This window comes from Hydra viridissima, unplaced genomic scaffold (genome assembly GCF_058129835.1).
Source record: "Hydra viridissima isolate aposymbiotic clone 2 unplaced genomic scaffold, HvirCarnegie_v1 scaffold_8, whole genome shotgun sequence".
In the NCBI taxonomy this organism is placed as follows: Eukaryota; Metazoa; Cnidaria; class Hydrozoa; order Anthoathecata; family Hydridae; genus Hydra; species Hydra viridissima.
In genome coordinates this window covers 1,009,999-1,071,289 of record NW_028324307.1, presented here as the reverse complement: position 1 = coordinate 1,071,289, position 61,291 = coordinate 1,009,999, and the positions used below count along the sequence as shown (strand labels likewise).

Sequence of the window (61,291 nt, the reverse complement as noted above, 5' to 3'; positions counted from 1 at the left end):
GTAAACAAATTCATTTTACTTTTCGTAAATACCCAGCAAGTACAAACATACGGGACCCAAACGGTTTGTCAAATAGAACCTTACGGGATTTGGCCGCGGGATCTAAACGGGGACCATATGGACAGAATTAAAAAAAAAAAAAAGAAAGACCTTTCGGCTGCTTTTTCTTTTCCCCATATTGACCCCAGATTTCTCCTGAATGTGTTTTAAATATATTTCGTTTATAGATTTTTTTTTTAATTTGATTGTTTATAATTTACATCTTTTAGAGTTTATTGACAAACTCTAAAAAAGTGTAAATTATAAACAATCATTATAAATAAACATTAAAATTTAATATTTATTTGTTTCATTTTATAAATATTAAACATTTAAATTTTTGTACTGATTATTTATGTAAGTTGTGAAGGAAAAATTTGTGGCATGTTTATATGCAAATTGAAAAAAAAAATATAATGAAACTAAAAAAAAATCCATAAATTAAATCTATTTAAAACACATGCGGGAGAAATCTGGGAATTTTGATTTTTCGTTTTTTTTTAATTCTGCCCATATGGTCCCCGTGTAAATCCCGCATGGTTCTCATTTGACATCCCAGATGGTCCCTTCTGGGTCCCGTATGGTTGTGCTTGCTGGGTAGGAAAGAAATCTTTTGTAAATATTTTTCGTGGCCACACGCAAAAAACAAAAAAACAAAAAAATAAAAGAGGGTTTGCGACCAGAATGGTACCTCCTTTTTTTACAGCAGTCCCTGAATTCCAGAGGCACACCAGAGTAAGGCCACCGGGCATCATTCATCTTCTCAACAGGCTTAAGAATTTAAATATGATTTTCTGAACTTACACACTCGTTTTATTTGTTTGTGGTAAGGTGTATTTAGGTGTATCGTTCAGATATAAACTAAATTTTATTTGACAAAAACTAATGGGCTATTAAGCGCTTTTTATGACAAATGAAATATATAAAATATGAAAAACGAAAACATGACATATCTGGCCGCATTTTGCAAGATAATTATAAATTTGAACAACTTCTTAAAAAGTTTTGCTTTATCTTATGAATTATTAAAAAACTCATTCTTTTGTTGACGGCGGAAAATTTAGATTTAGTCTGAAACTCATGGTTCGCTGAAATCAGCAGCCTCTGATGTTAAACAAATAAGTTGCACGTCCATCTCATGTATAAAAAAACTTGATTTATAAAGTTGCTCAGCAACTGACTGATTTTAAAAAACGTATGAATGTGACAAGTTTTTAAAAGATGTGCGAATCATCAATTTTAAATCTGCTTAGTGACAACGGCGTAAATATAACGATATTTTTTTTTAGCCAAACATAACTTTTTTTTGTTCTCAATTTGATTAAATTTGTTTCAGCGAAAACGTTTTAGTTGAATTTTTTTCTTTTTTTCATCGAATAAAAAGTAGAGTTATAAAAAGCTTGTAAAATTTTTTAATCTCAACTCAAAATTAATTTATAAATAACCCACAAAAACATCTCGTAAAAAAATATTTTTTTCAGAACTTCATCACGGCATTAATGTCGAAACATCGTGCTGTTTGTGCCATAAATAAGAGTAGAAAGAGTTCGAATTTGCTAGAAGTTCTCTGTGAGTTCCTCGCTCCGCGACCTTTTTGTCGCCTATCACTAAGATTTCGTCAGCATCTGTGATCGTTGACAAACGGTGTGCGATAAATAAAGAAGTACGATCTTTTGCGACCAATTGAAGAGACGCAAGTATGTTCTAAAGTTTAGTAAAAGAAACATGGAACCTTAAAAAAAAAACCATCATGCTATAAAAACTACAAAGAAATAATAAAAAATTATAACATAGAAATACGACAATTTACAGAAATCAAAAATACCTTTTCGGTAATAGAATCTAAAGACGACGTAGCTTCGTCATAAACAAGTATAGGGGGTGTTTTAAGTACAGCCCGAGCAATCGCTACTCTCTGTTTTTCACCTCCAGATAACATCAAACCACGCTCTCCAACTGGAGTGTCGTAACCTTTAGGCATACGCAAAACAGATTCATGAATGTCAGCCATCTTAGCAGCTGCATAAACTTCATCGGCAGTTGCAGAAACACGTCCATATTGAATATTGTAAAATATAGTGTCATGAAACAATACCTGATCCTTAAAAAGATGAATCATTTTAAAAAACATTTTTCAAATTATCTCATGAAGTACACTAGAAAATTTCTCTCACTTGTGGAACGATGCCGATATTCCTGCGTAATGATTCTAAAGTAAAATCTTTAATATTTTGTTGACCAATTAATATTTTCCCGTCATCTGGGTCAAAAAACCGGTATAGTAAACGAACGACAGTAGATTTTCTAAAAAAAAAAATAAAAATAAAAAATTTTTTATAATTTATGTGAACATTTTAATCTAAGGGTTTTTTTAAAATACTTAGTTTACCTCGTTTTGACCAATCACCAATTACTTTTAACTTTAGCAAAAATATAAAAAGCTATTTTTCCTCAATAAGATAAATTCGAATATTCAACCAAATAAAATCTATTTATCAAAACCAACGTTTTTTTGCGAATACAGAGGGGGACAAAAAATGTTAAACATTGTGGGGTCCATGCCAGAAGTATATAGGTGCAACATTTAACATAATGTATATTTTTATATTGTTTTGTTTCCTTATCATGAATTTATGTCAGGCTTAATAGAAATTATTTGTAAATAGCACAAAAAAAATTACAAAACTATATATACATGATAATACTTGAAAAGGCAAACCTTTCATAATGAAAGTGAAATGAAAGTGAACGTGGTGCAACTTTTATTTGTGATAAACATAGAAAAAAAAAAACTTGACCAATGCATACACACATAAAATAGATTACCCAGATCCACTGCCCCCAACAATTGCTGTTTTCTTCCCAGATTTGATAACAAAAGATAGATCTTTAAATATAATGGGCCCATTGTTAGGATACTGGAAACAAATATTCTCAAAAGTAATATCATTGTGGTTATCTTTTGAGAGAAGCAGCGGAACAGCTTTAGGGTTCTCCTGAAAACAAAAAAGATTCAAACAAAAGTGGATAATGAATCATGGAGGAAAAAAGTTTTTTCTCCATCTAAACCATTACATTTCATAAGAATAATACATTTTAAACATGTAAATCCTAATATATGCTTGCACAATATTGAATGCAACGAACATATGGTTACACACTATTGAATGCAGCTAAATATTTTTTTAATTCAATCAAATTTATATGTAAAAAAAAAAACAAAAAAAAAAACATATACATTTAATAGACAAGTTTAAACTAAAAAACAAAACATTCAAGATCATAGTAAACATTAAAATGTATGAAACAAACTCTTCTTTGCAAATTGCAAAATATTTTCTTGATGATTAAATTATTAATAACAAAAACTCACTATAACTTTACTCTTTATTTCCATCAGTGTAAACATACTCTGCATGTCAACAATGGCTTGACGCAGATCCCGATACACTGTACCAAGAAAATTTAATGGTATTGTTAGCTGGAATAATAGACCATTAACCATTACTAAATCTCCGACTGTCATAGATCCTGAATAAAAAATAAGAGCATTAAAAAAGCATAGTTGTTCATAACTTACATCAATAATACTGCAAGTAAAGATCAAAATTCAAGTAAAATTCATATAATGAAGTCTTTCGTACATATTTGATAAAAAAAAAATTCTTATAATGAAGTCTTTTGTTCATATTTGATAAATGATAGAATGATTAGATTAAACCATCAGATTTTTATCATGAACTTTATAATACTATTTAAATATACTAAAGTTTTGATTGTGATGGAAAAAAAATACAAAAAAAAAAACAAAACAAAAGCAACAACAACCTTGAACAATAGATTGACTGGCCATCAGCATTACAGCAGTAAGTGCTGTTGAAAAAATCAAGTTTTGACCGAAATTCAGAAAAGCTAGTGAACTGGCTGTCTTTAAAGAGGCATCTTGATACTTCTTGAGAAGTTTATCAAATTGATCTGTTTCAAACTTTTCATTATTGAAGTACTGTAAAACAAAAAGTGTGAAGTTTATTTATTAAATATACAAATATTTATACATATTAACAAAATAAGTCACCCATTGAGATTTAATAACATATGTATTAGAATTTAAAAGAATTTTTTATTGTAATTTTTCCTGATTATAACTGAGAAAACTTGGTTACTTCAAGAAAACTTTACTGTTTTAAATCATACATTTATTAGGACCTTAGTGTTTTAAAAAGTGCAAAAACAGTACTTTTTTTATCTTTTTAAAGCTTTTTTTTTTAAAAAAAAGTATAGCTAACACATACTTTAACTGTTTCATAATTTAGTAAGGAATCCATAGCTCTAACACCAGCTTCATTATCAGCTTTATTCATCTGAACACGAAATTTTGTCCTGTGTTACAAATAAACCAACCATCTTTCAGAAACTAACCTTTGAATCACCAGAAAATATTGAGTAGTAAATGTTAAGCAATTTCATATGTATTTTAAAGAGCTAATGTAAGTTAAAAAAACTATTTATTTGACTGATAAATTTCAACAACCTGAAAAACCACTATTATAAAATTTCAGAAAAAATGCAACTTACTCTACCCAAAGAAACCCTTTGGTAGGATGAAAGTATATACCTTCCTGATTAAAAAACAGTAAAAATTGAAATGAATTCCAAGAAATCCAAGAAAAAAAATCCAAGAAAAAAAATTGAAGTTGAATTTTTATAAGGTAAACATGATAGGTAAACAGTCAGTGTTTATTTGCATTTTTACAGCATTCATAATAATGTTTCTTCCTAATAAACTGTGTTATTTGTGGCTCACACTTTTGAAAACACAAGAAAAAGACGAAATTTCTGTGTTCTTCGAGTGTTCTTGCTTAATATCATATTTTGAATCATGAATGACACAAAAACAGCAATTACAAAAATGTATAAACAAAGATGTAAAAAATCTATGCCTTTTCCTAGAAAATTCAATTAGAAAAACTTATTGTGCAACCCTTCATTACATGTGACTGCCCTTTCCTGGAAAATCTGAACAATCTTATATTGTTATATATTGTTATTTATCTTTACTGTAAAAATGCAAAAAAATCTATCATTTTTCATTTGTGTGTTCATAGATAAATTCAACTTCAATTTTTTTTTCTTGGATATAAACGGATCATTTCAATTTTTACTGCTTTTTAATCAGGAAGGTATATACTTTCATCCTACCAAAGGGTTTCTTCGGGAAGAGCAGGTAGCATTTTTTTCTGAAATTTTATAATAGTGAAAAACTTATATCTCATTTGAAATGAATTGTTACAATCGTTTTCAACAAAAGTGAATTATTTTAGCTGATTAACTAACTGAATGATACACACCTCCATTGAGTAACAGAGAATGTAAATGCAGCATACACACTAATACATGATAAAGCAGTAACTGTAAAAGGCCATCCACAGCTCCATGCCTAAAGCAAGGGAATTTAAATGAAAAAACTAATCATTCTTATTGTTGAACTCAAACAATTATTATTTTACTATATATATATATATATATATATATATATATATATATATATATATATATATATATATATATATATATATATATATATATATATATATATATATATATATATATATATATATATATATATATATATACATACTATATTTACTACATACTACATATATACTTTACAAACACCATACATTAAAACTTAAATTTCTTACAAGTATTCCGCTGACAAGCGACACTTCAAAAATTGTAGGGAAAATATTGAAGACCAAAGCATTTAGAAAAAAGGCAATTCCACTAAAAAAAAAATAAAATTTTCAAAACTATTTTTTCATTAAAAAAAAATCATTTAACAACCATTTAAAAAAGTATTTGTAAGTATATTATCTTTAGTGCTCAAGCATAATTTCATGCTGCTTTTTCATGATACCTGAATATTTGTATAATATTTTTGATTAACTTTATATTCTTTACTATAATGGTTCATGATAGCCATCAATTAGTAATATTTTGATATACCCAAAAAGCATCATTTTATTGAAAATTCTTCTTCATTCATAATAACCAAAAGGTTGAACCTAAATGTTTGCCATTTTATGAATATAGTTATGTTACATTAAATGCAAGAGGTGAGGGGTTCAAATCATAGAAATATCCCTACCACTGCTCTATCCAACCTGTTTCTGGCAACTCCATTTACTGGAGACTCATGTTTAGGTTTTATAATTAAGAAGAGGGTTTGGTTCTAGCTTGAAGAAAGTCCAAACATGAAAGCTGTCAATCAAGAGATCAATGTCAAACATATTGGAAAAGAAATTAGGGAGTTAAAAGACTAATTATATTTAAATTTATCTGTATAAAAATTCAAGATTATTTGTGTAATGGTAAAACATTTTGAAAAAGTTTATATTGTTTCAATCCAAACATTTATCTTCATCACTCAATGGTTGCACATTTTATTCACCTCATCTCCTTCTGGCTAAGACTATCAAATTATGGCCTTCCTCAGCAAAGGATTCCTTTTCTAAGGATTTATTTTCCTTTGTGCTTCTGTCCTAGTTCTGATTATTTATAAATGTTTTAATATGAGTAAATTTGAAAAACCCGGAAATCAATTTTTACCAACACTCTCATATAATGCTGTTGGCTAAATACTTTGATTGTGAAACCTAATTATAAAATACACTTTTTTAAATGATTAAGAAATTTCTAGTGTAAACAAATTTTTAAACATATTTTTCTACCTGGAGTCTAAGCACATTTACACTATTAGATTATAGAATTCCAGGTACAAGTCACAAATCAACTGAGGGCATAAGTTAACATCAAAATCAAGTTGCAAACCTGCTAACACTAGGATGAAACTCTTACAGACACAAAATGAACAGCAACTATGATCAATAAAGAAATTATAATGACTGTAACAAGGCTAACTTTAGATATATTTGAAATTTTTTGTTTTTATTTGATCAAATTATATTTGAGCATTACATGTAAAATAGACCTTTAGGTGAATGTCTAAACATATTTTTATTTTATTATATTTATTTTTTATGAGATTTCATGACAAAAAAACAATTATGATACATAAAAGACGCTTAGAAAAAAGCTACTATGGAGATGACATTTAAAAGTGTCAGGACACTTTTGATATATAACTAATGAGTTCTTTAAGCAAATATACATGCTAAAAATATGCAAAATAATTTTCTTTTTTTATACAAAGATGAAAAAAACTTTTCAAAATTAGGATAATTACCCTTTTTTTTTTTTTTTTTGAGGAAGATAATTTTTTTATTACTTCTATGAAACAAAACCTTTTAGGAGAAAGCCCCTTAACAGCAATACTGCTACCACCTTCCTCTCCCATGCCCCACAATAATGATTTTGCAAAAATTTTCAAACACTCATAATATCATAAAAATAGAGTGATTAATTTCTTCAAAAACACTACCTTGTTCCTCGATCAATAGCTTTTGATAGCATACCAGTCTGTCTTGAAAGATGATAACTTAAATCAAGATTATGAAGATGCATAAATGTTTCACGAGAAACATTTCGAATTGAATTTTGAGAAACTTGTGCAAACACAGCATTCCTCATTTCATTGCACAAAGATGCCCCAGTTCGAGCTGCTCCATCTAAATACAGAAAAGGTAAAATATTGGATATACCATTTTGAGCAGAGTCATGTAAATAATCATGTAAAGAGGAAAGAAAGTGAGCTACTTCTAATAACAATTTCTTATTATTAGTCAAAGTCAGCAAAAACAAAAGTAAAAAATAAAAACACAAAATGGAAACTAATGCATCTATAAACATGAGTTTTTATCATGAAACTAAAATGGTTAGTATACTCCTACAGATTTTCTCCACAAGAAATATTAAATTTTTCTGTAACTTACAGTTTAAAATTATTGATTAAATGATAAGTAGTTAATCTTTTTTCAAAAACAAAAGAATAACATTTAAATAAAACTTCTTTAATAAAACTATAAGTCATTTTCAACCATTATGAGTAGTCCTTCTAGTGCATTTCTGCATAATCATCAACTAATCTTAAAAATACTTTAGAATACAAAAAAGGGCACAATACAATATGATGACCTAGCTGCAATAAACTGACACTATAAAAAATTTTTATTTAATTTAACATAATAACATTGATTTAAAAAAAGTCAATGAGCAACATGATCTGATTTTGAAGTATAAAAAGCATGAAAACCATAACAATAATAATGGTAAACAGTTATTCATGGTAAGTATAGCTACGAATAGAAAATTTAGTTATTAATGTTAAATATGTTAAGATGATAAAAGAAACACATCAAAAAAAAGTATAACTTACATCCTAATATCAAAGCAGTCACTGTTGAAACAACAGCCGTTTCTACATCATTAATAACCAAAGGAGTATCATTCAAGTAATCAACAGTGTACTTGAACAAAAATGGTACTTGAACATTTAACAACTGCATGAAAGAAAAAATTTCAAAATTAGAATAAAATTAGAAAATGTATGTATGTATGTATGTATGTATGTATGTATGTATGTATGTATGTATGTATGTATGTATGTATGTATGTATGTATGTATGTATGTATGTATGTATGTATGTATGTATGTATATATGTATGTATGTATGTATGTATATATGTATGTATATACAGCAAGAAAAATTTTAAAATAAATTGATAAACTTAAACAAACCTTGGCCCCAAAAAGGAAACCGGCAGCAGTAAGAACTCTTGCTTTTAACTTTGGTTCATTTTTGGGCCACACATGAGTTAAAAGTGTCTGGATGACTTTGTATACATCAACTTTTTTTTCTATCTTTACATCAGTAACATTACTTGCAACTCCATGGATAAATCTCGACTCGAATGACTCTTTTTTTATGAGAAAATGCTGAACAAAGCAAAATTAACAGAGTTAATTGAATTAATAAAATTTAACTTGGAAAATATATACTCCTTTTTCAATATTACTAATAACCTACTTCATTCAACATAAAATAAGTAAAACAGCTGATTTTCATAATAATTTTGATTGTCATACAAACCTTTTTTTTTTCATGCTGATCTTTAAAATACAGACATTTTTGTGCAGGTAGAGTCTAATTAAAAAAAAAGATCTTCACTATATAATTGTCTTTAATAAAGATAAGAAAAACTTTTGGACATACTAATCTCTTGAACATTTTTTTTTTTTTTTTTTTATCAATCCTAATAGTCTATCATTTCAGAATAAGATATTACTCATTAATAAATCAAAGTTAAAATAAATATAGCTGAAATTTACATGTGTATAAAATATATATACACAAAAATATATTTATGTATGTAAAAGAATACATTTTATAATAAATAAATGCAGTTATTAAAAAAAGAGAAAAAATTTAAACTGCTGAAATTAAATTTAACAAATTATTTGGAAACATTATTTAATAGATATTTAGAAACTTTAATTTTAGAAATTGATTGATGGGATATCTGGATGGTTTATAACTTATTTTCTCACTTAAACACCTCATTATAATTATTTTTTGTCTTACATATAACAAATAATTACTTTATGAATTATTGCTAAATATTTTGTAATTTTTTCTCACTTAAACACCTCATCGCTTGTTTTTTGTCTCACGTATAACAAATAATTACTTTATGAATTATTGCTAAATATGTTTTAAATTTTTGTAGATGTTTTGTAAAACATTGAACTACGGAAAGCAAAAAAATCCTAAGCAAAAAAAAGCATGGCTGTAGCAGATTCATGAGATTATAGGCAGCATTTAAAATTGAGCTCTGATGTATTAGAAGCAGCTGAAAGGACCTGAAAATTTAATTGATTTTCAATAGGAAAATATTTGAGATTAAAACAATAAAATACAATCAAATAAATAGTTTTAGTTACAACTAAAGTATGACTAAAAAAAGTAGGTTTTCAACTTTTAACAACATGATCCTTCCTACCTTCCTATCTTTAACAATTGCAAGACATTGCATTTCTTTTTATTTTTTATTTTTGTGATCAATTAATGAATGCTGACATTAAATCATCTATACAGACAGAAGAAACATTGACAACTTCCAATTAATTAACAATATTTTTGACTTCCAGAAATTTTGGTGAAACTTTCTATTTTCTTGAGTTTATTACTGTTCTTTAATTTATTTCTTCGTTTATTCCAATCTATGCCAGCAGATTTCAACTTTGGTATTTTTTTTTTCTCTTCAAATGGGAGCTTCTCAGAAAACAAGGATAGAGGTACAAAATCAGGATAGAGGATAGAGTTACAAGATCAAGTACATCTTAGTACAAATGGCACTGGCATTTTTTAATAGCTGCTCCAGAGACAGCCTTGTTCAGACTTGCATATTGCTTGGTTTGTTGACATAGATACAAATTAGTAACAGGTACATTGCTTGCCTTTGTACTAACAATATAAGCCTTTGAATACAAAGACAAGTAAACAAGCAAAAATGCAGCAAGGTTTTTGTTCTCTTTAGAAGTCAATTTAAAATTGTCTCTGAAAAGATAAATTTTAAGCAATAGATAACTTTGGTTACCCATCTAGCCAGGAGCTTTGCACCAGATTAATTTAAATATTCTATCTGACTTGAAGAAATCCCTAGAATATAATACTTAAGTATATGGCTAAGTTTAACAATCAAATGCCAACATTTTCTCAATAAGGATTCTTGCACCATTTTTGACACCAGTACAGTTATTTCAAAACTTTTTTCCAGTGACATCATCAACATTTCATCAGCTTTCCATCCCAATGGACAATTAAAGGTGACTGACTTAGCTGTACAAAAGTCTTTCCAAATTCTTCAATATTGACAAAAAGATCTTTTTATACTGACCTTAGAAATTCTTACACTGCATGTCTGTTTAATCAACAAACATGCAGTGCAAGAACTTCTAAGTCAGTATAAATTGTAACCAAGCTCTACACATAATATTGTAATGGATGCAGCACAAGAGAGAAAGTTTACTGAAAATACTGTTTTGAATAAAAATATTATGCATTCCCAATTTTTAAAACAATACGCTGCATAATTAATGAGTTATTCACAACGTAAATAATATTACTGCTTTGTATAACTCTATTCGTAAGAATAGGGTCATGGAACAAAACCTAATAATATTTTTTTACCTTAAAACCATTGATTCGAAATTTTAAGCCATGTCTACTGCAACTACTCAGCATTACTTGCAGCTATAGTGCACTAATTCTTGCTTTTAAACGAATCGAAAGTGTAGAGAGGCCAGCTAGTTACTGTAATGTCATTAAGAAATTTTGGACGGACGGTTATGTAACGTTAAAGTTTTATAGCCGAATCCTTCTCGTGCAATTTACTGACCATATTTAGAAACAAGTACAAATGGAAAAAAAAACCAAACCTATAAGGAACGAACCGAACTAAAAACACAAACCAAAGCGACCTAAAAGTCTGAGTAAACCAAAAAAGGCTATTGCTCCAGCGACGGTGTCGCGCAATTTTTATCTTTTAAAGTCATGGTACTAAGTACTTGATACGCACTGCTATAGATTCAGTTGAACTCACGTAATTCGAACTCCTACTATTCAAAAACTCATGTAGTTCGAACCTATTTTGAGACCCCTGGAGGAATCGAATTACGTGAGTTCAACTGTATATTCAAGATAATATAACGAATATTAGCACAGTAAGATTTTATCTAAAATGCTCGCATTATTTAACTTAAAAACTACTTAAAGCAATAACTCACGGCGCACAAAAGAAAAAAACTTCAAAAATGACATAACAGGACAAAGTGTTCATAGTAGCTATAGCATTTAGTAGCTATAATATATAGTGATAGTGTAGCTATATTATATAGTGATAGTGTACATAATAGCTATATTATATAGTGATATGTCTAGAAATCGGGTGGCAAAAGAGTTTGGAGAACCAAAAGAGCACCTTATGATAGCCTGTTTGAACGAGTATCTTTGCAAAGATGGGTAGGAAGTGTTTAATAGACACAGAGGAACAGGATATTTGTTACATGAAGATGTAAAATATCGGTTGCGTGACCATCACCAAAAGGATTGCTTTCAGAGAGTTTTACTCTCCACCTTTCATTTTTAAAACCATTGTTTCACTTCCCAAGTTTTATTTTTAGTTTCACAGTTTTTTTGCAGCACTTCTTTTGTGAAACAATAAGAGCCAAGACATCTTATCCTTAAAATACGCGTTTTACGCTTGATATACCTTTTCGCGCAACGCATATCAAATGCTGGGGGATTGTATTATAATGGTAACTAAAGTATATGTAGTATATATATAAATATATAAAGTATATAATATTATAACGGTAACTAAACTTTACTAGTAACAGTTTAGAACACTCAAAGTTGAAGTAGCATCATCATCTTTATAAACCCTTTTTCATACAATTTTAACAACTTGAAAAGAATTTTGGCGGAGGAAATAATTTATTTTTTCGTAATTAGTATTGTTACATCACAAAATTTGTATGAAATAATAGCTATGCTGGTCGTTAGACAGTGCTTTACAATAACTAGTTTTCAATTTCATCAACAGTTTCTATGTTTAAGCTTTTATATATTTCCTTATCATAAAAAAGTGATAACTACATCCACGCTTCTTTTATTTCAAATTATTTCTAAAGTTAAAAAAAATCAACTTGCGTTCATTTTGTGTTCAACATGAAGAAAGACATTATTGAAGTTGAGCTTAATGAAAACAAGCCTGACTTAAAGCATTTAGATGAACATTACAATGATTATCTAAACAAGGTTCTGCCCGATGATCTACACCGTGGTGATGTTGTCTCTGCTAACCGGGTGCTTGGGTACTCCGATGCAGTCATGGCAACGTGCGCAACTTTTCTCGTAATACCGATCAAAAATTTAAAAGAAATGGAGAAAGATCAAAATCTTTCGGAGTACATTTACAACATTCGCACAGAGGTTGTCATGTTTTTTTTGGGGTTCATGGTTGTCCTTACTATTTGGGAAAACATGAATGTGAGAACAACTATTATCAAGCGAGTGGATGATTTTATCATTGTTATAATAACTTTGGAACTATTAGCAACAACTGTGCTTCCTTTTTCGTTGGCTCTTCAAGGCCATTTTCCTTATGAAAAGATTTCAATTATTGTTACATGCAGTGTTTTAGGATTTATTCAAATCTTGGACGCAATATTGATCCTCTATGCGATGGCAACACCGCAAATTCTTCACATTGAGTTGCAAGCTTGGACAAAAACTGACCTAGCGAGGTTTCGAAACGTGTTTATTGCAAAACCAGTAATAAGTTTCATTTTTGTAGCAATAGGAGGAGTATTTTGTTTAGTACATTATGCTGTATCTTGGGGATTGGTTGCCATTCTCACCATAACGCCTCCCATTATGAAGCTTTTCTTTTACATCTATCGACGAAAAGGTTTATCAGTGAGAAAAGAATTGCAGCCGTTTTACACTTATTTTTTAAAAGGTAACATTTCAAAAGAACGCGTTGAGGTTATGAGTGATGCAGCTATTGCTATAATTGCTTGCCTTCTTATACTCGATATTACGGCAGAAGATTTTCCATCCAGAAGCGACGTCAGCGAACACGGTCTGAACTTCGTGCTAAACCACATGAAATCCGAATTTTGCAAGTTCCTTACCACTTTTACCATGGTTTCAATCCTGTGGTACATTAACCATACTGTTATGCATTTGTTCAGCACGATATCAACTGTTACACTGTACCTGCAAAAGCTGTTTCTTGCGTTTACATGCCTCTCACCAATAGCTGCAAATATGGCTCTAAAGTTTGCAACAAAGGGTAATGTGAATTCGAAACATGGTATAAGATTTGCAGCGATGATTATATTCTGGTCGAGCTTATCAAACTTTTTCATCTTACTGTACGGCTTACTGATGCAAAAGAAATACTTGCATAAATGGGCGGTTTTTGGGAACGTTAAGGAGAATACAATTCAACAAGTCTACACCCTATTTAAGGTATTAAACGTACCATTCTGGTCTTTGCTTTGCACTCTTAGTACTCTGGGTTCTCCTAAAGTGGCCCTTTATTTTTTATTCGTTTGTTTTATTGGGAGTCTGGTCTCATTTTTCCTCGCGAAACTGATTTTTACAACCCTCATCGGTAAAGAGAATTCTTCTAGAATTTCGAAACCCAACGAAAACAGCGCATCACGTGAAAAATAAATGAAAGTTATTCGAAAAAGAACAGACTGTGTAATATTTAAAACTAAAATGTAGACATTTTTTTAAATACAGTTTAAATACAGTTGTTTTATTTTTTTAGCAAAGTAAACTTCTTAACAAGTCTTAAATACTTACAAACGTGAAATTTAATAAAAAAAAGTTTTTTTTTACTCAATAAAAAAAACTTTCAAGTTGTTTTTATTTTTAGAATTTTTTAAAATTTTTTACCTTTAATTGTCCCAAAATTTATTGATTTTTTAAAAAAACTTTTTTTTATTTAACTATATTTCTTTTCTTTTTTTTTTTTTACTTCCCCATTGTTTTCTCGTGACGCAACACCATTGAATTATAGCAACAACATCAAAAATAAATTATGGTCATTTGAAATAAAAGGTTCCGATGGAAAATTACAGCTATATTTACACTTTATGAGTCGGTTTTGACACTAAATTTTACATTGCCGAGTTTAATAAGATACTATTAATAGGAAAGTATACAGGAAGAGGCATGACAAAAATCATTCATAAAACTTCGACTTAAAAACTTGTTGCATGCAATTTTTTCAGTAATTTATTGTTCATTATGTTGTATATTTAAGATATTTTATTATTATTCAAGTAATAAAAATGAAAATAACAAAAATGCTAAACAAAAATATAGAACCTAAAGATAAAAACTTAAAAAAAATGCGCTGAACAAAATCTAATTTAAATAAATTATCATCCGTTAATTCTACCAATTTATGTTTTAGACATTTCATCAATAATTTATGGCTAAATAAATATACTAAATGTAAGTTTCTTAAAATATTTTTGTTACTTATTTATGCTATAAAGTAAATTCTTTAGTATGAAGTAATTTATTAAGCTAAAAGAAAAAAAATGACGCTGTACTTCAAAAACACCATTTCAGCACATAAAAAAATTTTGCATTAAAAATCAAATTTTGATTTTTGCTCCTAAAACCAGCTTTTTTTCCTGTGGTATCCCTCAGGAGCATGGGTGCACCATAGTCAATTTTTTACAATATTGCTCAAAAATTTAAAAAAAATTAAGTATCATTTTTGAAATTAATATTTTTAAAAATTTGTTTTTACTTTAAAATACGCGAATTTATTTTTAACGAGTATTTTTTTTTTTTTTTTAAATAGAAGAATGCAAAATAAAAGAAGGGCTGATGATGAATTAGTTTTTTAAAAGCCTTGAACTGATTTTACTCTAACTTACAAACCAAAGTTCCTCAGCATTTAAAATAAGCTTTATTTATTTTGAATTTACCAACTGTCTTTCTTATACGCACGTTATGCGCAATCAAACTGCCTAATTTGCACGTTATGCGCAATCAAACTGCCAGCCATTAAAATTGGAATTTTATGTAAATCTTTGGTCATTGAAGCTTTTGTAATTTTCTTCAAAAAGCAGGAATCTGCGGAAAATTCATAGTACAAACTTAATAGTTAATATAAATTAAAAAAATTATCGTTTGATATTGTTTAAATATTTTACAGATTTGGAAAAAAGGTAAAATGTTATAAATCTTCTGGTAACCACTAAAAATATTGTTAAAACAAAAAAAACTAATAGCCAAATTTCAGTTTTAAATGACACACGAATAATCTGTTACTCAAAAATGCAATATTTTATTAATTTAACTATAAAAACTGGGTTTTATTTAAAAATATGCTAGTTTTGTTTCATAAAATGATATGGCTTAGTTTTTACTGAAATTTAAGGCCGACAAGCACAAAAGAAATAACTTTTCTGCAGAGTTACAATTGAAAACAAATACAAAGTATGGTAGGTGGGTAAGTCAAACGAAGGATGAGGACATTAATTAAAATGTTACTACTTTGCAATATCTCATTACTTTTCCTAAAAACTTACTTATTTGTAAAAATGGCATGAGAGCTAACGCTGCACCAAACTTTTTAAAGTTCTTTTTTAAGCTTGCAGCAACCAAAATAAATAATTACAAACCAGAGGATAGCGATTTCCGTTTTACCTAGAGTTAAAAATGCAAAATAAATAGTGACGCCATCATTTTGTTTTTAAATCAGCAGGCATTTACTTGTTTAGATAGGCATTTGTCGTGATGGAATCATGCCAATATTTTTAGAAGTACACGTATTAAACACGGTTGAAATAAGTAAAACATTTTTTCTTTATAAATGTTGCCCACCAAAGACAAGTAACATAAACAGCCGATTTAGATTATTTAAATAAAATGAGCCATTTTTCTTACATTGTGAGTGAGAATATTGTTGTATTTATCTTTCAAACGCTTTTTCCCCCGGCATCGCATTCAAGACGACCTAGTTAGTATATAATAACGTCGCTTCTTTTCATTTCTTTAATTATTCTAAGAACCATTAAAGGTTTTCTTCCATGAGAAATGTTTCCACCAGGCCGCATATTCACCAAACTTTCGTAACTTTTGCGCAGCTCAACTAATGTTACGGAAATCGTAAGTTTACTATTTGGTATTCACCAATGTTTCGCAGCGTTTCCTTAAGGTGAGTTTCCACTCATCCATTTTAGCTACGGGAAAGGGAAAGAGATGGGAAAATGAATTACATGAGCATGCGCAGTTTGTTATTTAATTTTGAAAATTTATCACAACGCACGCTCACGTAATTAACTTTTCCATTCCTTTCCCGTAGCAAAAACGGATGAGTGGAAACGCACCATTAAAGTTAGGGTTGCGCAAGTAGCGCTGAATTTACGCAAAAAACTTACGAAAGTTTTTTTGAAAAGTTTAGTGAATACCGCTTTTACAGTTTTGAACTTACGACAAACTTAAAAAGAAGCAAAGAAAGCAAAAAAAAAATTTAGGGAATGCGCACCCAAATCCCTTAGAAAAACTTTTACCAGTGACAATTAGATCATTAAGTTGTAGCGATAAAAAATTTTATACTATACTATAGAATGAACAGCATTTTTTTTTTTTTTTTTTTTTTTTTACAGCGATCTTTTGTCAACACAATAAGAAAACAAAAACCGAAAAAATCTTTTCTTTTTTTTTTACAAAAATATTTTTTACAAAGAAATATAAATGCAAGAAAAGCACTTTCAACATAACAAATGTATCAAAATCTTTTATCAACCTAAGTACATATTTATTCCGATTCATGGTTGTAACGATTAGCTAAAACAAGAATATAAATCGTCATCATTCTCATCCTCGTCGACGTCATCATCATCATCATCATCATCATCATCATCATCATCATCATCATCATCATCATCATCATCATCATCATCATCATCATCATCATCATCATCATCATCATCATCATCATCATCATCATCATCATCATCATCATCATCATCATCATCATCATCATCATCATCATCATCATCATCATCATCATCATCATCATCATCATCATCATCATCATCATCATCATCATCATCATCATCATCATCATCATCATCATCATCATCATCATCATCAATCATAATAATAAAACATACCATTCTTTCTTTCATTAACATCAAAATGAAGTTTTGCTCCAACATAAAATATAACAGGTAGAAAGCAAAAGAAGCATGTAATAGCAATAACAGAGTCGAGCTCCTTCACAACACCATCAATACAACTATAATTGTGATTCCAAAGCTGTCTTATTTTAGCAACCTTAACAAAAATTTTAATTTTTTTAGGTCATGGACAGGATTCTTATAATAATTATATCAAAAATATTTATTATATTATATGGATAGACAATACTAAAATCTGGAACCTGATCATAGGTTCTTTAATTACTTTTGTTAAAACTTTAATTATTTTAGAAAGGTAGATAACTCAGCTGAGATAATAACAGACCATTTAGTTAACCATTTAAATTATCTTAATGTACAACACTTATCTTAATGTACTACACTTAACTTAATGTATAGCACTTATCTTAGTGTACAGCACTCATATAAAACTGTGGAAACTATAGTTGGCTACAGTACCAATGTGAACACAGGATAGGCAGAAGGATTGATTTAATGGGTTGAGAAGGAGCTGATTAGAAGTTTGGAGTGTTTGTGACCTACACACTGGGGAGTTAAAACTAAAAACTCTTATTTTATCCCTAAATAGCACAATAGAGTGACAACCATTGGATTACAGGACCACTTATTAGGATATTACACAAAACAACACAAATTTAAATTAATCTCAATGTCTGCTTAAAACTTCTAAAGCAACCCCCATCCTTCCTTTAATGTTAGTATCAGTTTTAGGTATGTATTAGAGAATACTTTTGAAAACTCACATCAACCAGTAGAATCACATGAGTCTTATCATACAAAATTATTAACAACAGACAAAGAATTTGGAAAACAACAAAAAAAAAAATTCAGGATTTCACATTATAAAGAACAAACCCAAAAAAATTACTTCATAAGCCATCCCCTTTTTAATTGTAGGGAAGCTACAATTGAAAAGGTGAGGGCTTGTGAAGAAATGTATATTCAAAAAGAATCTATTGAAGGTTTTTTTGCTCATTGAAGAACTGATTCTACCTTAGATCAGAACCCTGTGATAGAATTTCAATTAGAGAGCTGCATAAAAAAAAAAAACTGTGATCAATAAAACAGGAAATAAAACAAATTACAATCCTGTCAATACAATCTAATTTTTTGATGATATGATTAGACTTAATGGTATGCCTAGACTTGATATGTCAATACAATGATGCAATTAACCACTGAACGGATCTTAAATTTTGATTATACTTCTGATCACAATAATCATGCTTGTGTAAACTACTTTTACAACAAAAAAATATATATGTAAATTTATAGTTACTCACCGCAGCATTTATATCAGCACACCAAAGTGTTTCACTATCTTCTTGATTATCTTCGCTATACTTATACATTTTTAGAACTTGTAGAGAAACATTTGAGCATTTATTGCAGATGTTTTTTGAAGTATTGTTGAATGTTGCACTCTTGTTCAAAGCTGAATCAGGTATTGGACTCTTAATTGCATTTTAAAAACAAATAACTACAAGGAAACTTTTAGAAAATATAGCATTACATATATTAGATTTTATATATATATATATATATATATATATATATATATATATATATATATATATATATATATATATATATATATATATATATATATATATTTATACAAACTTTTATGGAACAAAATAAAGAAAAAAAGCAACAAAAAATTAGGCCAAACCAAAATGACTCAATAAATGAGACCTTGACTCATCCATTCAACCCCAAATAAGTTTGATTGGAATAAAATCTGTTAATCAAGCTATTCAAGGCATTAAATTTATTTCATTTTTCTTAAAAAAAAAATAAATTTGAACCATGCTACACTTTAGGAACTTTATATTAGTACTTTGACCTCCATCAAGATTAAAGCAACCCCAAACGCTGACATTTCCACCACCATCATTCTTGTTATGAGTAAGTAATTGCTATACTTTCTTGATTTATATCTCTATTCTATATATAATTATACTGTAACTATACATTCATTACTTGCTTCTATGGTAAACCTCTCCTTTATCTTTCAATTCAAACCTATTACTGAGGGATTCAGCATTGATTTTTTAATGGCTGCATATGGGTCATTGTTTTTCCTAGGTAAATTGCTTCATACTGTATTTGTAGAAACAAAATTTTCATAGGTTTTGCTAAAGTTTATTGTATGTTCACAATAACTTTCCCTTTGACTAGCTCTTACTTGACAAAGTATAAGACTGTTTTCACATTCAATTCATTTTTTTGGACCTTCTGGTCCCAAATGATGTTGGAAGACACATATTTTAAATATTTTTTAAATAAATTTCTCATAAATTGATAATCTTCCTGTTTGGTTTTTATTGCTAAAACTGGAGTCATCTTTTATATTCATAAAGAATATTTTATGATTGATTAAAAAGAATAGTGATAGTTTCAACAGAAAGTGGTTCATGTGCTCAAAGTTTACTCACTCCTAGCATTGATAGAAGAAAACAACATAAATTTAATAGTCAACATAATTTAATGAGTCAGCTAGCTTGATTACAGGATTTGAATTCAATTGAGCCTATGCAAGCTTAGTCAGAAAAAAATATTAGTCAAAGGTTCATAACTTTAAATTACTAAAAATTCTTAACGAGCCTTATTTTTTCCAAACTATATATACAAACACACACACATGTATGTGTAAATACAAATATATATATACATACACTATTACATTACTATTAAGTCAAGAAACAGTAGAAAAACTTTAACCTTCACTCATGAAGTTAGCAAAATTTTTTGAACAAGATAAAACCAAAGTCTGTTTTTGAAATAATTATAATTTAAATTCTAAATTGACTAAATAAAAACTTAGCAATATACATATTTAAAAAAAGAAAGAAAAAGTTATGCAGTTAAGGAATAATTGCAATCAAAAAACAAACAAAAAACACCAAATACTCAATATTTTATATTACCAACATCCAGATAAGCATAAAATTTGTATAACTTCTTCAGGGACCTGCTTTAAATGCTTGGCAGCTTACATATTTGACTTCCCTTACTTCAATACACTAAGTCAAGACTATTGCATGCCAACCCATCCACATCAACATTTTGGTCTTGGGACCAAAATTTTATTGTGTGACAAGATGCATTACCTTGTTGATAATTGGTAGAAAGACCTAATTCTTACAGGAATTCAAGCAACTATAATTCAGCAATGGTTAAGACTTTCAAAAGTTGCATGTAGCCTCAATTTTTAAAGTTATTTTGAACAAACATTGTTGACTAATCAATTTAGATCAAGTTAGCTTGATTAAAAGTCAATGAGCTAATTAGATTTTAAATTTAAAAAACTTGCTCTATTCATGAGTTTGAAAGTTAAAATTTTTTAAAACTTCCCTGCTTTACTTATAGACACCTTTTGATATTACACACACTATATATTTATACACACCTTTTGATATTACTTACACTATATATTTATACACACTTTTAATATTACACACACTATATATTTATGCACACTTTTAAGCAACTTTAGATACCTCAACTGAAACATTTTGGAAACATTTCTCAACTTCATTGTTTAAGGCCAGAAACTTCTCAAAATCAGGTGAGAGTGTTCTTGCAGTGTTATGAACGTAGCACTCTAATTAAAAACACTTTATAAACTTAGATAAAAAAACAAAAAGTATTTTAATTGTTCAAAATTTTTTATCTAAAAGTAATTTTTAACAGATCAAGTAATAAAACAGTAGATTGACTACATAATATGTTAAATTCATCAACAAAACTGTGTTATTTGAACAATATTACATTGGTCTCATCAATTGTATTAATGATTAAAAAAAAAAAATTTTAAATTGTCTGAATAAGACTTATTTTTAAATTATACACTTTTGATTATACTTAGGACTTCTCAAAGAAAATGAGAAGCCTAATGATTAAGTTGCAACTCCAAACAAGTTGGTGGAAAAAATCTGTTTACAGAAAAAACAATTTGAATTAAATTATTTAAATGAAACTTTGACTGTTTCAGAATTACTGGTTTAATTTAGTTACAATGCTAAAAAAATGTTGATATAATAATGCTATGAGCACTTTTGCTTCTAACTTTTCTCAATAACACAAAATTATTTAATTCATCCATGAATTGACTGAAAACAAAAATATAAGATTTATATATGATGTAACTTACTCTCACAACCTAATGATTTCCAAGTTTTATCTTGAGCCTGGAGAATTTCTGTTATCACTCTAAACTTTTTATTTGAATTAGCTAACCAGCTGCATTCGTTTATCAAATTTTTATAATATAATTGCAGCATATCATAAATTTTTGCACATTGAAAACAAACTTTCATAGCATTTATATTAAGTATAATACATTGTGTCATGTTTGCCACTGCATTAGAAAATTTTTCAGTAGAAAGTTCACATGAATTCAATGATGGCTGAATCACAGTAGCACTTGTAACTGAGATTATAGATGTTGTAATATTCACTATTGCTTTTGAGGTTTCAAATGTATAGCTTGAAACTATAGCAGGATGTGTTTGAGATATATTTTGTAACACTGTAGAGAATATTGGTGATGAAACCAAATTTGATGTATAAGTTGTTCTTTCAGAACTTAATATTGATTTTTCTGAAGCAGCACCACTAGATGGTAAAATTGTAATTGAACTAGTATTTTTAGCAATTAACATAGAAGCAGCAGAATAACTGCTTGATAATACTTGATTGGAAGTAAGTGTTTTCATACTTGTAAATTGACTGCTTAATGATTCATAATAGTTAGTTATAGATAATAGTTTTGAAAAGACATTATCACTGGAAATTGACGAAGAAGGTAATAGTTGAGAAGCAATTTGAGATTGGACAACACTAGGTAAGTTAGAAGTTAGCATAAATATTGATAAATTATGGAAAGAACTGTTAACTTCAAAAAATGAGGATTTCACAGAGTTATTAACTGAAAGTGTACTATAGGTACTGTAGACACTCATGCTATTCCCAGAAGATACAGTTTGGTAGGATGCTGATGAGACAGTAGCAAAAACACTGCTAATACCAGCAACTGTCGTAAAAACTGTAGACTTTTTTGTAAAATCAACAAAAGATGCTGAAGTATCGTACAGAGATGAATAACTCGATATTTCTTTATCTGTATAAGAATATAAAGTATTGGATATTTGATTGAAAAGAGAGGATTTTTTTTCGAACAGTGTAGTATTAGAGTCGACTGTTGCTTCAGCATAAATGTTCGTACTTTCAGTATTATTTTTGGGTGCACCAGCAACGAAAGCAGCAGACTTCATAAAAAAAAAATCGAAAAGGAAGTATATCATAGCATAATTAAATATTAAACTCATAGTTCTTGAATAATTTTCTTTTTTGGAATCTAACCCATGCTTTTAAAACGAGTATTAGCTCGTTAAAAACACGCCATTATTATTGTTTATTTTCTATGATTTGCGAGTGAATTATAAAGGAGATTATTATAACCATTTAAAAAAAAACTAATGTTTTTAAAAGACTAATATTTTTCATTGAGAGTATATCTCCGTTATATTAACAACACTCCCCGTAAAACGTGAATTGAATTTTAAACACTTACAAGGAAGTTGCAACGTTTAACGTGTAAAATGTCAAGGGTAACAATATACGTGAAGGTAAAATATTTTATTGAATTATCGAAAATTTTTTATTCATCCTCGAATTGCCCCTTATTTCATTTGAATAAAAAAGAATATTGACGTTCTTATCCATAGCTACTTTAGTTTTGGAAATAATTTTATCGAACTTTTGTATGCATTATAAAGTAAATATCTGTTTTTTTTATTAACTGCCCTTGTAAACAACCTTTCGTAACCAACTTCAACCTGTTTAAATTTCATTAGTAATAACTCAGAAAAACATTTAAAGTAAATTGGAACCCTTTTTTTTTAAAAAAAGGAAACCTTAATTATCAACAAAAATTTTTGTAAAAAGTGCAGTTAGTCTACAACTAATTTGTTACTTTTTTAAATTTCATTTAAATGTATATTTGAAAAAGTTTTAGGTATCTAGGCAAATATACTTTAAATGCCAAATTGCCTTTATTTCTATATATTAGATAAAAATGCATTAGGCTTTTATTTAAGAATGAAATAGTAAAATTTAGTATGTTAAAAAAAAATATATATTATTATTTAACATGAGTATTTACATTTGGGCTTTTCATTCACCAATGGTTATTTTACTTAGTATGTGTTTAACAACTTAAAATTAGGTACTCTAGTAATCAACAGTTAACTGTAAATTGATTTTAAAGTTTTAAGGGAATATGAAAAAATATTTTTAAAAGCAAAATCTCTCTTATTTTTAAATAATCTTTCCATTTGTATATATTACATTGATAAAAAAAAATCCTGCATCTTATGTGATTTAAATTTTATGACTTTATTCTGTTATTTTTAGAGTACAAAATAAATCTTTACTTCTGTTTGACACATTACTAAGTTTTCATTTCAAAATTGAAATGTACATATTTGCAATATTGACAATATTTTAGAATGGCATCATTTGTGTATATGTGTTACTATTTTAAGCATTTAGAAGACAAGATTAAAATTTTTGCTTGGTTGTTAAATGTATACATATTGTTAATCAAAATTTTAATTGTAATGTTAAAGTTTGAGTAAAAACTATTTTATGAAATAAGAATTTACTTAAATTAATGATTTGTTAAACAACTTTTGGTCATAATAAAGAAATTTTATTTTACTCTATGCAAAAAGCGTCCTTTATTTATATTATCTATACACTATATGAGAGACTATCAGTTTCTTTTCTTTTTTTTTTTTTTAATTTTTGATATTTTTAATACTGCTACTGTATTATTGTTTTTATCATTGTTTAGGCAAATGCTAAAGATGGGAAGGGTCTCGGAGACTGTCCATTTAGCCATCGTATATTGATGATAATGAAGCTAAAAGGAATTGCTGGTGAGTACATACCTGTGCATATGACACCTGTTTCACCAATATTTAAAGACTTCTGCCTAAATGCTGGTATTCCTGTAAAAGTCCCTGTTTTTAAGCATGATGAATATGTTGTGTATAATGTAAGTGATATTGTCTACTATATGGATAAAGAATGGCCTGAACCTAATCTGAAATCCACAAATGTTACTGCTAATACAGTTGCTGATCATCTATTTACAAGGTTGGTTTCTATAATCTTACTTTGGGGTTTTACCTTATCTAAATTTAATAAATGAATTTCTATTCATTCTAATTTAGATTTGCTGGCTATATCCGCAACAAAGACCCAAATTTAGATGAAAAACTGCAGGGTTCACTATTAGAGGAGTTAAAAAAAATTAACAACTTTTTAGGTTCTGCTAACTCTCCCGGTAAGTACTTAGATGGTGACACATTGAAACACCCTGATTGCGATGTCTTGCCAAAATTACAGCATGTCAAAGTAGCTCTGAAAAAATATAAAAATTTTGAGATTCCTGAATATTTGTCTGATATACACAAGTACATGAAGGATGCTGCTGAAGACCCAGCATTTAAAACAACATGTCCAACTGACGAAGCAATTATTGAAGGATGGAAAAAGCATTTCTTGTGATTCCATGTTTACACTTAAACATACAGCTATCACTTAATACAAAAAAACGATGCTCTAACATCATTTATGTTTTGTTGTTCGTTTAATTTGGTATGAAATTGGAGTATAGTGATCCGACTCATGTTTTTTTTGTTTTTTTTTAAATATGTATCTCTGGAAGGGTAAAGATGGTTTCTGATTTAAAAAATTTGCACACAGGCAAGTTTTTGTACAAATAACATTTTTAAACTAAAATTTTTTTTCTATATAAAATATATACGTATATACAACTATGGTGACAATGAAGAAATCTTTATTTAACAGTTTTTATTTCTATCAGCTATAAAAATATAAAGTTTTATGTTTTGATGTATTTTTGAATTTGTTTTTACTATATTTGATATTTAAACAAAATGGGAATCTTTGTTAACATATCGTGTTAGTAAAAAAGACTCTAACTGCTGTATTTACAATGTGTCAGCGATATATTTACATTATCATTGAAGAGATAGCTTCTAATATGGATAAAAATCATTCTTTTTCTTCTCTCGGACCTCATGGAGTTACTTTTTCACGATTATTCTTTTAGAAATTATTCAACTTAACCAATATCACCTACTTAAGAGATGTTTGCTGTTTGATAAATGAAACCAATTTAAACTCGTCATTTGTTAATCATCACCCACCTAATGCAATTACGAAGTATCGGTTTGTTCTCGTTCATTAAAACTATTTTATAAAAGATAAAATCTCTATTCTGTGTTTTATAGTAAAATATATAAGAATAAGTTCAACACATTTTCTACGCAAAATGAGTGTTGTTATTAGGGGCCAATCGAAGAGTTCTTTTAAAAAACTTTATAGACGATTTTTAAATTTTGTAGATGACTTAAAAAATTTCTGGAGTACTTTTTTTCTCCTAAAAAAAAAAAAAACATGAGATAATTGCTTGTAAATCTCGAAGGAGAAATAATTCTTCAAAAGCATAATTTATTGACAAAACATTTTCTTTCTCTTAAAATTAAGCAAATTTGACTACGGTGAATTTTTAAATAAAGTTTTCAATTCTGGCATTTTCTGGTAAACCCCCTTTAACTGATCACTCTTCCCTCACCTCGTATTAAATCAATGATATTAATTTAAAAGATAAACACTAAATTTTTTGTAACAGCCAAACAACAAAAAAGTAATGTAAGTAGAGAGATTTGATCATGTGTTTTACAAATATTTTTTAAAAAAATATTTTCCCACGAAATGTAAAATATTCCAAAATAAATTTGAACAAACAAAAAAGTTACGTATTTCCTTAATAAAAGATTAAAGTACTTTGTGTTACAAAACAAGCGTAAGTAGAAATGTATTAGACTTATAAGAAGAATATTGAATAATAAACAACGACTATTTGAAAATAATTATAGGTTTCATAACTTTTTTAAAAAATTATATTCATTCCAAACTTTTAACTGAGAGCCTCCCGTCTTGGAGCGATTGTTTTAAAATACGCCATTAAGGGAGTTGCTTATACTTTGTTGAAAACACTCTCAAAGCATGTGAGATCCTTCACTCGACTTCTATCAGCTGTCAGCAGCAGAAAGATCAAAACTTAAAAGGAACTTCTCAAATTTATAAGGAAAATTGCACACATAAAACAAATAGACGCTCCTCACAAAAAAATCCAAACACGCATCCACTACACTTAGTTACTAGGTTCATGTGTTCAAACTTTATCCGCGCATAGAGAAAAATAGCATGATAAAAACACTTCAACACAATTTTTCATTTATTGAAACTTCAACGCAATTTTGGATAATTAAGAGTATTTTCAAAGTTATTGATATTTCATACAATAAGTTTGGCTATACAAAAGTATAATAAACCTATATGGTCATATAATCAGGATTTACGACCGGATTTGAATAAAGAGAGCCCCTAAGCTATTTCACTTTAGAAGCCCTTCCACCTCCCACTTTTATTACTTTTTTTAACTAAACAACATAATAATAAAATATTTCAATACTTACAGTGGGGTGCCAAAATAAAACCACGCTGACATTTTTTTTCTTTATTTTTAAGTTAAAATGGATATTCAAGTTGAATTTGTAAGGCAGTAAACAATACAGGAAAGAAGAGGTATGTTTTTATCAATACCTTTGAAAAAAATAGAAATATTGGGCACATTACATAATTTAGAAAACAGCTGACTGACCAAGAAACCGAAAAAATTGTTAACGCTGCTGATCAAAGAGCCTCTCAAAAAAAAAAAATCACCAAATTTTTTGTCGTATAATTTTGTCGTAAATTTTGTCGTATAATTTTGTCGTAAAATTTTGTCGTATAATTAAATTTGAACCTTAGAAACGTCTAAAAGTGGATATCTCGAATAGCATTAGCTTAACTTTTTATTAGCGAGCAAACAAAAAAGATTCTAATAGTGCAAAAAGCACTTAGATTGGACATCACTCCAGATAACTTTGGCCTACTTGGAGCAGTGGGCAGAAATTATCTGGAACTATGAATCTCCCTATGTATTGTTTTACAATTGTAAATCTTTTAGCAAAAAAACTAGGAGATGGTTTCAACCCTCAGACTTATAAGGCAAATGTCAAACATAACAAAATGTTTATATTTTAGGTTTGTTTTAGCAAACATAAAGCTGTAAAACTACATCGGATCAATGGAATTACGGACGCTGATGTAACAACATCTTGGTTAATTGACTTAGATCTTTTTATAAAAGAACTTTTTCCCCACGGTGACAACAGAATAACAATCTCAAGCTTACAGCATGGTTAAATTAAAGATATATAGTCCAAACTGATATAATTTTTGCCTTGGCCAGCACGTTTTTTGATTTAAACCTAATAGGAAACCTTTGGTCTATATTGGACAGAAAACTACAGATCACAGGCTGACAAATGAGGAAGAAGTGTTTAAATTCCTCACGACAGTTTGAACGAAATTCCAGTTGCGTTATTAATACAACTTGTACTTAGCATGTTTTAGAGATGTGCAGAAAATGTGCATAAAAAAAAAAAAGGATAATTAAATGCTAAAGCTCCTTAAACTAAAACTTTAAAAATAATTTACAACTTTTTCCTTCTACTTTTAAGTATTCTATTTTCTTAAATATTAAATCTAATAAATAAATAAATAAAAATACTTCTATAAAGTTAATAAGGTTTAAAATGTTTTTTCTTAAAGTTTATTTTTTTAAATGTGACATTTTTTTACTCCTCACTGTATGATAATATGTTAAACATGTCGTGATAAGAATATTCTTTATAAAATCTATCATTTATATTAAAAATTTTTATAAAAATAATTGTAATTTATGATTAATTTATGCAAAAATTAAATAACTTTTATCAAAAAATGTGGTAAAGATGATAAAAGGAAAAAAAAAAAAAAAAAAAAGAGGAGAAAAAAATTAATTTAACGATTTGAACCAAATTTAATTCAAATAAATTAAATCCATGATCATCGATGCATGATATAAATACACAATATAAATACATGATCATCAATAAAAAAAAATCCAAATGTAAAAAAAGAAAACATGAAATTCTATGATATTAAATTTTATGTATGTCATTTTATGTACAAATGTTAAGAATTCATTCAATCCATTAGAGGTTAAATACAAATTTGAATTTCTCAAAAACAAAAGAAGAAAATAAAAAATAATTTCTTTTTAATTTTTTCAAACAAAATCTTCTATAAGTTCGTCAAAAATCTTTTCTTCTGAATCTCATTTTTGATGCGTAACAGACTTAAGAAATAGAACTATTTCTGTGTCATAGTGATTTACAGTTTATTTTTTAGATTTTTAAGTCTTGAAAATGACCTTTCTCTAGTCTAGATTATTAGTAACTGTTAGTTACAAATCTGAGAAACAGCTACAAGATTGATTCCGTATTGGGTATGGCTAACTGAATATTTTCTTTGACCATTCATTGATACAAACCTATATATTCATTAATAGCTAGATACCAACACCAGAAATGTCTAATGTAGTGTCCAAAGATAACAACGTATCTAACCAATTAAAGTGTTCGGATACTCAATATGCAAATATATTTTTTAGGGTAAAATACAATTATAAATTTTATACAACTCTGATGAAAACCCATGTAAATCTCGAGGCCTTTTTAGATCACAAGACCCTACTCTGTTAGCCTATTCAGACGGGTCTCGTACGATATTGAACCGGGGATCTGGTATGGTTATCATCCGGGTTTTGGCACCAGGAGTCAGGTGGGAATCACACGATTTTGCCGGGTGCTAACGCCACCTATCTCATGCGCAAAGTTTGAAATCGCCATTTTGTTGTGTGAAATTTTTTGCGATAGTTTGCTCATACTATTTTTTTTTTTACGCTTTAAAGTTGTTTCTTTTTCAAATAGTGGTATATATTTTTTTGCATTTATTTTTCAAATATATCGTTAAAGTTATCCGCTTTTAAATTACGATTATCGGATAAGAACAATTTTTTTTACTGTTTGATTATAGTAAAATCTTTTTGAGAATAATTTTTTTATGAACAGTATTTTAGGTATTGTAGTTTCATTATAATGTTTTGGTTATGTTTGATTTAACTATTTATCTATAATTATATGTTGATTTTTTCAAACTGATTGAAACATTAGGATGTGGGTTTGAGTTGTCTGAATGAGAGATACTGTAATTACACGCGCGGAAGCAATTACAAAGAGTGGACATTGCGCAGTTTCCTTAAAATTCTATAAACAAGATATAAGTAACCTTACTATAAGTTCTGACAGAACAAAACGTAGAAAAATTGCTGCTGAAATAGCAAGAATTGTGAAAGAAGTATCATGCAATGAATCCGAGTCGCTGAATAATATTTTAGTGTTTAATTCTTCTAGTTCTGTAAGTAGTTGTCAATCATGACCAGTTGTCAACAATACTTTGTTACCCGAGTCCTCTCCTAAAACTCCCGAAAACTCATGTAGGTCGGATGCTGGTAGCAATCTAAATTTACCTTTTACTAACTCTATCTTTAGTTTAGAAGAATCTAGTGATAACATCGAATGGAAAGCTTGTTTGCATGATGATTTAGACAGTAATGATATTGGTGGCAACAATTGCGTAAAAAAAGTGAATGAAGGTGTATCAGATGAATTAAAGCAATGGGCGATTGCATTTAAGATATCTTACAGTGCTATAAATAATTTGCTTCAGATTTTGCAAAAATCAAATTTAAATTTGCCTAAAGATGCTAATACACTTCTTAGAACTGATAGAAAGATTATTACAGCTTCTGTAGCTGGTGGTGAATATTTTTATATAGGATTAAATTATCTTTGCTTCTAAATAAATCATCAATTTCATCTGATTTTACACAGCTTACAACTCACAATTAATAGGTCAAATATTTCTCTTTGGCCAATTCTTGGTTCGACTGTAGAACTTGAAGGTAATATTGTCTTTCCTAATTCCTCTCAGTAATGGTGGAGGCAGCTTGACACAATTTATCAAGTGAAATATGGACTATTTAATGACTCATACGCTAGTGCGACAGTGTAACTTGACTGGCCAACGAAGCAAAATAAAATTTCGAGCACTGCCACACTTTCAGATTTTGTTTAGTAAGTATTCACTTCAAATTTAACAGCAACATATTAATCTTGAGTTATTAATTTAGATCACAACATTTAGCCCAGAAAAGTAATACTTGTTAAATGGTGTAATAATAATAATTTAACATGTATTCTGCGGCATCAACAAAATTTTTTCATATGTATTTAGGTGCTGCTAAACAAAATTTTGCCACTAAGGACACAACCGAGGAGATGTTTAAGAAGGAACTTTCCAGGTGGTTTGGAAATTCACGGGACCGAAGGAAAAGGAGCCGAAAACCGAAAGGGAAGAATGAAGCAGAAGCCAATAATGCAATATAAGTGCCTGATGGTACAGTTACAAATGTTAAACAGTGAACAATGTTTTGTAATCTGGTATCAGTTAAGAACTTAAAAACTGTTTGCCATGGTCTAAGTTACGATTGATTGAAAAAATAGTGCACAATATGATCTGTTTTTCAAGCACTGCATACATTATACTGGTTTAACCAGCCTGTAAATTCATTTTGCTTTATAGCACACAGGATCTGATTTCAAATACTCTTATTTGTTTTATTCAGTTATGGTAGTTGAAAATTTAGTTAACTAATTGTTATTACCTTTAAGAATTCATGAGTATGACTCGTAGTGATGCAGTATTGCAACTTGCATAATTTGTATGCTGTATGATAGTATTGGTGCATTTTTTAAAAACTCGATAGTTTACGGCTTGTATATTGCTTTTTTTTTTTTTTTAAATAGACTCTTATATATAGTTAACCGCTTATCAGATTTAGCAATCAATTTTGGCAGTGTTATTGTTTCCATTAATAAAATGCATCTAAGGGCCTGTTTATATGGACTAGGGCTAGCCCGTTTGCCGAGCTAGCCCGGAAAACGAGCCATTTTTAAAATTGCAATTATGAATTTTCGCCATAAAAAATAAAAAATGATATCGAGGTCAGAAAAAAATGATATATGCTGAATAATCAAAAAATGATATACGCTGAATAATCAACAAATGATACCGGCTGAATACCGTCTGGGTTCCTTTTGTGTTCTCTGGTGGGAATCCCGGAAGGAGTATTGTCTGGATCCTGCGGAAAAAACCCGAAGGGATCCAGGTGGGTTACCCGTACGGGCCGCGTCCTGTGGCCAGTCCGGGACCCACCCGGGTTCCTTATGGGCTAGCTAATTGGGTAGGCTGAGTATATTTAGCCTCTAGTCAAATCGAGTCCTGCCTATACTAAATTTAACTTAAATTAAAAATCAAAAGATAACTAAAAGTATTTTTTTGAACAATCAAGAGACGAATTTCCAAAATTTAGTTATTTTAGAATTAAAAAAAAACAAAAAACAATGACATATTTAGAATAATAGCAGAGGTGCATTCTAAATACGCATTTTGTTATAATTGCAATGCAAAATTATCTAGCACTTCAACCATCTTTGAATCAGTCAACAAGTTAGTTAGTATCACACTTTAAAATAGTAAGGCATCATCCAAATACAAGTGAAAATAAATTATCTTCTGAGTTTTCAAATTAATTCATAAATTAACTAAACTATCGCCAGATTTAAGATCTAATAAAGAAAAGAAATAATAATTTTTATCAGATCCAAAAAATAACGATCTTTTTACAACGATCAAAACTTTTCTTACAACTTTAAAATCAAATTTTAAGTGAGTGAGTTTGAAACATGTCTATTTTAAGTGAGTGAGTTTGAAACATGTCTATTTTAAGTGAGTGAGTTTGAAACATGTCTATTTTAAGTGAGTGAGTTTGAAACATGTCTAAGAGATAGCACAGGAAATATATTTTCAGCCTTCAACAAACCAGATTGGGCTTTTGAATCTACTATACTAACACATTCTTTGTAACTAGTAATCAAAGATCTCCTCTTTTATGTATTTACAACATTTATTCTTTTTAATTGACAGAGATATTTTGACAAAAAAGGAAAATTCTTAAAAAAAATTCAATATAAAAATTTTTACTGAACAGAAAAAAAAAATCTAATACTAAAATTTTGCCTAAAAGAAAAAACTTATTTACAGTAAAGTTAAATCCATAAACAAAAGATTGAGTTTTTATTTATTTGCATTTAACTATTTCTTTATCTGCAATAATAATTTCAATTTGGATAGTTAAATTTCAGTTTCAGTTAAACACTGATTTCAGTCATACATCCTTTACTCTATCAGTCATACATCCTTTACTATATCAGTCATATATCCTTTACTCTATCAGTCATACATCCTTTACTCTAACTGTTAAATTATCAAAAAACATTGGTTACTTTAAGATACCATCAATTACAAATAAGACTCTGACACATAAAAAAGAATTATTTTCTTACCAATCCTTTTTTTTCTTCTGATGTTTATCATAAGTATAACAAACGTTACAATTTTTGCCACCTAATTTCTAGGTTGTTATTTAATACAGTCAGGACCAACAATGAAAGACAACCAGAATGGAGAGATGTGTCAGATGGCTTATATGTCAGTTGTAATATAAAAGCCTTTGAATGGCTGCACCAGGTTATAAGATTGTCATGTGTAATAAACTTTATATTTTAAATATAATAAGTAAATAGTATATTATCTGCAAAAACAGCAATAAAACAGTAGTAAAGTCATGTACTTAGCACCCAAAAACATATATATTAAAAATTTATAATAACTATAGAAATAACAAAAAAAAAAAAATCACATAATATACTAAAAAATGATTACTACTGTTTTTACATTTGCACAACATCTTAAAGATGTTGTACATGAACCACAAAATAAGAACATGCAAATATAAGGAAAATTTTTTTTTTGGGAAGGGGGGGGGGGGGCTGGGGACATTTTGAAGAAAGATTTAAAACTTGATAAACATGGTAGTAAAAATATAACTTTAAAGATAAGACAAAAATGATGGCATAGTTGCACTTATGCCAAAATTATATTATTAAACTAATTCAACCTCGTTTGGAAAACTCTCAATTTGAAAACAATAACGTTTTTCCATATAAACATCAAGCTGAAACTCATCATCTAATAAAAGAAAAGTTGGTATCAAAAAATCTCTTAAAAACATCTTTTTATCTCTCAAAAGAATTTTGTACTTAATTCTTCTTTGTCTCAAGAAAATCTTTTTCCACAAATCTTTAACAAAGTTTTTTATTGTTGAAGATCTTTTCAGGTGCTTAAAAAAGGAAATGTATGACATATCAACAATAAGAAGCATAATGTGTAAGGCAAGTAGACTGCTAATAACAACAAAAGCACTCACAACCAAAATAAATAACAACGGTAATTCACCACTTCTAAAGCAAAATTGCAGACTAAGAGCAGGGTAGATTAACGATATATCAGAAATATTGTGATTATGCAAATAACATGTGTAAAAGAGTGAGTAAGTCATCATCATTCCATATAACAATCCAATCCAACTGAATGATAAAAAAGAAAAGTAATATGCATAATTATCTAAACCAATGCAATTGTTAACAATAGAACTATGGTGACATAACATTCTGGTGCATATTCCGCATCTTATACAGTGATGTGTTCCATAAGATCTCAAACAATTACAAAGATTACAAAACTCATATGCATCAATGTTTTCATGTTCATGGTTGTTTAAGGTAAGATCTTGCTTTTTTGGTGGTATTCCAGGTTTAGCATTCATTGCGGCAAAGTAGTTGAATGTAATCATAATCCACAAGTACACTGCAAAGAAACAATGTACGAATATGAGTAACTTTGAGGTATCTGACTGAAAGTTAGACGGTAAAATTTTAACAAAAAAAATTACAGGGGAGAACAATATGAATATTATTACTGGAGAACAGTCAACTATAACCTTCATCATTTTGTAAAACCTTCTAGAATGTAAATTAGGACATATTTTCCTGAAGTTTTTTAACATAAGTATTATTTGAAAAATGATAAATGCCACAAAAAACACTGAAACGGCTCCCATGTTTGTTTTTACTGTTGTTAAGAACTTGACGACATTCTCTTTAGAGAAAATTTTGTGATATTGTTTACTCGACAAACGTTCGCTCCGTTATAAGACAATTTAGTTGTTCTAAACGATAACAAACATGGCCGGTCGTTAACTGAGCGTGTGATTGTTAAATGAGGCTCATCCAACTGGAAAACATGCACAAAATACTCAGGTAAGAATTTTTTTTATTAAACTGCATGATTGATTGATTTCTAAAGAAAGAATTATAGATATGTATTGGTGTTCTGCAAAAGTTACAAATAAGTGGCTAGCTCGTTGTGCCAGTAGAATGCAAAAAAAATCACATGCTACAATCATATTATAAAAATCAAAAACTGTAATAATTTTCAAAAACAAAATGTTTCTAGCCATTATTAAATTATTGATTTTTTTGGGGTGTTCTTTTTATTGTTTTTGTAATGAGGATAATGCAAAGGTTCATTTTACAAACTCATGGGCAGTTCATATTGAAAAAGGAGATAATAAAATTGCAAATGAAATTGCTGAGAAGCATGGATTTAAAAATTTAGGACAGGTAAGAATAACCATTTTTACTTATACTTTTTTTAAATAGAGAGATTGCTTGATTAAAAGGTTTTATGGTAGACAAGGCAATATTTATTTCTTATTTAAAACAAAACCAAAGAAAAAAGAATAATATCAATCAATCAATATCAATATCATTTTGTTTTAAGGATGTTACAAAAAACACAGGTCATTACAAATATTAATTCACTAATAACACGTAATGACCTAAATAAGATAAAGAAAAGATAAGAGAAAAACATAAGAAATATACCAGTCACAAATTAAAAGTAGAACTTTACAAAAATTTATAAGTAACACTTATAAAACAGACTTCTAAAAGAGTTATTATAATGTATTCACATATACATACATATATACATATACACAAGTAAGAAAATATAAAATGTACATAAATGTAAAGAAAAAGTTAATACTATTTTATTGTATATTTGAAGTATAGGTTAAATTTTTTTAAATGTTTATTTTTAAAATATGATACTTAATTATAACTTATTGTAAAAATATCTCCCTGTATTATATATTATTTTTCTATTTTGTAAGAGTTTGTTGCTAATAAGTTTTTAACTGAAAACAGCTTTAAGTGATTTGATTTTTAATTAAAAAAAAAAAAAATTTCATAGAAAACTATTGAAAATACATCTAAGTCCAAAACAAGTTGCATTTAGATGATATTGTAAGGGTTTAATTGATATTTTATTGTTTTTAAAATAGATTGTTGATTAATTTTTCAAAAGAGTAAAGTTGTAATATATTTTGTAGCTTTATTATTCTATACAAATATATGTTTATGTATGATAATACTATCTTTTTTACTTAGATTGGAACTCTCCCAGGATATTTTCATTTTGTTAAAAAAGAGTCAAAGAGTAAACGAAGTAGAAGGTCACCAGATCAAACTGTAAATCTACTATCAGAAAAAAATGTGTGTAAAAACTTATTTTAAATTTAAAAAATTTGAAATTAAATATAATCATCTTTTGGTTTGAAATTTTTTAAATAAATATCTTCCTTGTTTGTAAATAATTCTTTTTTTTTCCTTTTATGATATTTAAAAAAAACTGGTGAAGGGTTTATGTATGTTTTAAATTTTGTTTTATTAGATAACTAATAAAAAAAATAAATAATAAAAATATGAACAAAAATAGATAACATAAAAGTTGCAAAAAAATCAAAAATCAAAATGAGAATCAAGATTGCTGTTAAAAATAAGTGAAAGATGAATAAGTTTTACATTTTACAGGTTAAATGGGTCAAGCAACAACATGTTCTAGAGAGAGATAAGCGCTCGATCGTCCCAGAATATTTGCAAATTGTTCATCCTATTGGATACACAGTCCAAGATCCTCTATATAATGATCAGTGGTATTTGGTACAACTTTTATCTTTGTTTGCTCATTCTTTCTTAACTTTATTTTCTATAATCTGCCCTATGTGAAAGTATATCGATGCAAAAAGGTTTAAATAAATTTTCATGCAGAAAGAAGTTGATAAAAACATTTTTCAATTGTTCCTAGAATAATGTTGGTCAATCAAGTGGTCCATCTGGGATGGATATAAACATTATCCCAGTTTGGTCACGGGGTATTTCTGGAAAAAACATTGTTGTAGCTGTTTTAGATGATGGTATTTTATCTTTCTTTGATTTTTTCTTATTTTGATTTATTTTGATAATGTTTATTTGGATTTTAACTAATTAAAAAATGATTATAAACTTACTGATTAAAAACAACAAAAAGTTATTCAATTATCTGATGATAATTTGCATAGTTTTTTTTAGTAATGTTTTTGAAATGTGGATGAATTAATTGTTTTTCTTTACTGTTTGTTTTTTAGTTGACTTTAAGTATTTTGTAAAAATTGTTCCACCTTTTTTTTGTATCAAAACTTTTTTAACTTTTTTTTAATAGTCTATTATTTTTTTAAATTCCTTTATAAAATCCTCAAAAGTATTTTATGCTAAAAAAAAAATTTCAGGACTTGATCACACCCACCCAGATTTGAAGAGGAACTATGTATGATTAAATTTACTATTTCTAATTTATTATTGTTGATAGTTAAAAAGTTTAAAACTTTTAGTTGTGATTAAATGTTTTCTTAAAACAAAAATTGAAGGCAGAAAATAATGCGATATGTGTTAACCTGTGTTTAACATATTTGTGATACAATATTTTGTTCTGTAGGATCCAAAAGCTAGTTATGATTTTAATGATTATGATGAAGATCCAATGCCTCGTACTTCAGATCCAAGTAATTGGTAAATGCTAAAATATATATGATCTCAATACTTTTCAATTTGATTATTTCAATATTTATATGGGATGTAATTTTTTAAACTTAAAGTCATGGCACAAAATGTGCTGGTGAAGTTGCAGCAGAAGCAGGAAATGGGATTTGTGGCGTTGGTGTTGCCTTTAATTCCAGTGTAGGAGGTACTTTTTCTTGTATTCTTCTTGTTGACTTTTTGTTTTTTATTCTATTTGTTTTTCTTCTACTTTGCTATTTTACAATATTTTAAAAAATAATTGCAATAAAGAAATCCAAGAGTTGATTGTGTTTTAGGTATTCGTATGTTAGATGGGAACACCACAGATACAATTGAAGGGAGTGCTCTTAGTTTTAAAAAAGATTACATAGATATATACAGTTGTGCATGGGGGCCTAAAGATGATGGCAAGCGGTTTGGAAGACCTGGGACTTTAGCTAGTAAAGCTTTAGAGCTTGGTGTAAAAGAGGTATATGTAAAATTGAAATTTTTTTTTTGTTATGTATTCTGTTTTGCAATGTAGTGAAAAAGTATTTATTAAATTTCAAATATCTTTCAAACATTTACAAAGGGAAGGAATGGTCTTGGTTCCATATTTGTTTGGGCTACTGGAAATGGTGGTCTAACTGACGATGATTGTAATTGTGATGGATACACAACAAGTGTTTATACAATATCTGTAGGCGCCATCAGTGATCATGGTCTTTCCACTTACTATACTGAAAGTTGCGCCTCTACTTTAGCTGTAACTTTCAGTGGGGGATCTCATCGTGAAAAAAGAGAGAATAAAATTGTAAGAAAATTTTTTTTTTTTTAAATGCAAAATACTACTTTCTTTTGTTTTGGAAAAAAAAAGAAAGTAGTATTTGTCTCATAATACAATTTGATAGTAATAAAAAATTTTTTTTCTTTTGCTGAAATATGATCTTTTTGATTTATGATATTTCCACTAAATGTGAAATACAAAATTAAAAGTAAAGTAGTACAAACACCTACCTACCATAAAAAAAATCCATCAATTTAATAGTAAGTTATAATGTTAGATTGTAAAAAGTGAAAAAAAGAGGTCTCATCTTATTTATTAAATTATTTTATTGTTAAAATGTTATTTATTAAAGTAATATTTAACTTTACCTTTATCAAAGTAATATTGTTGATTTCAAGACTTACTTGGTTTTTTGATGCAGTTAAAATTTAATCTACAAGAAAGAAGAAAAAATGTTGCTTTTAAAATAACAAATTCTGAGGTGTTGAAGATATATTTGAATGAAAAACAAATTGGTGAGTTCACATAAGGGATAATCCTAAAATAAGTATGATAGGTTAGTTTGCAAATATAATTAGATCACATTCTAGTGATAATTTCACTGCAATTAACTAAGAATAGAAAATTTCTAAGATAATAACAAATGTATTTTTCTTAAACTCTCTGCAGTAGAAAAGCTGTGCATGCATATATATATATATATATATATATATATATATATATATATATATATATATATATATGTTTATATATATATATATATATATATATATATATATATATAAAATGTATAATATATATATTTATGCAATATATATATATATATATATGTATATAATATATATAATATATATAATATATATATATATATATATAGTATATATATATATATATAGTATATATATATATATTTATTTATATGATATATATTTATATAATATATATAGTATATAATATATAACAGGTGGCCCAAGATAAATGGCATAGGTAGTATTTTTATTATAACTGTTATTTTTAAGCTAGAAAAATGAACTTTTTTTAAAAAGATTTGTTATTAAATTCTCTACAAAATGACATGATTTATTTAATGTAAAAAGTCTCCTTTATTTTTTGACATACAATATAAGCGATTGGTCCAACAAGTACAACTTTCTAAAGCTACATTTACTCTAATGTTTTTTACAGCTCGTTTAAGTTCTTGAATTAATGTTAATTTTGATTTAATTTTATTCCATTTCATTTGGTGAATGAGTTCATCCCATATTGAGTAATCTAAAGGATTGAGATCGGGGGAATTTGGAGGCCAGTGGTTTTTGTCAAAAAAAGCAGGAAAATTATCATGACACCATTTTTAAGTTAAATGATGCATATGTGAGGTTGCTCCATCTTGTTGAAATGTCCAATCATCACCAAACATCTCGTTTCCATATTTCAAGTGCACTGGCAACACTTTTTTTATATACCAGTCATGATTTACTGTATCTTTGTCTAAAATAACCAGTGGTATAACACCTTTTGAACAAGCTCCCAACCAAACCATTAGCTTTTGAGGGAATTTTTGTTTCTATTTAATACCACCATCTTTATCAGTTTCATTAAAATTAGTGGGCCATATGCGATCATTTTGGGCATTGTACATACCATTTAAATCAAAAAATTTTTCATCTGAAAACAGAATTTTCAGTGTTTGTTCTTTTTGAAAACGGTTTCTTATCCAATTTGCATATTTAATTCTCTTGACTTTTTGACCATTTGTAAGCAGTTGTTCAACTCTGTGTTTGTATGCCTGCAAATTGAGATCCTTATGAAGTATTCTTTAAACACTGGTTCTGGAGATATTAAGTTCATTAGCTAATTTTCGAGATGAAATCCTTTTTACGTTTCAGACAACTTCTGATTTTTTTTAATGTTTGCATTTGTTCGAACTGATCTTGGACCACCTGATGGACATTTCAACTCGATAAAGCCTGTCTCTCTTATCATTTGACCCCACCAATTTATTGTACAAAACCCAATGACACGCTTAATATCAGCAAATATTTTTGATGGACCATCACCATTTTGGTATTTAGAAAGTACAAGCTTTTGCAAAACTTTAGATTTCATTATCTACAAATAAAATTAAAAACCATAAAACAAAGCCATCAAGACAGATTTATAGAGAATTTAACAATAAATCTTTTAAAAAAAAATTCACTGTTCTAGCTAAAAAAATAACAAAGTCATAATAAAAATACTACCTATGCCACTTATCTTGGGCCATCCGTTATATATAATATACATATATATTACATTTTATATATATATATAATATATATATAATATACATTTGTATATATGTATGTATGTATAGTATGTATGTATGTATGTATGTATGTATGTATGTATGTATGTATGTATGTATGTATGTATGTATGTATGTATGTATGTATGTATGTATGTATGTATGGTATGGTATGTATGTATGTATGTATGTATGTATGTATGTATGTATGTATGTATGTATGTATGTATGTATGTACAGTAGCGTCCAAAAGTAATTGGACAAACACCTTTTTTGTTATATTTTCTCATTAAGTTAACATTTTTTATATGAAATTTCGCGTAAGCATGTCAAATTATGCTAAAATTATGAAAAATAAAACAAAAATCCTAATTTGGGAGTAATTACTCAAAATTTTGCTAAAAGAATGGAAATGATTGGCTCAAAAGTAATTGGACAAATTAAGTTCTAACAATGTTGATATAACTTAGACTATTTTAACTGCTTTTTCTGAAGGCAGATTTTTATAAAAACATTCAATGATCAATAATTTGCAATGGGGCATAATAAATATTTAAGCGAGGCAGTGAAAAAGTTGATTGTACAAGCATCTAATAACGGTAAGACTGTGCGACATATTTCAATAGATATGAACATTCCGCGATCAACAGTTGGTTATACATTAAAGGTTTTTCAACAACGGAGTTACTTCCAAGTTTCAAAAAAGTCAGGACGCCCAAAATCAACAACTTTTCGCCAAGATAATGTTGTAGTAAGATCGTCAAAGGCAGATCCGCGCAAGAGTGCTAAAGAAATTCATAGAGAGTTTACTTGCTCTTATGCAAAAGCAAAGCGTCGCTTAAGACAAAACAACCTTTTTGGCTGTCGTCCTGTTAAAAAACCTTTTGTTTCTGCAAAAAATCGTAGAGCACGGTTAAAATTCGCTAAAGAACATCTAAATTGGACAGCAAACCAATGGTCAAAAATACTATGGAGCGATGAGTCGAAGTTTAATATGTTTGGTACTGATGGTATTAAATATGTTCGACGTCCAATAGGTCTTCGAAATGATGTTAAGTACCAAGCTCCTACAGTAAAGCATGGTGGTGGTTCAGTAATGGTTCGGTCATGTTTTAGCCGTGATGGAGTTGTTCCAATCTATCGAGTTCAAGGCACTATGCACCAAAACATGTATAAAGCAATAATCAAAGATGTAATGCTGCCACATACAAAAGACAAAATGTTGCGTGGTTGGACTTTCCAACACGACAACGATCCAAAACACATCTCCAAGCTAGTCACGGAATTTTTAGCTTAAAAGAAAGTTCGTATCTTGGAATGGCCGTCACAATCTCCGGACCTGAATCCAATCAAACATCTTTGGGAACATATTGAGAGAAAAGTTAGTGTTCGGAAACGATCTAATCAGCATGATTTGTTTGAGTTGATTAAGCGCACTTAGGAGGAAATACCAATTGATGTTTTAATTAATTTGGTTGATTCAATGCCGCGTAGATGTAATGCTGTTGTTGCGGCAAAAGGTTTTCCAAAAAAGTACTAGGATTATGCACAGAATATATACATTATGTAACAGAATTTAACACTATGTAACGTTATATATATTATTTAACAGAAATCTTCATAAAAAATGCTGAAAATTTATCCTTTGTTGAGAAATTTTTTTTTAAACGACATATTTAGTTTGTCCAATTACTTTTGAGCCAATCATTTCCATTGTTTTACTAAAATTTTGAGTAATTACTCCCAAATTAGGATTTTTGTTTTCTTTTTCATAATTGTAGTATAAATTGACATGCTTATGGAAAATTTCATTTAAAAATTTTAACTTGATGAAAAAATATAACCAAAAAGGTGTTTGTCCAATTACTTTTGGACGCTACTGTATGTATGTATGTATGTATGTATGTATGTATGTATGTATGTATGTATGTATGTATGTATGTATGTATGTATGTATGTATGTATGTATGTATGTATGTATGTATGTATGTATGTATGTATGTATGTATGTATGTATGTATGTATGTATGTATGTAATCTGCATGCCACGGTATTTAGATTACAACTACTCTCAACCACAAGTGCACGGACGAGTTTAAAGGAACATCTTCTGCAGCTCCTTTGGCAGCTGGAATGATTGCCCTTATGCTGGAAGCGAAGTTTGTTTTTTTAATTAAATGATTTTTTGTAAGAAGAAATATGAAAAAGATTTTATGTTATTATTACATTTCTTCTTTAGCCGTAAACTAACATGGCGAGATGTGCAACATATTATTGTGGAAACATCGCTGATGACTAGCCCTCTTGACGAAGGATGGCGCAGAAACGGTGCCGGAAAATGGTTCAATCAAAAGTTTGGGTTTGGACGCATGGATGCAGCTTCAATGGTTGAGAAGGCCGATACTTGGTCTAATGTTGCTGAGCAAAGAATGTGCTGGAGCGATAAAAGCGTAGGGCCATGGTAACTAGTTTTTTCTATATTTTGATAAAAAGAATTGAAATACCTAAAATTCAGCTGAGTAAATTAAATTTATCTTTTTTTTTTAATTTTATTCTTAGACACTACATTAAATTTGATTTTAAAATGAATAAAAATTACTTTAATTTCTTATTTAGGGGTATTCCGAGCGCTGGAACAGTTGCAGTTGCCATGAATACAACGGCTTGCTCAGACACTTTGTCTGAAATTAAAACTTTGGAACATGTTCAAGTAGTCCTTTCTCTTAAGCACCGACACCGTGGGCATCTTAGTGTTGAACTGATATCTCCCTCTGGTACAAGGACACAAATGTTAAAAACAAGACGAAATGACAGATCGACAAAAGGGCTGAAGGTATTTATAAGGTTTTTATGAGAAATTTCAAGTTTTTTGAATCTTTCGTAATTTTTATGCAATTGCTTTTAGTTATTTAATTTATGCAATTTAAATAGCTTTTTAATATATGCCATTGCTTTTAGTTATTTAAAATAATTCAAGAGTTTGTTTTTAAAGGATTGGGTATTTATGAGTGTTCATTTCTGGGGAGAAGATCCAAAAGGAGTCTGGACACTAGCCGTTACGGATAACAGCAACAATAATCGCGAGCACCACCGACGGAAAAGCCATTACGGAGATTTCGAAGATGCAACCGAAGCAATGCAAGACGAGCTAGAATTTAACAATGATATGGATGCAGAGCATGATGCTATTGTAGATGAAGCTGATGAGTTTGAAAATACAGAAGAATTCCAAAATAAAGTTTTTGAAGACGATATCTTTCCAAAACTCTCCAAAAATAAACAAGAAAAACTTTCCGATAGATTAAAAGTCAAAAAAGAAGAGGAAGAATCAAAGATGAGAGAGGAGCAACTGCACAAAGAGAAACTAAAACTAAAGCAACTTCAAGAAGAGAAGCACCTGCGCAAAGAAAAATTGAAATTAAAGCAACTTCAAGAAGAGAAGCAATTGCGCAAAGATAAGAAAAAGAATAAGAAAAAGAAACAGTTAAACGAGTCAAGAAAAGATCAACCTGCGAACTCTGATGAGAAGGACGCTCTTGTGAATGACGTTATTGGGCAAGATCATGTGACTGGTACTGAAAAATTTCCGTATGTACCAAGTCGTTTTCCTAATGCAAACAGTGGTCAGTCAGCTTTACCTGGTAGTTCGATTCCAAATATTCCAAGCTCATTAGTAGCAAATCCATTTCTTCCACCTTATTATGCAGGAGTAAACAAAGAAAGTCCTCAGCAAAGTATATCCCATTCAAGCGCTAACCAAGTGTCATCCGCCTTACATAACGCGCCTATTAACTTTACAGGCGCACATGCTACGGGTACTACAACTGCTTCTATTGCAAACCAATTGTCTAACACCCCCTCTGCTTCTAACTTAGCTTCCAGCAGCGAAGAAAACAAAATGCTTGAAAATGTTTTAAAAAGCGTCCTCTCAGAAACCTTTGCTAATTTTCGAAACGAAAGTGAAGGGAGCTATAAAAGTTTCGACGACCGGTTAAACGAATTAGAAAATGTTTTAAAAAAAACGAACGATTCCAGTGTCAACAAAGTTGAATCTATTACTTCAAGCTTAGTAAAAGCCTTTAAAAGCGGAAAAGCAATCGACAAAATCAACAACGTGTTAAGTGTGCTAGAAAGTAGCAAAAATCAGTCTAAATCCCCAAATACAAGTTCCTATAAAAATTCAGAAGTTGTTTCTGACGTTTTGAAAGTTCTAAAAGACATACTTTCAACTAACAAAGATGACAGTAAATTAAAGCGCTACAAAGAGCGAATATCGAAGTTATTAGAGACCAGCTCTAATAAAACTCGAAAACTAACGGACAAACTTTTCACTGATCTGCAACCGCAAGAAGAAGGTAAAGATGTATCGCCTAGTGTCATAACAGATGCGTTGGCTCTCGTCAGTCATCTTTTTAAGGAAAAAAAACCGATCATTCAAAAACAAAAACAAGGTTCCACTAGAATTAACACTAAACTTCCAAAAAACGTCCGCATCGTTTTGCAGGGTCCAAAAGGAGATGTTATTCTTCCTTATGAAATGGTGACGCCTGAAAATACTAAAAAGGAGGTTACAACTATGATTTCATCAAAGGAAATGCACCACGCTGACAATACTGTTGATACTATTACAGTACAACACAGAAATGTTCGTCACAAAAGTAAAGATGCGTTGCATGCAGAAAAAGAGGGTCACGCGGATGACACTGACTTTCTTGACAAGGTCGACAGCCATCGTAATATAGCAGAGGAAAGTGAAGAGGGACTTGATGAGGTTTTAGCAGGGGAAGTAATCCCAGATGTAAAACGTCTGGAGTCTTCCGACAAATTAGAGCCAAGCAACAATATTGATATAATAAGAAATCCGGGAAAAGAAAAATTTTACGAGAGTGACGTTTCAGGTGAACCAGATAACGCCGAGAGTAATAGTTTGACAATATCTGTCGTGAAAAACGGACGCTTAATCAAAGATCACGAAATAAAGTTAGACAACCCTGAACAAAAATTAACAAACGAAAAAAATGAAAAACAAAAAGCTGAAAACAATATTGATATTGAAGTGATGTTTGACAAAGATGTCAATAAAGATAATTCGAACAAACACGGATCGAACAACTACGAGAATCTTGAAGAGATACAAAAGTTGAATGTGAAAAACGAAGCTGTTGATGTTGCAAAGTTTGGTGCTCAAGATGATTCTGGTAAGTTTGATCATTTTGAAGATGTTTCTGGTTTGCAATGGCAAGACACCTCTTCTAAGAAAACGAAGAAAAAAGCGCCTGAGTTACTAACTGTTGAGGTTCAATCGAATCAGGTTAAAAAAAATAAACATGCGTACAAAAAGAAAAAGAGAAATCCAGTTAAAAGTCACAAAAGGACGCAAAACAATCACCTTAACCACGAGGAAGTTCGTGATTATAACATTGAACCTTTGCCGTTCCTTCAGTTCACTGATCCTAACGACATATCTCAAATTCCGCAAAACGAAGATGAAGATAGCTTTATTAGATCTCTTTACGAACCTTATAATCTGCACACCAATCGACTGGAGGTTCCTACAGAGGAAAAAGCCTCTTACTATCCTCCTAGTGAATTTCAACAGGATCACCAAAACTGGAATGTTAAAAGATCATATATAGCACCTTCTAAAAGATATTTACATAACACAACGGAAGAACAATTTTCAATAACCGAGAGAAATCAGTCGAAGCGCTTTTTTCACAAATTTTCTAACGACGTCCTACAAAAAGGTGGTAGTGAAGTTAATGACGTTAAACTAGATCTTGACGACGACAATAATGATGATGGACCTCATGTTGTTAAGCGATCTGCCATATTCAGTGATTTATATTCCCCTGATAGTTCCCAATTTAAGTTGAGAAAAAAGTTACAGTTTGAAAACGAAAGAAGGTCAGCAGTTAAAAAAGCTTACAAGTTAGAAGAAGCATTGAAGCGTAAAATTGTTTCTATGAGGAAAGAGAGCTCATCGGTTTTGAATATAATTAAACGAGTTCACGACGATATTTCCGTTGGTGATTCAAAAGACTTGCGAATACTCGAAAAAGAGTTATCGCAATTGGAAAACGCCAAGCATAATTCTTTATATAACGGGGAGTCACTGATAGAACAAAAAACTCCGCTAGTCAGGACTAAGGTTTCAAGAAAACCCCTGCGGGAGTCTAAAGATGACCCTGATGAGTATTACAAATACGGAGTCACAAAATCGGGGGAACTTGAAACATGGACATTGCTATTCTATGGAACGGGGCCATAGTCAAAATCCTCTCTTAGGAAGTTTTTCAATTAGCAAGTTCTTTTTTAAATTAATTTTGTACGCTTGCATTCTTGTTGCTGTTCCTCGAAGTCGAGATTCATGTCTATCTGAGAGGTTTTTTTGTTTGAAAAAAATGAGGATTGTGTGCGCTTTTAAAATAATGTCACCATGATCATAGACGTGTAGACATTTTTAACTACTAATTATTTGTGTTCTTTCTCCAAATTTTTGTGACGACCTCTTTATTTGAATGTTCATATGTGTTAAATATCCCGTGTAAATAATTCAAACTCGTGACAAATCCCATCTTAATTTTATTAGATTGTTTTATTTAAGTCTGTAAATAAAAGTTTTGAATTATTTCTTGAGTTTTGTGTGTGGATTAAATTTTAACGTGAAGTTTGTTTATACATCGTAATTCGTCATTATCGTCATATGAGAAAACTGTTTGAGACTTTAAGTTCCTAGGAGGTTCAAACGGCAATTTTTTCATAGTTAAAAAGGAGCCATTGACGACTAAAAACTCTCTTTCAACTTTAATTGTTCAGTGAAATATTCAAAAACAAGACAAAAGAGAAATATTCAAAAGTAAGAAAAGTATAAAAATTAAGATAAAAGCAATTAAAAATTGCTCGCTCAACGTTTTCCATCATTTTTTATCAATATTCATACCATCGTCGTCGGGTCACTAAAAGCTGAATAAACAATGACAACATTGATGATAGAAATGGTTTCGACAATTTACAGTGAACTCTTTTCGGGTCTAATCAATATTTTATATTGTATGCAGTTTTCTCATCAAATGAGTAATAATTTCGAAAATCAAGTCAGAATTTTTGTTTAGAAAATGAAACCAGGCTGTTTTACACTCCGTGGATACGTGGAAAATTATTTCGTCCATGTCCGGAATTTTTAAAAATTCTAATATTGAAAAAAAATTGGTCGTAAAAAAAAAATCATTGAAACACTTGTGTTGATGTCCACACTGGTCTTGAATTTTTGTAGACCATAATAGCCAAAGAACTTTATTTTGAATTTCAAGTTGAAGAGTCTATTATACTCTATTGACCATCAAATTATGTAATTATTATGCATAAATTATAACTTTTTAAATAGCTCAAATATTTGGTAGTAATTGCAGTATAACGCGGATAAATTCATCCCTTAATGACAATATAGTTACACGCATCTGGTATTTAAGCCAAAACTTTTTTAAAACTTTATCAAAATATCCTGGTTCCTCCATTCTTCAAAATAAATGATTTTTTACCTCTAGAAGCTCTTTATTCAGGCGATACTTAACCAAAATACTTTGAGCACAGTTTTATGAAATGTGCTCTTCTACATTCTTCATTTAATGTATGCTGCCTTTCTGTACATCAATGTTTGTAAGGTGTTTATATTCATCGAAAATTGATCTATGAATGACGTCATAAAATTCGTTTTTGTGTCCTTGTAATTTTCGAACTTTTTTTTTTTTATAATAACAATCCCTTAAATCTTCTGGTAATCAAATTTTTGCAAGACCCCTGATTTAAATGTAGCAGCTGGTTTGTTAGAGATTTAATGACAATCACAATCTGCAGCAAACTTGGAAGATCTCAATTGCGTTCGACTGACACACGTCACACGTTTCATTAACTGAAAATCTATTTTGTCTTCAGACTCCGTTTTAATTTTCTCAATTAAAACAATAACTGGTTGTTAAGTAAATAATTGGTTGTTAAGTTCACACCTCTAAGTGGCATTATCGAAAAGCTTTCAATGGCTTTCATTTTGAAATTCTTGTCGTACTTTGATGGGTTTTAACTCATATACCAGTTATAGCACTCAAGTTACAAATCACGAGAAGGATAAACACAATTGGCATATTAAAACCTTAGTCCAAATTTTTTGGGGTCTTATTGTAACAATCTCATTTGGTGTGTGGGAGCGGCCAGGATTCATAGATGAAAAATGCATTTTTTTAAGACTGCCACTAATAGGTTGATATGCATAGCAAAATAACTTTTTCTTTTTTACTTTTAGAACCAAGATTTACACCATTGGCTTTTATAGAGAGAATATTTAGAAGTTGGGTCTTTTGATTTTGCAAGAAAAGAGACAGTTCACTGGATGTAAACCTATGATTAATTAAAGACTGTATCAATAAATTTTTATCCGGATGACTTTGCACCGAGAACTGGAATCACGCTCCATTTTTAACTTGAACCTCGAACCGTTATCACGATTCTTTGATTTTGGTCATGGCCAAATCACGGGCCTGATCACAAGTAATTATTTGAATTTCACGGTAAAAACACAAATATAGCGTATTTGAGATGCCCACATATCTGAAATAACCGCCAGTTCCTATAGTTTGTTTTTTTCAATTTGTCTAAGAAAACAGCAGCACAACATAAAAACGAAAATCTAACTTTTCCTAAATGATGTGAATTCTGACATCCGCTAGAGAACAAAAATTTTCTTTAATTTAGCCTCCATCGCAACAATTTTAGCCTCCATCTCAACATTTTTATCATTCATCGCAACACATTTGAATAGAAACTTTTTTCAAAACTTAAAATGGATGAAAGTAAAACAGTATAAAAAATTACATTACGTCACACGATTTTAATTTTAATAAAATTTTTATTTAAAAAAGATTTTTATTTGAGTATTCTCTTATGAAAATCTATTTTTGATAAAAATTTCATTTTAAAAACTTAAACACACACACACACACACACACACATATATATATATATATATATATATATATATATATATATATATATATACAGGCCCGCCGAGAGCCATAATTTTAGACGGTGCAAGAGATATTTTTGGGCCCTTTACCCATAATTCTAATATTTTAAACTATTACTGTATGCTTTTGCTGAATCAATTGTGGTATAATTCCACATTGGTTTTTGAAATCGGCAATTGTTCACAATGAGGATGCAATCTTGTATTACAGTTTTATTTCTAGCTACAATTATTTCATTTACTAAAGAATATTAATTTAAAGAATAATTATTAACCGTTTTGAATTATTGTTTTGTTTTTTTATGTAATTAGTTTTTCTTTTATTATTGGGTTAAAGGATATTTCTGAAATAAAAATTCAGACTATTTGTTACGTTTCAACCATGTTCAATAATACAATAATCAATCTCAACAAATATACAAGTACTAATAAAAACAGAATTTTAACAAAAAGTTTATTCCAGGAATAGTTCATTTAAAAAACAAAGGTGCTTTTCTTGCTTTTTTTGAAGAGAAATTTCGAATAACTTTGTCAAAATCAATTGACCTAGATATTGAAGATTCGAGACTCAACATTGCCAAATCCACTAACCGTCCTTGTAGCATTGTAGTTCTTAAAAAGTTTTTAATCAGTTTTATTTTGCTGAATGAGCGTTCGGCGGATGCAACTGTAGCAGGAATTGTTAAGAATATTCTCAAGCATACACAAATATTTGGAAACAGGCCATGTAAATTAGTTCGACTAATCGAATTTAGGAGTTCAAAGGGGCTTAATTGATTCGATCCAAAATTTGCATAATGTATAGATTTTAACTGTTTTATTTCCATTACAATATCTTCGCTAACATCTGCTGAATACTCTTCGCTTAATAATTTTGCTTTCATTTCTAATGTATCCAAATCATTATTGAGATAATTCCATATGAAGCTAAACTTATCTGAAATGCTCTGTGCTGCTTTGAATCTTACAGTAAGGCCACCAATAACACTATCTAATACCACAGAGAAAACAAATCTTCTAAAGCATGATTCCTCCATGGTCTCATCTTCATTTAAATCTGTAAACCTTTGATCTTCTGGCTCGCCAACAACTCTGGCTCTTTTGCGATTTGCACCACCACGTCCTCTTGATAGTTTGACTTCTATATCCAAATTCATTGCAACATTCCTTGATTTTGACCAGATATCTTTCCATTTATTCAGAAGCTCAAGAAGTTGTCTCAGTAAGTGGTTTATGTTGTCCACTTCCACATCTAAAGTTGCATTTCTTGCTTGAATAACTTTGTTGCAAAAATCAATTGGAACAAGAATTATGTACCATATTGATGACATTATTATGCAGGAAAATGAATTAATATAATACAAGGCACCTTCTACTTCAGTTCTTGTTTTAGAAGTCATATTTAATTCTAAAAGCTCTTCCAATGACAATTTAATCCCAGAAAGTTGTGCTGCAAAAGGTTTGACACTTTCAACACGATCTGACCACCTTGTATGTGACATTCCTTTTAGTGAGCAATTGATGTGTTTTGATAATATCAAAACATATTTTTTAACTTTTTTGTAATTATTTTTAAAAAAAGCTTTGGTTAATGGGCCCTAATTGTTCTATGGGCCCTGGAGCAGTGCACCGCCTGTACCCGGCTCTCAGTGGGCCTGTATATATATATATATATATATATATATATATATATATATATATATATATATATATATGTATATATATATATATATATAATAATAATAATAATAATAAAAATAATAATAATAATAATAATAATAATAATAATAATAATAATACAAATAAAGGTATTACCCTACTTTACCTTTATTTATATAATATATATATGTATATATATATAATATAAATAAAGGTAAAGTAGGGTAATTTCGGCAGGGAGATTTATTATTCATCTTTGGACTAAGGTTTTATTATGCCAATTGTGTTTATCCTAAGCATGGGAATTTCGGCCTTCGAAATCGACGAAATTAAACGAAATTCGTGTTTCAATTTCGTATCGAAATTTATATTGAATTTCGAAAGACGAAATTTTTAAACATTACAAATTCACGAATTTCGAAATTAAAACTTATGTTTAATTTCGTGTCAATTTCGTTACTTTCAATGACCCAAAATTATACGAAATTTTTTCGCGAAATTAAACAATCCAAAAAATCGAAATTTCGTTCTCAATTTCGATCCGAAATTGAAACACGAATTTCGTTTAATTTCGTCGATTTCGAAGGCCGAAATTCCCATGCTTAGTTTATCCTTCTCGTGATTTGTAACTTGAGAGCTATAACTGGTGTATGAGTTAAAACCCATCAAAGTACGACAAGAATTTCAAATTAAAAGCCATTGAAAGCTTTTCAATAATGCCACTTAGAGGTGTGAACTTAACAACCAATTATTTACTTAACAACCAATTATTGTTTTAATTGAGAAAATTAAAACGGAGTCTGAAGCCAAAATAGATTTTTAGTTAATGAAACGTGTGACGTGTGTCAGTTAAAAAGTGACTATAAAACATATGATCAAATACGACAATTTGTACTTTATACACACACCAGTAACATGTAAATTGCGCTTAACCGCGGATCCTATTATACGTACCACAAAGAACTAAGCGAATCACAAATTAACGAATCGCGGTCTGTAAAACAGTTTGCAACTTACCAGTTATTTTAATGACCGATCTGTTAAAATGGCGAATGAAGTGATTTGTTGATCACAGCGCTTGAAAATGATTTTCTTTTTGTCTGACGATATGAAATGATTTCGTCATTGGCTTGCTGATGTGTGACAACTGAGATAACGTGTTAATCACAAAACGTAATCAGTTTTTAAGCAGCTTTTAAAGTTAATCTCCTTTATTTGCTTCTACTTTTGTCATTTGCTACGCCGTTGCTGAACTTCACTTAAGCAAATCCACAGATCATACTTTTGTTCATTAACATATCTGAGCAAAACTAATTACAGTGATTCTATTTATGTCCCAATGTAGACGTATATTTGATGTATAAACTAGATTAATATATAGATATCTTTTTTTTAAAGGTTATTATTCTAAAATTATAAGCTTCTTCGACATATTTACATTTAAAAACAAGAAGTCGTAAATTCGGGTCGTCTTAAAATAATCTACGCAAGTTCCTGGAGGATACAAAATGTCTTTTATAGATCAGTTAAAACTTAAATTTTAACTCATAAAAAAATCGGTTTCACAAAACCGCCATTGTAAATGACCGCTATTAAAGAAACGTGCATCTAGAATGGCGGAAACTCGTTTCTAGAAAGCAATAAAAATTTACACGAAACTAAATTTAAACTAACCTATGAACGACGAAAGTCATAATCATAATAATTTTTAATGAGCTTTAAGTAATAAAGTTTTATGCTATCTGTAATTGAATTGCGTGAAGAAACTATTTACGGCGGATTTGAGTGACGTAGTTTCGTTGATATGTTGTAAATATAGTTTAAGCGGTTTATTTTATGAGCATATTTGAGATTCTTTGTATAGTATAAATTGAAGGAAAACTTTTTGTAAAGGGAATTTTAAGGAGAAGAGAAAATGTAGAGCTGAAACGTTGTGTTCGCTGCGAGAAAACAACAAGCTAACCGGGCACATGATGGAGCCATCTTCGAATAATTAGAACATCTTTGAAAAATACGATGGTATATCCGATGCCGCAATTTGGTCGCAGCGAACCAAAGTCGTTGCAGAGAAGCAACGCGTTGAGTTGACAGTGCTCTTTCCAGTTTTGTTGCGAAGTAATACTTAGTCTTCGATTGTTTGTGAGTAGAAGATAAGAAGGATGTGAAGAGAATCGAAGATGTCTTTATTTATCGAGTTTTTCCTTCGGATGCCTACGTGGCATGATTTGTGTACGAAGCAGAAGATGAGAGATGAGGAACAAATGGATGTCTCTTTTGCTGATCTAAAACGTTTCTCGTGTTTGGCAGAGTAGCCTGACGAGAGGGTGCGACTGGCGTTGTAGTTGGATTGCCAGAAGCGGTATTTGAGATTTGGATCCGCAAAAGAAACAATTGATGTGATGTTCCGCAAAGCAAGAGTTGCTTTGAATTAATTGTGATCCCGAAGGATCAAGGAGGAGTGTAATTGAATTGCGTGAAGAAACTATTTACGGCGGATTTGAGTGACGTAGTTTCGTTGATATGTTGTAAATATAGTTTAAGCGGTTTATTTTATGAGCATATTTGAGATTCTTTGTATAGTATAAATTGAAGGAAAACTTTTTGTAAAGGGAATTTTAAGGAGAAGAGAAAATGTAGAGCTGAAACGTTGTGTTCGCTGCGAGAAAACAACACTATCATAAATTACATGGTTTTACAACGACGAAATATTTTCATGGTTTCAGTGCATAACATTTTACTAAAATAATCATGATCTAAAAGATAAAAGCGTTATTCTTAAATTGATATTTTTATTTATAGTTTAAAATGTAATTATAATACAAATGTGTATTTTTATAATAATGTATTGTGTTTTTTAATAACGCCAGAAACTGCATAAGCGGTTGGTGCACATAACGTTTCTATTGAGAAAAGGAGAAAGATAAATACAGTTAAATTGATGATGCATTTTTGTTGTCACATTTACTAAGATCAATAAAATTATACTTTGTACCAGAAAAACTTTTTACATCTCATATCTTTTATTATCTTTTATTATCTTTATTTTATTATCTTTTATTATCTTTATATCTTTGATGTTTAGTTAAAATTTAGCAACAAGCCGAGTGAAAATTTATATGTATTTCATTTAAACAGATTTTTTAAATAATTATACGTCTTTTAAAGCATTAGTGCATTTATTTACACGCCATTACGTTACATTATATTTTAGATACCGATGACGTGGAACAAAGAGTTGGCGGACTTAATACAGAACATTATTTTTTATTGTAAACTTTTGATTTTTTTTAACATTACTAAATAAATTTCAACAATTTCAACCAAGAAACTAAAGTATTAAAATTGTTTCTTTGCTGTGTAATTTTTTAAAGACTTTTTAAACTTAGCTTCGTCGGCAAAAAGATAAATAAATTCAGAAATCTTTTAGATTCATGTTTTTAGATGCATATTAGATGCATTTTAGATGTCTTAATGCCTGCTAGGATATTACCGCATATGTATTTTCTCTGAATTCTTTGGAAAGAGAAACTTTGGTGTTTTTAAAAGTAAAAATAATAATAAAATGAGTGATTGTTTTTGTAGTTGCAGTCCGCCGTTGATTAAGTGACTGACATCACTCTCCTTGATAACTTTGTACAACTGTTGGACTGAAGACCAAATGAACCATTTAAATTGTTGAAAATGTTTGATGGTGCGTCGCCTTCTTTGTCAAATCGAACTATTCAACAAAACTTCTAAAATAAATCTTAATCAAATTTTTAAATATTAATCAAAGGCTTTGTACATTTTGCACCCTTCATATAACAGTTTGTTACAGGGCCTATTTCCACCCTTCCCATTTTTCACCCTTCCTGTAACAGTTGCTATTTAGATCAAAATTAAGATAGTTAAAAATTTTATGCGATTGATCACGTGTCAGGAAGTAATATCTGAACTTGCTAATTTAAGCATTAAAAGTATTCTGATAAGGATTTTGGTGATTTTTCAGACATAACTGTTATACTTGCCAAAAGATAAAAAAAAAAGCACGCACAAAAAGTTGATTTGTTAAAAGGGTTTTATTAAGGGTTTTATTAAGGGTATGCTTTTTACAGTCAGTGTCAGTAATTGTCTTAGCTTCGTGTTTCCAGAATTAAATGTTTCTGTTAAGGATTCAAATTTTAGTTCAAACACATTTTTGCATTTGCTAAACTTGTTCTGCAAACGAAAACAGTAGTTAGATAATATAGAGTTAAAAGAAAAAATAGCAATATATGTAAGGTAAGACAAAAAGCTATAACTTATGACCTGATTAAATTATAGCTAAAAAGTATGAAATCCATGTAAAAAAAAAACTCAGCAAAAAAAATTGTCTTTCAAACTTTTATCTTCCAATAGCATTAAAAAAACGATTGTTGATCTGCGTATTGAATTGAATTGCTGAAATGTATTATGTGCTTAGCTTCAAATTTATCTGTAGTTTTTTACTACAAGAAAAACTTTTTCCGTATCACGTGATATAATTGTTCAAATGTTTTGATCGGCACGTGCTCCAACTCAACTCCTCTTTTGTTTTATGAATATAACAATTATATATATATATATATATATATATATATATATATATATATATATATATATATATATATATATATATATATATATATATATATATTGATAGCATTGAGAAGGGCTTGAATTCCATGTAATGATTCGTTTTATTATTTGACGTAAACAAGAATGACAAACAAAGCCATTTCTTGGATTCGCAGGCAGTCACGTTGAACTAAACCTTAAAAAAAAGATTTTCAGTTCATAAATGGCTTTTGCTATCCATCTTGCATGATGGGAGCTTAAAATTTTTTTGCTATAAACCACCACAGCTTCATACAAGCTATATTTGCTTAATTTATTAAAAATGAAAATAGTTTCATTTGATAATGTTTGTACAAATGTCAGTTTACCTTAATAGTTAACACTAATGAAACAGCAAATTATGCATCAGTTGTTGTAAAATAAGCATCTTGGTTCATTGATAGCCATTGTTTCTAAAATCGCTTGAGTAGTGCAGTTGATGGACCTGTACCAAACAGAGACGTGAAAACATGCGAAAAGGCAAATTCCATGACATGATGACGGCATGTAATTGTGAGCATTTCAATTCTTTAATTCTAACGCATGCTCCGTTATGAAGCACCCATATCAATCAATTTATAACTTTCGGCGTTTGCCCTTTAATTAAATCATAAAGCTGGGTTAATTGAAGTACATCCAATATATGTGCGCAATTTTCTTTTCTTTCTTGGTGTAAATAGCTAAGAAATTGGCTTTCCAGTTAGTCAGTGCTCTGGGGCGGATCTCAAACCGGATGAAGTTATTTTATAATTTAGTATAGAGTTTATTAATTGAAGAGTTCAACAGTTCAACTTCAGTTTAATGTCAGTTCAAACTTACGCCATGTGGAGCACAAACTTAAACTTTTAAGTATGTATGTATGTATGTATGTATGTATGTATGTATGTATGTATGTATGTATGTATGTATGTATGTATGTATGTATGTATGTATGTATGTATGTATGTATGTATGTATGTATGTATGTATGTATGTATGTATGTATGTATGTATGTATGTATGTATGTATGTATGTATGTATGTATGTATGTATGTATGTATGTATGTATGTATGTATGTATGTATGTATGTATGTATGTATGTATGTATGTATGTATGTATGTATGTATGTATGTATGTATGTATGTATGTATGTATGTATGTATGTATGTATGTATGTATGTATGTATGTATGTATGTATGTATGTATGTATGTATGTATGTATGTATGTATGTATGTATGTATGTATGTATGTATGTATGTATGTATGTATGTATGTATGTATGTATGTATGTATGTATGTATGTATGTATGTATGTATGTATGTATGTATGTGTAAAAATTGCTTCATCGAATTATCCAATTGAATTATCTGAAGTTTATTAAAATAGAACTCTTTATGCTTTTAAAACATCAAAAATTTATAGGCTGACATGTTTATATTCATACTCAGCATCAGTGTTTTGAAAAAAAAAAGCATTTTCTTGAAACTGTTTTGTCATTTTTTCCAACACCAAACAGTTTTTTTCTTGAATCATCTTGAAATATCAAGACATTTTCAAGAAAAATTTTGAAACATTGAAGATGTAAATAAAGTTTTCTTAATACTTCTTGAAAAAACCAACACAGTAGTAAACAAGTTTTCAAATGATTTTTTTTCCAAACACCAATGCTTAAGTTTGGAGCATTAACTTCGTATTAAACATTTTTTTAAAAACAGACACAATTGAAGACCGTTTTTTCAAAAGGGATATAAGTCACATTTTAAATATTTTGAAAAAACTAAAAAAAATTAATAATCTATTTAAACTTTCAACAAATAAAAATTTTTCTTTTTGTAAGCGGTAGTTTATTGTGATTTTCATAAAAATAATTTTACAATTAAAATTTTTCTTTTTTTGAAGTATACTTATAACGGGTTAAAATGTAAGAAGTTTTTCAAAAAGGGCATAAGTCCACATTTTTTTAGAGAAAAATAAGTATTTGTGACAAAATTATGTTTTAAATTGTTTGCGAATTAAGTTTATTTGGATGGACTTACAAATTTGTAACGTAAGTTCTTAAAACACACCTAATATTTTGACCACCTCATCCCTTGTTACATGATAAGTAAGACCCTCTCTGTGATTTTTCTTTTTTTGTAAAAATTTAAAATTCATACGTACGCTGTTTAAAAAATAAAAAACTGTTGTTTTATGCCAGAAATATGTTTAATGGAGATTTGAAAAGCGAAAATATTTTAAACGTTTTTCGATGGTTTTCAGCCATACCAGTTCAAAGCATGCTGCAGATCAGTTTTTTTATTTTCATAAAAATACTAAATTGAGTTAATCAAACATTGGTTAAAGAGTTTTTAAGGAATTCAAGATGCCTATGATATAATTAAATTGTTTAATTAAACATTTTTGTTTTAATTCAAAATTTTACCAATAATTACCATCTGAATTAATTTACTGATACTCCCTTCAGCAGAGACGTCATTAGTACCCCTTTCAGCAGAGACGTCATTAATGTATGAACCCTTAATGTTTGGGACAAAAAATTATTTGAATGGATTTAATATTATATTCTTTTAGTACATATTTTTAGACAATCTCATTTTAAGACAACAATAGAGAACATTTTATAATACAAAAAAACAAAACAAAAGTTTAGTAAAATTATTTTATTAAGTTTAAACAAACGGTTCATTTTCATCAAACTCATCAACATCATTCTGCATTACTCCCTCAATACCATCAAGAATACAGGCATAGAAGTCCTTTGCATCATATGGTACCTCAAAGAAAGCCATTAACTTTTTTACATCTGCTTTCTTTTCCTTTTTGACTTTGTTTTCTAATGGTCTTGGTATTGCTTCAGTCATTTTTGCAAATAACTGTCCTTTTTTTAATAAAGAACTAACTAGACAAGGCTCTGCAGAATATGCACTTTGCACTTCGATTTTCTTTTGAGAGTAAATTATAATTTTCTGATCTCTCATTGGAAATGGCTTTTTTTTTTTAAGAATCTGTTTAGCCATTTTTTGGTAATCTTTAAGAAACCAATCTTCTCCTAGTTTTTGCACTGCTCCATGCTCTGAAAATATTTTGTAATATTCCAGAGGAGAAAGAATGGTTTCTTTTTTGCGTACCACTTTTTCTATACGCCCAAAAACTCGATCAGGAGGTAAAAAACTATGACCCCTGATTGGAAAAAAATGTTTAACAGCATTAAACATAACACTCGTTTCCACAAAATTTTTCAAACAACACAAAACAACAAAGTTTTTGTTCTGTGATGAACAAGCATCAGAAAATAAATGTAGATCTAATTTCACTTTAGCTCCTCTTTCTGTAATTAAATCTTTTTCCAACTTAGACAAATAGTGAACCAGGGCTGAAGAAACTTCATTAGATCCTCTACCACTCTGAGTTTCCAACCAGGTATAAATAAAAATGTTATCTTTGTTTTGTACTATTTGATCATGTCGAACAAATGTTAAATTATAGAGCCAAATTTGTCGAGCATAAAATACTTCACTAACACTTAATTTAGGAAGTGGTTGGTTTTGTTGCATGTCAAAGCACACTTTAATGACATTTTCATTTTTCTCTTTCATAAGAGAGTAGAATTTTTTTGCTCTTAATTTGTGCAGACGATATTTAGCAAACTCTTCTCCCTTTAACTTTGTATCAAATGTTTTTCTTATCAACTTCTTTTGTGCTTCACAAAAAGAACAGATATCTGTTCTTGGGTTTCCAAATTCAACATTAAACTTTGTGTAAAAAATGTTTTTAAATTTAGAAAGTGATGAAATACCCATATTTTCTTGGTTTCTATGAAGTTTCCAGTTTCTCCATAACTTTACAACATTTAATTCAGGTGAAAGGTACACTCTAACACTTTTCCCTCTCCCATAGTGTGAAACACAACCTTTATATTGACTTATAAAATTCACTATTGAATTGGTGATTTCTTTATCACCTATCGTTTGTCTAAATCCTCCGCGTTTTTCAGGTCTCAGACACCCATTTTTAGAGTAATATTTTATAAGATTATGCAATCTTTTTATTCCAACACATGCTATGGAAAGAAATGTTTTTTTACAAACTGGAACTGTTTTACAACTTCTGTCAGCAATACTGTAGTTTATTGAATGTTTTCTCAAACAAAAATATTCATTCCTTGGCCTGTGTCTTTTAACTTGAGTTAATTTAACAAACTTCAGAAGAAAATTATCCTGTTTAACTTTTAATTCTTCATTGTACAGCTTCTGGAAAAAACCTAAAAAAAATTTTGGTATGTCAATATTGATATAATAAAGAATTATTTGTATTTTAAATTCATAGTATAGATTGAAACTCATAGCTAACTATAATAATTCTGAACTAACAAAAGTGGCTTGTGTAATACAACTGAGCTCACCAACAATATCCAGGTTGCCAAGATTGCCTGCTTTACATCTTTTGTTGTTGTGCCTACAAGCTATGACAGGTAATTTTCCAAGAGATGAATATCTCTGGCGTTTTTTCTCTCCTGTTTTGCTTATTTTCGATCTTTTCCGACCATGTCCAGGGGTTAGAGAGTAAGAAAATATTTCCAGTTCTGAATCTATTATTTTAGATACCATTTTTAGATAAAATTTGTTACGGAAGTTGCTACTGCGCAAGCGTGAACTTAAGTTTTTGCTATACTTTTTTCTAATGCTGGGACTTATGCCCTTTTGAAAAAACTTGGTGATTTTAATATTGAAAGTAAAGTGGATAAATAATTTTCTATCCATGTTATTATAGTTAGATTTGTTCCATTTACACTATAGAATCCAAAAGTAAAAAAAACTCGATTTCAGCAAAAATGGACTTATATCCCTTTTGAAAAAACGCTCTTCAATTGTCATCGCATTGAAAGAAATTTGGTTGCAGACGCAGCTATAATTGCTGACCACGATTGCTAATTGGAAAACGTGGACTCATAAAAAAGCAGTTTAAGCAATGCGATACAGAACTCGATTATTTACTCGATTAGTTTGGATAGAACCTACATTAGACACAAAGAGCAATCATGTAATATATATAAAATTGTGCATTTAATTCTTTGTTTTTGTCAAAAGTTAAAACATCGAAAATCTTCAATATACAGAAATGTTCATAAAAGAAAATAAAGCTGACTTTGGAAAACTTTTGAAGGTTTTGTTTCCCATCTTGGTTTGGCTTCCTCAATATAACACGCGCAAGTTAAGAGGAGATGTCGTTGCAGGTATTACGTGTG

The 61,291-nt window shown here is 29.3% G+C and overlaps 9 protein-coding genes and 1 pseudogene across 15 annotated transcripts in view; 5 read left to right on the top strand and 5 right to left on the bottom strand.

Annotated features, from left to right (window-relative positions):
• Window positions 1–1,431: 1,431 nt before the first annotated feature.
• LOC145186656 (iron-sulfur clusters transporter ABCB7, mitochondrial-like) lies at window positions 1,432–11,523 on the bottom strand. 4 transcript variants are annotated; one of them, XM_090095154.1, is made up of 14 exons: window positions 11,190–11,523; window positions 9,090–9,143; window positions 8,738–8,935; window positions 8,375–8,498; window positions 7,481–7,667; window positions 5,742–5,823; window positions 5,388–5,476; window positions 4,332–4,419; window positions 3,868–4,042; window positions 3,413–3,570; window positions 2,866–3,035; window positions 2,214–2,343; window positions 1,865–2,140; window positions 1,432–1,743 (listed from the first exon to the last, which is right to left on the bottom strand). In XM_090095154.1, exons 1-14 carry the CDS (start codon window positions 11,241–11,243, stop codon window positions 1,528–1,530), a joined length of 2,001 nt encoding a protein of 666 aa, XP_089951280.1. In that variant the 5' UTR covers window positions 11,244–11,523; the 3' UTR covers window positions 1,432–1,527. The 4 variants fall into 4 exon arrangements, with proteins under 4 accessions (XP_089951280.1, XP_089951281.1, XP_089951282.1 ...); XM_090095155.1 differs by having other exon boundaries at window positions 4,332–4,658; window positions 5,228–5,476; window positions 11,190–11,339; XM_090095156.1 differs by lacking the exons at window positions 5,742–5,823; window positions 7,481–7,667; window positions 8,375–8,498; ... (1 more) ...; window positions 9,090–9,143; window positions 11,190–11,523 and having other exon boundaries at window positions 4,332–4,458.
• A 1,205-nt stretch (window positions 11,524–12,728) lies between these two features.
• LOC145186995 (endosomal/lysosomal proton channel TMEM175-like) lies at window positions 12,729–14,243 on the top strand. Its single transcript, XM_080063300.2, has one exon. The coding sequence runs from the start codon at window positions 12,729–12,731 to the stop codon at window positions 14,241–14,243; it is 1,515 nt and encodes a 504-aa protein (XP_079919426.2).
• Window positions 14,244–17,250: 3,007 nt separating this feature from the next.
• On the bottom strand, window positions 17,251–23,246 carry LOC145186497 (uncharacterized). Of its 2 annotated transcripts, none has more exons than XR_016454976.1 (5): window positions 21,921–23,216; window positions 21,268–21,371; window positions 19,048–19,199; window positions 17,717–17,879; window positions 17,251–17,387 (listed from the first exon to the last, which is right to left on the bottom strand). XR_016454976.1 is itself a non-coding variant. In XM_090095918.1 (5 exons), the coding sequence occupies exons 1-5, from the start codon at window positions 23,095–23,097 to the stop codon at window positions 17,359–17,361; spliced, it is 1,644 nt and encodes a 547-aa protein (XP_089952044.1). In that variant the 5' UTR covers window positions 23,098–23,246; the 3' UTR covers window positions 17,251–17,358. The 2 variants fall into 2 exon arrangements, 1 of the variants encoding a protein (XP_089952044.1); XM_090095918.1 differs by having other exon boundaries at window positions 19,048–19,218; window positions 21,921–23,246.
• A 9-nt stretch (window positions 23,247–23,255) lies between these two features.
• Window positions 23,256–25,855, top strand: LOC145186502 (chloride intracellular channel protein 1-like). Its single transcript, XM_090095919.1, has 3 exons — window positions 23,256–23,397; window positions 24,627–24,931; window positions 25,009–25,855. The coding sequence occupies exons 1-3, from the start codon at window positions 23,371–23,373 to the stop codon at window positions 25,343–25,345; spliced, it is 669 nt and encodes a 222-aa protein (XP_089952045.1). The 5' UTR covers window positions 23,256–23,370; the 3' UTR covers window positions 25,346–25,855.
• Window positions 25,856–29,992: 4,137 nt separating this feature from the next.
• LOC149884433 (uncharacterized) lies at window positions 29,993–30,832 on the top strand (annotated as a pseudogene).
• Window positions 30,833–32,806: 1,974 nt separating this feature from the next.
• Window positions 32,807–34,899, bottom strand: LOC145186500 (uncharacterized). Of its 2 annotated transcripts, none has more exons than XM_090094960.1 (2): window positions 34,761–34,899; window positions 32,807–34,627 (listed from the first exon to the last, which is right to left on the bottom strand). In XM_090094960.1, exon 2 carries the CDS (start codon window positions 34,611–34,613, stop codon window positions 33,864–33,866), a length of 750 nt encoding a protein of 249 aa, XP_089951086.1. In that variant the 5' UTR covers window positions 34,614–34,627; window positions 34,761–34,899; the 3' UTR covers window positions 32,807–33,863. The 2 variants fall into 2 exon arrangements, with proteins under 2 accessions (XP_089951086.1, XP_089951085.1); XM_090094959.1 differs by having other exon boundaries at window positions 32,831–34,627; window positions 34,740–34,880.
• A 20-nt stretch (window positions 34,900–34,919) lies between these two features.
• LOC145186495 (uncharacterized) lies at window positions 34,920–47,450 on the top strand. Of its 2 annotated transcripts, none has more exons than XM_080062613.2 (13): window positions 34,920–35,079; window positions 36,274–36,378; window positions 36,697–36,825; window positions 36,971–37,079; window positions 37,431–37,468; window positions 37,637–37,710; window positions 37,797–37,885; window positions 38,016–38,188; window positions 38,291–38,512; window positions 42,828–42,928; window positions 43,009–43,230; window positions 43,386–43,602; window positions 43,762–47,450. In XM_080062613.2, the coding sequence occupies exons 4-13, from the start codon at window positions 37,004–37,006 to the stop codon at window positions 47,038–47,040; spliced, it is 4,491 nt and encodes a 1,496-aa protein (XP_079918739.2). In that variant the 5' UTR covers window positions 34,920–35,079; window positions 36,274–36,378; window positions 36,697–36,825; window positions 36,971–37,003; the 3' UTR covers window positions 47,041–47,450. The 2 variants fall into 2 exon arrangements, with proteins under 2 accessions (XP_079918739.2, XP_079918738.2); XM_080062612.2 differs by having other exon boundaries at window positions 34,982–35,442.
• A 1,568-nt stretch (window positions 47,451–49,018) lies between these two features.
• On the bottom strand, window positions 49,019–51,290 carry LOC149884432 (zinc finger MYM-type protein 1-like). The gene is made up of 2 exons (XM_090096087.1): window positions 50,380–51,290; window positions 49,019–49,163 (listed from the first exon to the last, which is right to left on the bottom strand). The coding sequence occupies exons 1-2, from the start codon at window positions 51,288–51,290 to the stop codon at window positions 49,019–49,021; spliced, it is 1,056 nt and encodes a 351-aa protein (XP_089952213.1).
• Window positions 51,291–58,168: 6,878 nt separating this feature from the next.
• LOC149884431 (uncharacterized) lies at window positions 58,169–60,901 on the bottom strand. The gene is made up of 2 exons (XM_090096482.1): window positions 60,449–60,901; window positions 58,169–60,307 (listed from the first exon to the last, which is right to left on the bottom strand). Exons 1-2 carry the CDS (start codon window positions 60,804–60,806, stop codon window positions 58,716–58,718), a joined length of 1,950 nt encoding a protein of 649 aa, XP_089952608.1. The 5' UTR covers window positions 60,807–60,901; the 3' UTR covers window positions 58,169–58,715.
• Window positions 60,902–61,164: 263 nt separating this feature from the next.
• Window positions 61,165–61,291, top strand: part of LOC145186994 (sodium-independent sulfate anion transporter-like) — a 3,083-nt gene continuing 2,956 nt past the window's right edge. The window contains exon 1 of the mRNA XM_090096086.1: window positions 61,165–61,291. This exon is cut by the window's right edge and continues 219 nt beyond it. Coding sequence (XP_089952212.1) covers window positions 61,165–61,291 — 127 coding nt within the window.

What these genes read in the sequence shown, in the direction of transcription:
- LOC149884432 (XM_090096087.1), bottom strand. Translation starts at nt 51,290, where the DNA reads ATGTCACATACAAGGTGGTCAGATCGTGTTGAAAGTGTCAAACCTTTT. An exon ending in ACTACAATGCTACAAGGACG is followed by an intron (nt 49,164 to 50,379) that starts GTTAGTGGATTT and finishes AATTAATCATAG; the next exon opens with GTTTACATCCAGTGAACTGT.
- LOC145186656 (XM_090095154.1), bottom strand. Translation starts at nt 11,243, where the DNA reads ATGCTGAGTAGTTGCAGTAGACATGGCTTAAAATTTCGAATCAATGGT. An exon ending in TTCTCTGTTACTCAATGGAG is followed by an intron (nt 4,420 to 5,387) that starts GTGTGTATCATT and finishes TTTGTAACACAG; the next exon opens with GACAAAATTTCGTGTTCAGA. An exon ending in GTTGGGGGCAGTGGATCTGG is followed by an intron (nt 2,344 to 2,865) that starts GTAATCTATTTT and finishes TTTTTTTTTTAG; the next exon opens with AAAATCTACTGTCGTTCGTT.
- LOC145186995 (XM_080063300.2), top strand. Translation starts at nt 12,729, where the DNA reads ATGAAGAAAGACATTATTGAAGTTGAGCTTAATGAAAACAAGCCTGAC.
- LOC145186502 (XM_090095919.1), top strand. Translation starts at nt 23,371, where the DNA reads ATGTCAAGGGTAACAATATACGTGAAG. An exon ending in GGGTAACAATATACGTGAAG is followed by an intron (nt 23,398 to 24,626) that starts GTAAAATATTTT and finishes ATCATTGTTTAG; the next exon opens with GCAAATGCTAAAGATGGGAA. An exon ending in GCTGATCATCTATTTACAAG is followed by an intron (nt 24,932 to 25,008) that starts GTTGGTTTCTAT and finishes ATTCTAATTTAG; the next exon opens with ATTTGCTGGCTATATCCGCA.
- LOC149884431 (XM_090096482.1), bottom strand. Translation starts at nt 60,806, where the DNA reads ATGGATAGAAAATTATTTATCCACTTTACTTTCAATATTAAAATCACC. An exon ending in TGGCAACCTGGATATTGTTG is followed by an intron (nt 60,308 to 60,448) that starts GTGAGCTCAGTT and finishes AATTTTTTTTAG; the next exon opens with GTTTTTTCCAGAAGCTGTAC.
- LOC145186495 (XM_080062612.2), top strand. Translation starts at nt 35,266, where the DNA reads ATGTTTCTAGCCATTATTAAATTATTGATTTTTTTGGGGTGTTCTTTT. An exon ending in AAAAAAGAGAGAATAAAATT is followed by an intron (nt 38,513 to 42,827) that starts GTAAGAAAATTT and finishes CACGGTATTTAG; the next exon opens with ATTACAACTACTCTCAACCA. An exon ending in GCCCTTATGCTGGAAGCGAA is followed by an intron (nt 42,929 to 43,008) that starts GTTTGTTTTTTT and finishes TTTCTTCTTTAG; the next exon opens with CCGTAAACTAACATGGCGAG.
- LOC145186497 (XM_090095918.1), bottom strand. Translation starts at nt 23,097, where the DNA reads ATGAGTTTAATATTTAATTATGCTATGATATACTTCCTTTTCGATTTT. An exon ending in GAAATCATTAGGTTGTGAGA is followed by an intron (nt 21,372 to 21,920) that starts GTAAGTTACATC and finishes GTTTTTAATTAG; the next exon opens with AGTGCTACGTTCATAACACT. An exon ending in TCCAAAATGTTTCAGTTGAG is followed by an intron (nt 19,219 to 21,267) that starts GTATCTAAAGTT and finishes AATGCAATTAAG; the next exon opens with AGTCCAATACCTGATTCAGC.